This window comes from Jaculus jaculus, chromosome 9 (assembly GCF_020740685.1).
Source record: "Jaculus jaculus isolate mJacJac1 chromosome 9, mJacJac1.mat.Y.cur, whole genome shotgun sequence".
Taxonomy (NCBI): Eukaryota; Metazoa; Chordata; class Mammalia; order Rodentia; family Dipodidae; genus Jaculus; species Jaculus jaculus.
In genome coordinates this window covers 108,590,076-108,661,652 of record NC_059110.1, presented here as the reverse complement: position 1 = coordinate 108,661,652, position 71,577 = coordinate 108,590,076, and the positions used below count along the sequence as shown (strand labels likewise).

Below are 71,577 nucleotides of genomic sequence, written 5' to 3'. Positions count from 1 at the left end.
CAAAGGTTTATCGCTCCAATCTTATTTCATTTATCTCATTTATCTGGTTAAGCCCAGAAGCAGGGCCAGAGAACAGAGAACACAATCTTTTTTTTTTTTTTGGTTGTTGTTTTTTCCCAGTGTTTGCGATGAACTCCGAAACTCCTGCATGCTAGGCAACCTGTTATGCCCACGAGTTAAGACATTAGCCCTCATTCGCAGATTTTTAAACTCCTAAAAACTAAGTTCAATTTGAATTTTCGTTAGGGGTCTTGGTCTTCTCTTGCTTGGTATTAAAAAGCCACAGCCATAACAAAGAAATCCGGAGCATCTAGGAAAATATTCACATTCTACAGGCACGCTCACCCCATTTGACCACATCAGTCAAATAAAGTCGAGGAAGGGGTGGGAAGAGGGAAGGAAGAAAAAAAAAAGATTCCAAGAGCTCGGCTTGGCTGCTGCGGATCTCCATTTCTTCAAGGGGAACTGGAGAGGGAGAGCTGGAGCTGGGGAGGGATTGTGGGAGCTGGAGAACTGCCATCTGGGCAGAAGAGGAAGAAGGAGCGGAGTTGCTGGGTTGGGGGATAAAGGCATCAGTTTAAAATCCCCCAACAATATAGCTTCAGAGGGGTTGATCCCTTGCGAGGACCCTCATCCTGGAGCCTGGTTCCTTCTCAAGTCCCAATTCCCTTTCCAGAGGTCCTTCAGGAGGGATTCCACATCCACCCTGCACCCCTTCCCCTGGCCCAGTGTCTCCCACACCCCCGCTCCCGCCCTGGTCCGTCTGTCTCTATTGGCCTGTTTTTCTCCCAAAGGACTCAGAGCTACTAGAGATCTTCTGTACACAAAACCTAACCTAAGGTCCTTTTCTTAACCTGCATCTTTCTGTCTTTCTGTTGTCTGTCTGTCTCGGTTTCCCCGTAGTTTCTGTGGAGGGACACTCAAGACAGCTGAGGCAATGATCTAGGCAGGAAAGGGAAAGATCTGGGCAAACTTAGGGGAAAGGAAAGTTCAGATCCAGTGATGGAGTGGGTCTCTGGCGGGCCCCGTGGGCATGGAAGGTCACCTCTTCCAAGTGGGATCCTAGGGGACCCTCAGCCGACTCTCCACTCTCACCCCAGGGTCTCCTCCTCCGCCCCCCACCCCAGCTACCAGCTCCAACTAAGAGCCTGAGAATCCGGGGCGCACGGGCTGACTTTCTCACCAAATCCTCGGGGTACAAAGAGCCTGGCTTTCCTTGAATAATGGCTAGGAGCCATTCCAACCCTGTGCCTTGCGGGGGCCTCAGTGGTCGGGGCTGGTAGGCGAGAGAGCGTGGGGCTCCAGGCTTCCTGCCCGCCGCCGCTGGGCCCAAGCCCGGCTTCTCGCTGGATGGGGAGGAGGCGCGGAGGGGTGCGCGGCCCTCCACCACTGTTTTCTTCCCATCAGGGCTTTGCTAAGCGCCAGCTCGGTCTCGCCAATTCCCAGACCCGCCTGGAGAGCTCCCAGACACTCACCCCCAATCAGCCCCAGCTTCTTCCCTCCATTGACTCTGGAGGCTAAGGCAAGCCCTCCCACTTCCAATAGTGTCTCCTTGAGCGACCTCCAGACTTCCAGGGACTTGGGGGACCCAGCAGCAATTGGGTTTCAACTTGAAAAAAAACCTCTCAGAGTCTAAGTGAATTTTGGTTGCGCATTTCTCCTCTCCACTCTAAGTCTGAGAGTTCAGCTGTACAGATCTGGTCTGGGTGCTAAAGGAGATTTAGTATTCGTTTTTCCTTTGAATAAATCCATTTTACTCAGATTTTCGGTTTAGGCATTATTCTCATTGAATCAAACGCTGCAAACTTGCTTCATAAAAACAAACTTTTATTTTTTAAAACGAATTATTAACCCAACAGCCTGATTTTGTTAATTCTAATTAGCTGGAAAAAGTCTATATTTTAGTTGCAAAGATTATGTAGGTAAGGACTTAACAAGCAAAAATGTGGTTCATTTTAAATTTTTCTATATTTCCGAATTTGTTCACAATAATTTTTTTTTTTTTTGAGGTAGGGTGTCATTCTAGCCCAGGCTGACCTGGAACTCACTATGTAATCTCAGAGTGGTCTCAAACTCACTGTGATCCTCCTACCTCTGCCTCTGGAGTGCTGGGATTAAAGACGTGCACCACCACACCCAGCCTCACCATAAATTTTTATTTATTATCTATATACTAAAGACAAATGCTACTAATTAATAATTTCCATGTTTTAATGTATGCTAGAGGAAAGAATTCAGAAGTTAAGATAGGATATTAAAAAGGAAAATAGGTCTTTCTTCCATTTCTTATCTCAGTCTCCTTTCTTACAAAAGAGCTACTGGGCCAGTTGTGGTGTTTCATGACTTTAATCCCAGCACTTGGGAGGTTGAGACAGGAGGATTGCCACAAGTTTGAGGTCAGCCTGGGCTACATAGGGGGTTTCATACCTGTCTGGGCTACAGAATGAGACTGTCTCAAAAAAACATCAAAAGGAGATATTGGTCTCAAAGTTTTATGCTTTGGTTTTGTTTTAAAAATTAAATGTGTTTGAAATGCAATGCTTCCTTAAAAAAAATAAAAGCAGTCCAGGCTGGAGAAATGGCTTAGTGGTTAAGGCATTTGCCTGCGATCCAGGTTCTATTCTCCGGGTCCCACATAAGCCAGATGCACATGGTGGAGCATGCCTCTAGAGTTTGTTTGCAGTGGCTAGAAGCCCTGGCATTCCCATTCTCTCTCTCCCGATCTCTGTCTCAAATAAATCAGAAAAAAATTTTAAGAAGTCCCGTACTGTATAATGTACCTTGATTTACTGAAGTAACTTTGATTGTTTCCAATTTTCATTTCCTCTTTCAAGTAAGTGTTCACTAATATATATAATATATATATATATTAGATGTATAAGTGAACACTTATATATATTAATATGTATATATATTAATATATATATGTCTTAGAAATATATGTGTGTGTGTCTTAGAAATAGGTTAAGCCAGGGAAGGTGGCTCTTGCCTATAACATTCCCTATGAGTTCTATGAGTTGGAGGCCAGCCTGGGGCTACAGAATGAGTTCCATCCAGGTCACCTTGGGCTAGAGACCCTACCTCAAAACACACACACACACACACACAAAATCGAAGAGCTTATGCAATAACTTTTCATTACGATTGAACATAAAATATTCTCATAGGATTAAATGTAATCTGGAGTCAGGCTTGGTGGCAACCACTTGTAATTCCAGCACTTGAAAGGCAGAAGTGTAAGACTGTAGCAAATTTGAGGCCAGCCAAGTATATACAACAAGACCCTGTCTTTAAAAAATAAAATAAAATAAAGCAACGTCCTTTTTGCTCATATCCACCCATTTTCCTACTGCTGTGGTTAATTCAATTTGTTGCTAAGTTTTTTTTGTTTTGTTTTGTTTTTGAAGTAGGGTCTCACTCTAGCCTAGGCTGGCCTGGAATTCACTATGTAGTCTCAGGCTGGCCTCAAACTCAAGGCAATCCTCCCTACCTCTGCCTCTCCAGTGCTGGGATTAAAGGTATACACCACCATGCCTGGCTGTTGCTAAGTTTTTAATGGTATTTGGTAAAATTTCAGGTTGTGGTTTAATGTGGTTTGCTCAATAAAGGCTATGTCTGTGATAGATATAAACCTCTCCATCTTCTAGTACTGAAATTTTCCCGACAATTGCTCCTTGGAGGTGGAGAGCAGAAAGGAAGATGGGTAAGATGTTGACTGACTATATTGCTCATCTGATTTTTTTTCCCCCTGTGGAATTTTAGTTTGTTGAGAAATGAAGAAAGATTTGATTCTTCATCTTCTCTGACTCTTTAAGGTTAGAAGTCACAGGAAAGTCCCGCACTGGAGTGTAATGTCAAAGACTTGCAGAACCCTGACCTCACTCACCTGCATCTCTCTCTAAGGCAAACTCAGCCCAGGACAAATTTGTCTTCATTTCCCAAGAGCCTCATGAAAAACCACAGGAAGGGAATAAGGCCAAGGTCTGTCACCCAGGCCTCCAGTGGACCGAAAAAACAGAGAGAAAGCAGACAGCACACCCCCTCCTACTTCATGGACAGTTTCAGGGTACACTGCAGTGGAACAGGTAGGACTGGGCTGGGGATGCCAGGTGGTGGGGATGAAGCCGAGGAATGGCCGGAAAGCCAGAGGTAGAAGAATGATGAAATCCACAGGAGGACAAAGCTTCCCGCCAGCAGTCAGCCCACCTCCCCAAAACTCCAGAAGAGGTTTGTACTCCCGAGGGATTGCCCCAGGGATGTGGAGGGGCCACAGATCATTCCTTGCTGGGGCTTTTATGCCTCAGCCCAATATTTCCCCCACCTTCAGGAATTCTTTGGTTTGTGTCTCATTCCTCTACAAGAGCCAAATCCAAGAAACTGTCCAGAAAAAAAAAAATGAAGGCAGGACTTTAGAGGAATGATCAAGATGCAATTGTGGTCTTGAAGAATTCCTCTCTTCACTCTGCCCAGAGGAGAAGGCATCATCCCTTACTTACTGAGCAGGTCCCAGGGGCCAGCAACCAGCTAACAGCTTCCAAAGTGCTGGGGCTTCAGTGTGAGTCAAATGTCTATGCGGAGTGTTGAGGGTTTGAAGCTCAATTACACTTCCCTTCAAGACTCCGTCAAATTTTACTCCTTAGAATGGTTGGACCTGCATGCCTTTAATCCCAGCAGAGGTAGGACTTTGGGGCCATCCTGAGAGGCTGCATACTGCATTCCAGGTCAGCCTGGGCTCCAGAAAGACCCTACCTCGAAACACACACACACACACACACACACACACACACACAGTATGGTTGACTCTGAGGAATAGATTTGATAAATTGAATTTTACAGTTTTTGTTTAGAAATTATTGAGGTCATCTACATGGGTTTGATTACGGAAACTAATAAAGAATTCTCTACATAATAAAAAATTATTGAGATATAAGTTTGGCAAGATGGGGAACACCTGTAATCCCAGCATTTGAGAGGTGGAGGTGGTCAGATCAGAAGTTCAAGATTTCACCCTCAGCTACACAGGAAATTCAAAGCCAGCCTCCACTACAGATAATGATTTTTTAAAAATAGTTATTATTTCTAAAAGACCTCTCCCTGAAATTGGCCCAAGGGAACTAAATTCTAACCAAACTTTTGCTTTTGGGTCTTATTATTATTTCAAATATGAGAAAATGTTGCTATCTAGCCAAACAATTTCTTGGGTGGATATAAACCACGCACTTGGGCTAAAGCCATCTGCTCTTGTCTAAAAGGAGAAGCGGCCTTTTCAGGAAAGACGAGCTCCCATCCTTACCCTAGGAACTTCTTTCTCTCCGGTGGGCACTACTGCCCTTGGCTATTCTGCTGATACCGCTGCCTCACAGACCATACCATCTTTCTGGGAAGAGACTGTCTTCAAGAGGTTTCTCCATAAGGCTTCTCCTCCTACCAGGGAAATAAGAGCCTGGCGGGGAGGGTTTGGGGGGAGAGGGACTTATGTGATGGCGGAACCAGTGTGGTGGTAGGGATGGTGGCAGTGGGCTTCTCCCAAGCAAGCAGCTGCAGAAGAGAAGACCAGATTTCTAATGGCACATTCCTCCACCCTGGACAGATAGATGGTCTTCAGACCTGAGGCCGTGACTGACATGGGCTTTGTCTAAGCTCCAGACCCTAGAGGAAACCAAGATCATCTGGATGCTTTCAGCAATCAGCTCTCTCAGAGGAGACTCCATCTCCTAGCAGTCCCAAGCCCATTTGGCTGTGCAGAAGCTAAGGGAACTTCGAGGTTAGGAACAGCATTTGCTCTTCAGTTTGAGTGGACAGTCCACCTCCCGTCCCCTCTGCCCATACCCAGAGATGTGCTGACCACGATTTTAAGCTTGTTGACTTTCTCTGACTTCAATTCCCCCTTTTTTCGCTTTTGGCTGTGCTGTGTCCTGTAGTTCTTCTGAGGCTGAGTCCACATTGGCAAATTGAGTTGTGGTGAAGAAGAAAGCACCAGGATACTATTTTGGATGAATTTGGGTGCCACGGAAAAAAGACTCTGGGCCAAACGCCTGAAGGAGGAAGCAGGGTTCTGCGGAAGGCACTGTGCTATACTGGGGTCCAGCCATCTAGAGAAATAGATACATCCCAGGCGATGCCCCCCTCGTCCTGGGGTCGGGAAAAGGACAGGCAGACTAGTCTAGAAAGGCAAAGAAGTTAACGATGTTTGGTCGTCTGGGGGCTTATCAGTACACCGGGGGTCAGGCGGAGGCCAAGACAACTTGCTGAGGCAGATGCCGGCTGGCTGGGGTTAGCGCAGCGCAGGTAAGGAGGGGCTGCCCAGTCACTCCACTAACCCCTTTGGGACAACGCAGAGGTTGGGTTCCCTATGATGTATGGTTTTGCAGAGTTCCCCCCAGCCCAGGTGAAAGGCAAGGGAAGGGGATGGCTGGTGAATGATTAATCCTTTGGGGATTCTCAAAGTGGGGTTAGAATACCCACAAAACCAGCAAGGACGCGGGGCTTCACTTCCAAACCCCTTCATTCCCAACCCCAGCTCCTGGGACAGCAGCAAGTTCTCAGGATTCCTTCTGCCACCTGCAGGGCTCAGCCAGTTTGTGGGTGAAGAGGGTGGGTGAGAGAAAGCTTTTCTTAGGGCAGAGAATGCTCCCCCCATTCCTCCCCCCTCAATTCAAGCAAGCCTTAAGGAGAAAGGAGGACAAGCCATCTTCTCTTCAGCCCTGGACCTCAATCTTGGGCAAGCCAGTGGCAGTGACTGGGTGGGGTGGGAGGAACGCCCAGGGTCTACTGGAATACTCCCAGTGCTTAGCACATTCAGGCCCTGGAAGGAAGGGCCCCTGGCAGTAGGGATGGCCGGGAGGCTGGGGAGTGTGTCTGTGGGTGGGAGCCCAACAGCGCTTCTGACCTCAGCACGGTCCCTGCCTGCCTGCCCCGTAAACATCCCCTACACTTTAGAAACTGGTGGGACAAGAAAGTTGAGGGGATGCCAAGGAGAGGGAAGGAGGGCATCAGGGAGGAAAGGAGGTCCTGAAATATTAATATTCTCTCTCTTTTTCCTCTCTCTCCTTCCTTCCTGCTCTGTCTCCTCAAAAACCAGTAGTGGTCTTCCATGCCTCCTTCAAGCTGAGAACACCCATGGGCTGCAGTCCTCATTGACCACCAGGTTGTAAGGGTGACAGGTGAGGGAAGCTGGAAGGGACAGGCTCCTTTTCCAATCTGTTTATAATGACATAAGGGTCATTACTCTAAAGGGCATATATGGAAGGTTAAGGGCAGAAGCAGCCCAGGAAAAGTGGACACAAACACCCCTTAGTGTGGATTAAACGGTCAGAGACTTAAACTTTTAATTTTTTTTGTTCATTTTTTATTTATTTATTTGAGAGGGACAGACATAGAGAGAAAGACAGATAGAGGGAGAGAGAGAGAATGGGCGCTCCAGGGCTTCCAGCCTCGAACAGCAAACGAACTCCAGATGCGTGCGCCCCCTTGTGCATCTGGCTAACGTGGGACCTGGGGAACCGAGCCTCGAACCGGGGTCCTTAGGCTTCACAGGCAAGCGCTTAACCGCTAAGCCATCTCTCCAGCCCGACTTAAACTTTTAGACACCTGTAGCTGTGGCTGTTTCTAATGTTAAAGATGGAGTGGAGCCCTATTTGCCCTTTCTAAACCACTCTTGGACCACCACGGGCCCAGTAGCAGGGACAATCTGTAGGGTTGGATTCCCAGTGTATATAGAATCCCGCCCCCCCCCCGCCCCAACCTACATCCCACGTTTCAGGCTCACAGCAAGTATAGGCATCTCCCTCAACAGGATCTCCTCATGGGTATAATCGACAATTGCACTGTTGGTGCTGGAAGGAAATCAATGCACTGACGCCCAGCGCAGCCCAGCCTAGCACTTAGTGATCCAAAAAGAGTGTCCCGCCGGCTTCAGCTTCCTCTCCAACCTTGCCAAGATCATCTGCTTGGGACCCGAGAAACCACGCCGCTTGCCCTCAGCCCATTCCCAGCCGCATGACAGCAGGGACTGAAAAGAGAGTGACTAGAGAAGGCTGAGAAGTCACTCTTTGCCCTAATCCTGGAGACGAGGGAAGGAAGGAAAATGTTCCATGCGTTCCTTTCCGCCGCCGTCTAGGCAGTAAATCTATACACCAGGGTCTGTTACTGCTCTGAGCATCCATAAGATTGCAACATAACGCGGTTATGTGGGCAGCAACCCCCCCACCAAAAAAAAAACAAACAAACCCAACAACCTGCTTTCAAATTGAGGGAGCAGCTACAGAAAACTGAGAAACCCCTGGATCTGGGACATCAGAACACCTTCCCTGGGGCGCTCGGCTCGCTTTCCTGCACTGTTAAGGCTGGAGTGCGCCCTGGGAGTCTACCGGGAACTGTGACCCCGCCGAGGAAGCTCTGGGCCCGGGGCGCCGCGCGCACACGTTCCGCACGAATCCCGCGAGCGCAAGTCGATTCCAGCGGCCTCCGAGCTGTGGCTGCGGAAGGGCCACGCCAGGGTCCCACGGGGGGGGGGGGGGCTTGGAATCGGCGCGGAGTTCGGGTGCCTCTGCCTCCTCTGCACATGGGGTTAGCATCCCCCTCATCAGGTGGGCTGGGGGATGATAATGAAGCTCGCCGAGCCCAGGCCGCGGAAGGGGAGCAGGCAGAATATTCCATCTCACGCTCCCCGTGGCGACCGGCTGAGGTTTGCAGAAGAGGCAGGGGGAAGCGCCTGGAAACGAGTGGCCTTGCTGACTCTGAGCTTTTATTTATTTATTTATTTATTTATTTATTTATTTATTTATTTATTTATTTATTTATTTTCGAGGGAGGGTCTCTACTCTAGTCCAGGCTGACCTGGAATTCACTCTGTAGGTCTTCAGGCTGACCTTGAACTCGCGAAGCTCCCTCTCCCTCTGCCTCCCGGGTGCTGGGATTAAAGGCGTGCACCACCACGCCCCGGCTGACGTTTCCGATGGAACCCCCGTCCCATTTCTTCCCGTCTGGGGCGGATCCTCCTCCGACCCGGCTGGGGCGAAGGCCCTTGGGGCGCTGCGCTCGAGCCGGCGGCCGCGGGGACTCCGCCCGCCTGCCCAGCGCCACGGCTGGCCGCGGAGCGCGATCGTTCTCCACCCTGGAGCGCGGGGTCAGCGCTAACTCCATCCAGGTCGCTAGGATCAGCCGTCCTGGCCTGAGTGGTGGGGAGCCGTCGTTTCCTTCTCCGGGCGTCCTCAATTCCAGCTCCAAGCACTTCCGTCAGAACGAGCCTTTCACCAAGGGACCTCAGTGACCGCAGGCACAGGCCTCGCTTTCTCCCCGTCTCCCTTCCCTCCTGAGATAGGGAAAGAGAGAAGGGGATCCAATTACACCACCTACACGTCCCCCATTTCCCAGGGCCCTCCAGGCTATTTCCCTAGAAGTAGATTCATGAAAATGCTAGGGGGAGAAAAGAAACGACCAATTGGCCGCGTCCAACAAAGGCTTCCTCTTTCCTGTCTGAAATAACCAGGAAATCTACTGGAAGGGAAAAAAAAAAACCCGGAAATCCAGAGGGAACATTCCGTGCAATACCTATGTCTTTCTTCTCAGTGTGAGCCCACTCCTTCCTATGATATGAGTAAAGCTATTGTGCAGCTCCCCGTGAAATATACGTTTATCCGCCAGGATGGAAGAGGATGAATTTTCTTAGGTCTATTGGACCCCAGCGAGCCCAAAGGGGCTGCAGGTCATTAGGGGCCCATTCAGACTATGATCAAATACAACCACACTATGACAGGAGCTCTGTTGGTCTTGGTTTAGATCTTGCACGTTTAAATAAATGCAGGGCAATACTGCTGAAATACCCAAATAGACAAATTTATAAACATAACTCTTTTCACTGGGGCTCACTTGTGTTGGTGTGGGAGAAAGAATAAGGATGTCAATTAGCTGTACCCTAGTTTTAATACTCTATGAAATGGGTTGGTAGACACCGAAGTTTTTGGTGGGACTGTGGGCGCTGTATCTGTGAAGGGGACTGTGGGAGCGGGAAGAGTTTAGGGTGGCTAGGTAGAATGGTCAGCAAATGAGAAATGCAGCAGACACTGAGTCAGAGGCCTGAATTAAGACGTGGCTCTAGGATCTGGAGAGATGGCTTAGCATTTAAGGAGTTTGCCTGCAAAGCCAAAGGATCCTGGTTCAATTCTCCAGAACCCACAAAGGTCAGATGCACAAGGGGACCCATGCATTTGGAGTTTTTTTGCAATGGCTGGAGGCCCTGGCTGCCTATTTCTCTCTCTCTCTCTCTCTCTCTCTCTCTCTCTCTCTCTCCCTCTCTCTCTGTCTCTGTCTCTGTCTCTCTTTCCCTCTCTCCCTCTTTCTTTCTCTGAAATAAATAAAATATATATTTGTTTTTTTTTAAAGACCTGGCTCTACGTCCTTGATGTCCCCAAGCCTCACTTTCTGCTTCTATAAAATGGGAGGAATACTGAACTCATAGAACTGCTGGAAAGAATCAGAGAACATGAAAAGGCTTTCCCCTTATCAGGAGATTGTGGCCGGGAGAGTGGGGATCCAGCTTGGGCCTCAGCTGTTGGAGATGGGTAGAAGCAGCCCGGTGCCACTGGACATCCTGACACGTGGGCCTAGCCAGGCTCATCTTCTCCCTCTGCCACATCCAAGGGGAAGTAAGAGTCCATTTGCAGCAAGCCTGTCTCAGCCCCTGTTTGCTTTGGCCACGTCGTGATGGTCTTGCTGACTTTGCCAACAGGATTTTGGTGTTTGCTCTCCCGCCTGGCATGGCTGCCGAGGCAGCTGGCATTCTGCTTCCGAGATTATCATGCTGGTTAATATCGCTCCAGGCAAGAGAAATCTGTCTCAGTGCTGCCTGCTCCGGTGTGCCCATTTCCTGCTGGGTCTGCCCCGTTCTCAAAGGGACGGGTTCCATTTTAGCATCACTGCCACATAAGACTCTTGCAAGTAGAGCAATGGATGCAGCCAGAACCCCAGCTTTCCCTTTAAAATGGCTGCCCAGGAGGTCTAGACCCAAGGACTAAGGAGAATCAGGAAGTAAGCCGGGGAAAGAAACGCGACAGCGAAACAAAGCGGGCGCCAGTCCTAGATCTTGAAAGGACTTGCTGTCTGGAGACAGTAAGAGGTAGCGAGGGGGAAGCTGAGGAGCAAAAGTGGGGAGGAAGACCCTTGCTGAGAGTCACCTTAGACCGATCAGAACGGGGGTTTGGGAAGGGGGTGGCGGGAGCTCCATTAGCAGGTGCCTGCTGGGAAGGAAGACGGTGTACTGAAAACAATCTCATGCCCTCCCACCCAGCGCGCACCTCCTGCCGCCGCCCTGGCACGGCGTGCGCGCAGCACTCATGGATTACCGCCCACACGACACAGCGCCTGTTTGGCTTTCCCAGACTGCTAGTTAATAACTTAAGAGTCATGGCTGAAGAAAGTAAAAATAATGGAAAGCAATGCTTGGGAAATTGCAGTTTCAAGGTCTTCGTAGCTTTCCTACCAATTTGCAAAACCTATTTTATTGCTTTTTTAGATTCCTCGAGTTGAAATACCACTGCGTGCTGTAATTAAGCTAAGTGACATGCCAGCTGTAAAGACAAGGCTTGTGAATGATTGCATTCAGCTCATGTAATCAGCCAGCCTGGGTGGGGGGAGGAGGTGGGGAGCAGATGCCTATCTGCCTGGCTTCCACTCCCTGCTCAGGCAAAAGGGAAACTGGCATCTGCAGCCACCTTTCAAGGCTGGCAAAGAGTCACTGGCTTGAAGTGGTAAGGGGTTCAGGACAGTTGGCCCATGGCTTTGCATCAGAACAACCCCAACCCCACCCCTGCGTTCCTTCTTTTCTTCCTTCATTATTTCCTTTCTTTCTTTTTAAATCTTTGTTATTTATGAGCTGGGGATGGAGCCTGGAGCTCCACTCAGGCTAACTACCCGCTCTACCAGTGAGCAACAGCTGAACCTAGGGGACCTTTTAAAGTCCAAGTCAACCTCTCCCTCAAATTGACTCATTCAATCTAGGGAGAACTACATAGCATGTGAACGGCATTGATAGCTTTTTTTTTCCCCCCCCCAGGAATTGAATTCAGGGCCTCATGCATGCTAGGCAAGCTCTCTACCATTAAATGACAGCCCCAGCCCTAACCAGAGAATTCTGAGCTTGGGGAAAGCCTGCTCAGTCCAGGATGGCTTTTTTCCTCCCCTGACAACTTGTCTTCAGGAAATAACGTTAAATTTTTATTTATTTAATTTAATTTTTTGTTTTTTTTCTAGATAGGGTCTCGCTCTGGCCCAGGCTGATCTGTAACGCACTATGTAGTCTCAGAGTGACCTCATAGTGATCCTCCTACCTCTGCCTCCCCAGTGCTGGGATTAAAGGTGTGCGCCACCACACCTGGCTAGGAATATTACCTTTATACTTGGAATTTTTCATTCAGGATTTCTTTCTTTTTATATTTTTTATTTCTTCTTCTTCTTGTTATTTTTTTCAAGGTAAGGTCTTGCTTTCTAGCCCACACTGACCTGGAATTCACTATATAGTCTCAGGATTGCCTCAAACTCAGAGATCCTGCTACCTCTGTCTCCCAAGTGCTGGGATTAAAGATGTGCACCACCACGCCCAGCAGGGTTTTCTTTTAAATATACGGGGGGGGGGCACTAGAGAGATGGCTTAATGGTTAAGGCGCTTGCCTGCAAAGCCTAAGGACCCAGGTTCAATTCCCCAGTACCCACATTAACCAGATGCACCAGGTGGTGCATGCATCTGGAGTTCGTTTGCACTGACTGGATGCCCTGACCCGCCTATACTCATTCTTTGCCCCCACGCTCATGTCTCAAATGGATAAATAAAAAAATTAAAAATATATACTAGGAGCAGGAAACTCATTCAATTGCTTTTTATGTTTTTTTTCCATTTATTTTTGGTGTGTGTACGTATAGTGTATGCACGTGGGTGCAGATGCACGTGCACATATGCAGAAGCCAGAGGAGAATGTCCATTTATTGTTCCCTGGAGACAAAGTCTGCCACTAAACCTGGAGCTGCTAATTTCTCAGCCAGACTGGATGACCAGTCTGACTCCCATCTCTGCTCCATACCCCTCCCCTCCCGCTTGGCTTTTTATGGGGTACTACGGATTGAACTAGTAGGTCTCAGGCTCTCAGGCTTGCTTGGCAAGCGCTCTTACCCTCTGAGTCACCTCCTGGACCTTTCTTCTTCTGTGTTGTTCCCTTTTTCTTTTCCTTCCATACCCCCAGGCGCCATGGCCCAGAGCTCTGATGCTTTTGCCACCTGCCACATCCTCCCTTTTCTTCTGCTTATCTACCTCCTTTTATTTCCCACAAGCAGCCATACTGTTAGGTACTGCAAGCTTGAAGATACCCCAATTGTCTTCCAGCTCCTGCCCCTCCTTAGGCCTCACCCTTCCCCATCTGCCACTCCACTGGCCACCACCAGACTCGCCTTCCTAATACTAAATCCACTCTCTCAGGGCTGGGGACTAGCTCAGTGGATGAGGGCTTGCCTCGCTTGCCTGGGTTTGGTTCTCAGCATGCTGAGTGGGGAGGAGTCACACAAAGACAAAAGAAAAAAAAAGTGAACTAAATAAAATCTCTCTCCTGAGCTGGAGAGGTGGCTCAGCAGTTAAGGTGCATGCCTATAAAGCCTAATGACCTGAGTTTGATTCTCTAGCCCCAATAAAGATCTTTTTGGTTTTTGTTTTTAAGATAAAAAGTTTCCATTTTCTCATTCCTTGAATACCACCTCCAATGAAGTGGACTTGGTTACCAGTTAGGCACAAGGGTGTTTCCTCCTCATTCACTGACACTTAACTCAGACAAGTCGGCTGAGAACCCACGGTGCCCTGTGCACACTCCACAGAACAGGGTCACTTAGCTATCCTCCGCCCCCCACAGGCATTCAACAGACAGTGGCTCTACACACATCCCTGTGGGCACGAGATGGGCAAGGCCAGAAAAGCAGGCTGACAGTTTGCTGCTAAACTCTGTAACATGACGTGGAGGGCCAGGTAAAAATATGCCAACATAGAACTCAGTGTCCAGAAATCATCTGGAATTTTAAGATGCTGAGGACAGAACATTAAAGCAAGCGCAGGGCCCTCTTGAGTGACTGTAGCAATGACACATTGCCCATGTAGCTGGTCCTGGCTCTTGGAGTAAAGATGATGGCATCAAGTGTCTCTTAGAAAGACAAAAAATTTCTAATTTCTCCTTATTAAGTTTTCCTTTGTATTAGCTCAGGACTTGTTATTTTATATTTATTTATTTGAGACAGAGAGAGGGAGGGAGAGAGAGAATGGGCATACCAGGGCCTCTAGCCATTGTAAATGAACTCCAAATGCATGTGCCACCATGTGCATCTGGCTTATGTGTGACCTGGAGAATCAAACCTGGGTTTTTAGGCTTTGCAGGCAAGGGCCTTAACCACTAAGTCATCTTTCCAGCCCAGGACCTGTTTTTATTTGTGTATATATGTGTGTGTGTGCACATGAAGGGTTAATGTGGATGTGTTTCTCAATCACTTTCCACCTTATTTTATTATTATTATTTTGGTTTTTCGAGGTAGGGTCTCACTCTAGCCCAGGCTGACCTGGAATTAACTCTGTAGTCTCAGGGTGACCTCAAACTCACAGCAATCCTCCTACCTCTGCCTCCTAAGTGCTGGGATTAAAGGCGTGCACCACCATACTCAGCTATCCATCTTTATTTTATGTATGCATGCATGCATGTATGCATGTATGTATGTATGTATGTATGTATGTATGTATGTATGTGAGAGAGAGACAAGGTGAGTACGGGTGTGCCAGAGTCTTCTGCCACTGCAAACAAACTCCAGGTGCATGCACTACTTTGTGCATCTGGCTTTCTGTGGGTACTGGGGAGTCAAACTCAGGTCATCAGGCTTTGCAAGCAAGCACCTTTAACCACTGGGAAATCTCTCCAGCCTCCACTTTATTTTCAGGACTGGGGTCTTTCACTAAATCTGGATCTCACTGATTCAGCTAGAGTAATTGGCAACAAGGAGCCTCCCAGCACTGGAATTACAGGCTTTTTTTTATGAGGGTGCTGGGGGCCAGGTTTTCATGCTTGAGCAGCAAGCAGTTTACCAACTGAGCCTTCTCCCCAGCTCCAGCTCCAAATCTTTGATTGGCTGGAACTGGTGACAAATGGGAAAGAGATGTAGCACTTTTAGGGGATCCTGTTTCAACCAGTCTTCCATCTTGTGTTCTGGAGTAACTATGGGAAAACTGGCCTCAGATCAATCTACTTTGAGGCTCTTCACGCTGCAGGACATGGGGCTGTTGTGAGCATGGATGCCTTCCTTGTGTGCCTGTGCTAAGCAAGGCCTCCTTCCACCATGCAGGTGACCCTGACTAACTTGCTAGAAATATACTCTGCCAGGAATCCTTGAAGACCTAGCTTGGTTGAGAATGAAGACGGGGTGTGAGGCTATTTCACAGGTGGACACCGGGCTTGAGTCTAACGTCTCCATTCAGTATAATCTTTCCTTGAGCGCTGTGGGGTTCAAATTTCCCACACATCCCTGAGGCCCAAAATTCATTTCGTTGGGAAATCACACAAGTGGAGGCAGGTTTTCATCTGCAGACCTCGCTCCCACCTCTCCTCGTACTTCCCCTGCAAAGCTCAAGTGAGACAAAAGTCTTAGATCACATTCCTTGAGCGGACACAGAGTGAACCGGCGCAGATACGGTTAGACATTATACCAGGAGTCTAGCTAGGACCCATGCTGGGCAGCAGAAATGGAAGTGGCGCTGTGCCCAAGCCAAGGCTACTTCAGCCTCTGGGTAGTCAGCAGTGCGGACGGGGCTTCCCAAAGAATCAGTCATCCCAAGAAATGCTTCCAAGGCTCCCGAAGCATTTCTATCAGTTTGGAGCTCTCAGTGACAGGTACTCAAGAGAACAATCTTCCCACTCCCCATTCCCATTCTCTCTCTCCGGATCAGGCTCCTTGTGTTGGCATTCGGCATGGCAATTTATTTCTTTCAATAGACACATGAGGGGAAGACATGTGCTCTCTGCAGCTCAGTGGAAGAAACGTGTGCAGGCCAGGTCCTCTTGCATCAGCTTTGTCTTCGCCAGCGAGACCGAAGGGGGCCACAGGACACTACCTGGGTCCTGAGGCAGGTGGGGTCGTTGGAGGTCTAATCTTTCACCAGTGAATTTGCAACTGGCCCTATTTTCTTACCCAGGACTCAGAATTTGCTACTTCAGTCCTGATTCTCTCTCTCTCTCTCTTTTTGGTTTTTTGAGGTAGGGTCTCACTCTGGCCCAGGCTGACCTGGAATTCACTCTGTAGTCTCAGGGTGGCCTAGAACTCACGGTGATCCTCCTACCTCTGCCTCCCGAGTGCTGGGATTAAAGGCGTGCGCCACCACGCCCGGCTATCTCTCTTTTTTCTTTAGGGAGGAAGACTGATATATAGGCGTATGGGTGGACAAAGGACTTGAACTCCTGGAAGTCACAAGTCCTCCACTGAATCGCTCCTTCCTCGAGTTGCTTTGGCTGAGGGAGTATTCTAGATGATGGTATCATTCCAAGGACTCAGAGGAGGACCATGGCTGGAGCACCTGTGCTGTGTCCTAGGGAGGCACCACCAAACCCCTAGAAGTCAGAGCCCTACACTTCAGTGTAGGTTAACTGGGTGGGCACAGAAGGCAAGGCTGTTGACCTCCATGGTGCTAATGAGACAGATTTATCAGACCAAGATTTCTAAGTAAGGAAATGAAACTTCTAGTCCATTCTGCATACATTGTAGACATTGTGGGAAGAGACATCATTTCCTGGAGTAAGAGGTAGGAAAGAAAAAAAAATGGCAAAAATCCAGTCTGGTTCTGGAAAAAGAAAAAGAAAGATTTTTCTTAGATTTTTTTCACTTAAAATGTCCAAATGTTAGTTAACTCTTAAAAAAAAAAATTCTTTCTTTCTTTGTAAGTAGAAAGAGAGAGAGAGAAAGGGTGAACAGGTGCCTCAGGGCCTCTAGCCACTGCAAACAAACTCCAGATGCCTGCATCACTTTGTGCATCTGCCTTTACGTGGGTACTGAGGAATGGAGCTGCCCAGGCTTTACAAGTGCTTGTAACCATTGAGCAGTCTCTCTAGCCCTTATTTAACATTTTCTTATTTTAAATTTATTTTTGTGTTGTTTTAATGCTAAGGATTTGAGCCCAAAGCCTCATGCATGCTTGGCCAGTGATTGTCACTGAGTTTCAACCAAACCCTGCAGCTGATTAACTCATCACCATTCCCACCTGGGGGAATCAGGAACGGCTCAGGTGGTTCCCGTCCACAGAAATTCCTTTTACCTATACAACATTCATCTTCCTGCCACCTTACTGTCTCAACCATTTGGCACGGATCATTTAAGAGCAGCCAGGATGGAGACAGTATGCAGTAGTGGCTCTGAAACTACGTACCACAAATGGGATGTGGTGGCATATGCCTGAAATCCCAGCACTTAGGAAGTAGAGACAAGTGGATTAAGATGGCAGTCGTGGTGGTGCCATGCCTATAATCCCAGCACTGGGGAGGCAGAGGTAAGAGGATCTGTGAGTTTGAGGCCAGCCTGGAACTACAGAGAAAATTTCAGGTCAGCCTGAGCTAAAGCAAGACCCTGCCTAGAAATCCACTCCCCACCCCCCACAACCAAAAGAAGATTGTATTTGCAGTCAGGGCTGGAGAGATGGCTTAGCCTGAAAAGCCAAAGGACCCAGGTTCCATTCCCCAGAACCCATGTAAACTAGATGCACAAGGTGGCACATGTGTTTGGAGTTCGTTTGCAGTTGCTGGAAGCCCTGGTGTGCCCATTCTCTCTATATATCTGCTTCTTTCTCCTTCTCTCTCAAATAAAAATAAAATACTTTTTTTATAATTTAATTTTATTTATTTATTTTCTCAATCTTTATTAACATTTTCCATGATTATAAAAAATATCCCATGGCAATGCCCTCCCTCCCCCCAAAATACTTTTTAAAAAGAGTTTGAAGTCAGCTTGGGCTACATAGCAGCTGTCTTAACTTAAAAAAAAAAAAAAAAGGAGGAGGAGGAGAACGTGGATGTGGTGGTGCACACCTTTGATCCGAGCACATGGGAGGCTGAGATAGGAGGATCACTGTAAGCTCAAGGCCAGTCTGGGCTAGAATGAGACTCTGACTCAAAAGGAGAAGGGGAGATGAAAAGATGAAGGAGTAGTATGTCTCGGGAGAGCATCGAAGCCTTGGTTTCCTCATTTGCAAAAACGAGTAAGGCCTTGGGGACTGAAATAATTATGTGAGGCTTTTAATACACCAAAAGCAAATGGGCTGTTGTCAACCCTGTGCGAGGCATAGCAGAGCGTACCATCAGCATCGGGGAAACTACCACTGTACCGAGCTTTAATCATCCTTGAGATCATATTAAACAGATTATCTAACCCCTAATTTCAAGTGCTATACAGATGTGCACCCTGGCCTCAGTGACCAGCCCATTGCACACGTGCATCCAGAAGAAGGATTAGGAGATTACACGCGCGTGCGCGAGCACACACACACACACACACACACACACACACACACACACACACACATCTCACAGTCCCTTCCATTACCCAGCCATAATTTATTATGCAAAAACCTTTCCTCATACTACCCTGCTCCATTTGTGAATCAATGTACTTGGGCATTCTGCTGAAAGTAATTTGTCCTCTGTGAGTTCAGTTTATTTGTCAGACTTTCATAGTCTGGGTAACTAATTTGGAGGGAATTTTTGGAAGCTATTATTTGTCCTGAAAGCAGAGGGCTGGTTCTGGGATCTGGTGACACCACATGGTATTGGTGCAGCCCGGGCTCAGACTTTGCCATCTCTGCCTCCTGTAGAAATGCCTTCGGTTGCCAAAGAGCCATTGGTTATGCCCTCAGCTCTGACTCAAAACTAACATGAAAAAGACATTTAAAAGCCGGGTGTGGGGCTGGAGAGATGGCTTAGCGGTTAAGCGCTTGCCTGTGAAGCCTAAGGACCCCGATTCAAGGCTCGGTTCCCCAGGTCCCACGTTAGCCAGATGCACAAGGGGGCGCACGCGTCTGGAGTTTGTTTGCAGAGGCTGGAAGCCCTGGCGCACCCATTCTCTCTCTCTCCCTCTATCTGTCTTTCTCTCTGTGTCTGTCGCTCTCAAATAAATAAATAAAAAAAAAAAATTAAAAAAAAAAAGCCGGGTGTGGTGGTGTACACCTTTACTCCTAGCACTCAGGAGGCAGAGGTAGGAGGATTGCCAAGAGTTCGAGGCCACCCTGAGACTCCATAGTGAATTCCAGGTCAGCCTGGGCTAGAGTGAGACCCTACCTTGAAACACACCATGATTTATTTTACACTGTGTCTTGCTATGTAACCCAGGCTACCTTGAACTCCTGATCTTCCTGCCTTAGCTTCCTGAATAGGCAAGCAGTGGTGGGGGGTTGGGGAAACGGTGTTACAGGCATGTACCACCTCCCATGCTGGAATGCTCATTTTACAAGCACCCAGGTGATGCAGGTGGGCTGCTGTTCACTCACAGGCTCTCTTGTGGTGTGAGCTCCTGGTCACCAGGGGCCAGGCCAGAGTATGTTGTCACAGTGAGTTTTTTGGTGAGGGAGATGAGTCAAATGTATGTATAGCCTTCCTGCGCTCAAGGCAGCTGCACAGTAGTATTCCCTTCACCACACCTCGCCGCATTGTGGAGTTCAAAGTTTTTGCACATCACCTCCCTTCAGAAGCACTAAAGCTCTGGCCGAGCTTCTTACTGTGTTTGTCCAGTCTTTCCACACAGTGGAATCTGTCCCCTCTTCCCATTCGTTACAGCACCAGCCTTTGAGGCAAGTGACCTAGGCTTGGGCCAGGCTGGCACAGCATGAAGGAAGTGAAAATCAACCTTTTGAGGTTGGCAGGGGTCTTCCTGGTTTTGGGAACCTATGTTTATTACTGTCTCAACTTTAGCTGTAAACACAAGGCGAGGCAAGTGCAGAGGCAGATCAGCATTATCAGAAATATATAAAGCACAGGCCAGATGAGGCGGTGCACACCTTTAATCCCAGCACTCTGGAGGCTGAAGTAGGAGGATCACTGTGAGTTCAAGGCCACCCTGAGGCTACATAGTGAATTCCAGGTCAGCTTGGGCTACACTGAGACCCTTCCTCCACCCCCAAAATGAAAGATATATATATAAAAAAAAAGCAGGGCTGGGAAGATTGCTCAGTGGTTAAAGATACTTGCTTGCAAAGCCCGATGGCCAGGGTTCAAATCCCCAATACTCTGTAAAGCCAGATGCACAAAGTGGTGCATGTGTTTGGAATTCATTTGCAGTATCAAGAGGCCCTGGCACACCCATGCTCGCTTGCTCTCTCTCTCTTTCTCTCTGTCTCTCTGCTTGCAAATAAATAATAAATAAAAATTGGGGGCTGGAGAGATGGCTTAGCAGTTAAGCCATTTGCCTGCAAAGCCAAAGGACACAGGTTCCATTCCCCAGGACCCATGTTAGCCAGATGCATAAGGGGACACATGTGTCTGGACTTCAGTTTGCAGTGGCTGGAGGCCCTGGCGCTCCCATTCTCTCTCTTTCCCTCCCAAATAAATAAAAAATAAAAATAAAATATTTAAAACTGGGCTGAAGAGATGGCTCAGCAGTTAAAGTGTCTGCCTGCAGAACCTAATGACCCATGTTTGATTCCCCATTACCCATATAAAGCCAGATGCACAAAATGGTACACACATTTGGAGTTCAATTGCAGTACAGTGGCCAGAGGCCCTGGCCGCCATTCATTTTCCTTCTCTCTCTCTCTTTTTGCAAATAAATATTTAAATAATAATAATAATACAAAACAAAAATCTAAAAACTTAAAAAAAAGAGAGACATAGCTGGACTTTGTAGCACATGCCTTTAATCCCAGTACTCAGGAGGCAGGGGTAAGAGAATCACTGTGAGTTCAGGCCAGCCTAAGACTACATAGTGAATTCCAGGTCAGCCTGGGCTAGAGTGAGACTCTACCTCAAAAAAAAAAAAAAATTAAAAATACACACACACACACACACACACATACACACACACACACACAAAGCAAGGAGTCACATTTTGACTAAAGAATGTCTCAACTGTCTACTTTCCCACAGGTCTTTACCAATGCATCTATCTTTCCACACACTCAACACTCCAGAAAAACCAAGAGCGTACCTGTCCATGCACCAGTCAGGGGACTATGACCAGGTACCTACCTAGTTCCTCCCACAGTCTTTTTGGTCAGAGACCAGGCAGTGATTCTGATCTTTGCGTACTGTGTATCTGAGTTCCCTCACAGCCCCTGAATGGCTTCTGCTAGGCCGTGGATCTAGTCTGGCCTGAGTGGCAACCACCCGAAGGTCATTCAGAGAATTGACATGGTTGTGACGACTCTTCAGGAGGAGGAGGGAGGGGATATCCAGCGGCCTCTTCTTGTCCAAGCTGTGGCGGCTGTGGGAGCAGCACTCCCTGGACAGCAAGGGGTTTTCTGAAAAGGCAAAACCACCGGCATCATTGATCTGTGCTGCTGTAGTCAGAACACATTTCTTGCGAAGGCTGTCTCCCACTAGACGCCCAGGGAATAAACTTGCTAAAGCTCTCAGAACTGGAGTCAGCCATGGGGCCTTCCTTCCACACAGTCTCTCCTGCCCATCACTGAAGTATGTTGTCTTCTCAGACTAATGACTTTCTCAGGGAATGGACCAAAGAAGGGTCTGTGTAAGCCTTTTTTGAAGCTTGGAATCCCTAAACATTGGACCTGTTTCTCATGTTCCTCTTCCCACTGATGCTATAGTTTGGGTCCTTTTTTGTTTTGTTTTGTTTTGTTTTTGAGGTAGGGTTTTTTTCACTCTAGTCCAGATTGACCTGGAATTCACTATGGAGTCTCAGGGTGGCCTCAAACTTGCAGCAATCCTCCTGCCTCTGCCTCCTGAGTGCTGGGATTAAAGGTGTAAACCACCATGCCTGGCAGTAGTTTGGGTCTTTTTGTGGCTGGTGTTAGACCCAGGTTAAAGGATTGGTGCTGGGCTAGAGCGATGGCTTAGCAGTTAAAGGTGCTTGCTTGAAAAGCATGAAGACCCCTGTTCAATTCCCCAGTGCCCACATAAATCCAGATGCACAAACTGGAACATGCATCTGGAGGTTGCTTATAGTGGCAGGAGGTCCTGGCGTGCTGCTTCTCTCTCTCTCTCTCTCTCTTTCCCTTCTTCCCTTCTACCCCTCTCTCTTAAATAAATTATGTATATATGTTGTTTTTTTTTTGGGGGGGGTAGGATCTTGGTCTAGCCCTGGGTGATCTGAAATTCACTCTGTAGTTTCAGGCTGGCTTTGAAGTCATGGTGATCCTCCTACCTCTGCTTCCCAAGTGCTGGGATTAAAGGTGTGCATCACCATGCCTGGCACTAATAAATATCTCTAAAGGCCTAGTGCTATTGAAAGGCTGTGGAACCAAGAGGGGGTGGGGGCTAGTGAAAGATCTTTAGGTCATTAAGTACACACCCTTAAGGAAGATGATGGGACCGTGGCCCCTTCCTTTTCCTATTTCTACTTCCTACTTATAAGATGAGTGGCTTTGTTCCACCTCATGATCCCCACCCAGCACCCCCACCAAAGGCCTAAAGAGCAACAGGTCTGCCCAGTCACAGACTTGACTTAGAAAGTCACAAACCAAAGCAACCTTTTTCTCTTTACAGTTAATGATCTCAGGTATTTTGTATCACAGCAACAGAAAGTGGACCACCACACATAAGCTCCTGGCAACCTCCCCCCTCAACGGACACCAACACTCACGTGACTGGACACTCAGCACCGGCTGTGGGATGTAGTGAGGTCGGAACAAGGAGGCCTTCCTCCTCATCTGAATCTTGTACAGTAGTTCTGACATCAGATGTTGTCTCCTCATGTTGCTCTTTAGCAAGGCCCAGCTTGGATCCAAATGGTGTGAGAAGTTCTGGGGTTTTACAGACATGGAAGATTTTGATGTTTTCTCCTGGACAAACTTCTGGGGGGTCTTCGGCTGCTTGCACATAGAGGATACCATCCTGACACTGTCTGGGCTGTCTAGTTCAGGGCTGGTGGTCAGACTCAAGTTTGTCAGAGATTCCAGAGAGGTTGAGATCCGGGTGGCACATTCTGAGGGTGTTTCTACTGAGGACGAGGGCTGAAAGAGAAAACAGCCTGCGAGGAGACTGCAAAAAGTAGAGGGCTCCTTCCTACTCTCTCTCTCTCTCTCTCTCTCATTTTGATTTTTTGAGGTAGGGTCTCATGCTAGCCCAGGCTGACCTGGAATTCACTATGTAGTCTCAGGGTGGCCTCGAACTCACAGCAATCCTCCTACCTCTGCCTCCTGAGTGCTGGGATTAGAGGCTTGCGCCACCACTCCCAGCCTTGTTTTTTTTTTTTAAAAATATTATTTATTTGAGAGAGAGAGAGAGAGAGACAGAATGGGCACACAGCAGGGCCTCCAGCCACTGCAAATAAACTCCAGACACATGCACCACCTTGTGCATCTGGCTTACATGGGTACTGGGGAATTGAACCAGGGTACTTAGGCTTCACAGGCAAGCGCCTTAACCACTAAGCAATTTCTCCAGGCCCTGCTCTTCTTGAAGGAAATGAGTGGGAATGGTTTAAATGGTAAAGTAAGAGTTGAGGTTATCAGTAGCAAAAAAGATCTAGGGCAGAATGCTTTTTGTGATGATGAACTGGCTAAGCACTAAGGCAGGTAAGGTAAGATGGTGATAGGAATCCACAGCTTCTCTTAGAGGCCTTTAAAAATGAGAAAGATTTGGCTGCAGAGATGGCTTAGCAGTTAAGCGCTTGCCTGTGAAGCCTAAGGACCCTGGTTCGAGGCTCAATTCCCCAGGACCCACGTTAGCCAGATGCACAAGGGGGCACACGCATCTGGAGTTCCTTTGTAGTGGCTGGAGGCCCTGGTGCGCCCATTCCCTCCCCTCCCCCCCGCACCATTGCTCTCAGTTTCTCTGTTGCTCTCAACTAAAAAAAATTTTGAAAAAACCAGAAAGATTGGGGCTAGAGAGATGGCTCACTTGTTAAGGTGTTTGCTTTCAGAGCCTAAGGACCTGAGTTCAATTTCCCAGTACCCACATAAAGCCAGACACACAAAGTGGCACATGCATTTGGAGTTCGTTTGCAGTGGCTGGAGACCCTAGTGCACCCATTCATTCCCTCTGTCTGTCTCTCTTCTATCTCTCTGCTTGCAGAAAAAGATTGGGCTTGGGAGACTGCTTAGTGGCTCAAGGCACTTGTTTGCAAAGTCTGACAGCCTGGATTCAATTCCCCAGGACCCATGTAAAGCCACATGCACAAAGTGGCACATGTATCTGAAGTTCATTTGCAGGGACAGGAGGCTCTGGTGTGCCCATAGTTTCTCTTTCTCTCACCAAATAAATAAATAAATATTTTAAAATAATAGTGAGAAAGATTATAAACATTAGACATTGGCAAAAGGGAAACCAGGTATAATTTTATAGCTGTCAGACTGACCCAAACTAGAAAGCTAAATAATGCCAGTAATGATAGGTAAATGGGATATAGACCCCTTCTGATTTGAGAATGTGTATTGCTCTGGCTACCCTAAACCACCTAGAAATAATTAGTAAGATAAGATTCCAAATTAAAAAAAAAAAATACCCATGACTCAGCAATTCTGCTGCTAGGTATATATGCTAAGTAAGTTACTAGATAACTCCTTACAATTGTGTGCATCAATGCTCTCAGCAGTGCCAAAGGATAGAAATGGTCTAAATGGCCAAGAACAGGTAAAAGGGAGAAACAACATGTGGAACGTATGCAGAATGAAATGTTATCCAGCTTCGACAAAGAGGAAATGCTGATACAAGCTATGGCATCAGTGAACCTTGAAAACCTTATGCTAAGTGTAATAATCTGGACACTAGTTATCCATGTTGAAGCTAGCCAGCAAAATTAAGAGAGACATTTGTGGCACATTGTAATCAGTCACATTGAGAGATGATGGAAAGCCAGGCATGATGGCACACGCCTTTAATCCCAGCACTCAGGAGGCAGAGGTAGGAGGATTGCCATGAATTCCAGGCCACCCTGAGACTACATAGTGAATTCCAGGTCAGCCTGAGCTACAGCGAGATCCTACCTTGACAAAAAAAAAAAAGGATAATGGAATAGACAGACGTGGTGGCACACGCCTTCAATCCCAGCACTTGGGAGGCAGAAGTAGTAAGATTGCTGTGAGTTTGAGGCCACCCTGAGACTACATAGGGAATTCCAGATCAGCTTGAGCTACAGCAAGACCCTACCTTAAAAAAAAGAAAAGAAAAAATGAGCTTATTTATATGTGATAGAGAGAGCAATAGTATTCATGGTGACAGAAAATAAAAGCAAAATAGAAGCTCCCAGAGATGCAGAAAGGAGAGAACAGAGAACTACGTTTAACTAGCCGTGTTTCTGTTTGATGAAAATATTCTGGAAATGGATGGTAGCAATCATTGCACAAATTGCGACTGTTCTTAAGGCATGCACCCTTAAAAGGGATTAAATGGTTAACTTTATAGAGCACATTTCTTATCACGATATAAAACAAATGCGGGGGGTGGGATGATGGTTCAAGGGTTAAAGGCATTCGCTCGCAAAGCCTGCTGGTGTAGGCTCAATCCCAAGTCACTCATAGAAGCCAGTCACAAAAAGTGGCAGGAGCAGCTGTCGTTATTCACAGTGGTGAGAGGCCCTGGTGCACCCGCACACACAGATTCAGGCTTGGGGGAGGTGACGTGGCTCAGACGGTGGAGCACTTGCCTAACATGCATGAAACCCTGGGTTTGACGCCCCAGCACCACATAACACCAGATGCGGTGGCACACACCTATAATCCAGCACTCGAGAGGCAGAGGCAGAGGCAGGAGGATCAGTAAGTTCAAGGTCATCCATAGCTACATAGCCAGTTGGAGGCCACCGTGGGCTACATGAGACCCTGCCTCAAAGGCAAAGAAACTGAGGAGATTCATTATGGCATAGTCCTGTTTGTCATGAAGGAGAATCGAAGGCAGCGGCGCGCCGTAGTTTGGAAACCTGATAGGGCGGACTAGATGTTGGAACTTATTCTTGGAAAGGAGCTGTAAGCGGTGGGATTTGCAGCTTCGCACTACCTCGTCCAAGGACGGCGTCGGTCCCTGTGGCTCAGGCAGCCGAAAGCCACGGCTTTACCAACTACAGGCCAGGAGGGTAATGCGGTCAGAGAAGCCTGGGAGACCCGGGGTCTCCATGGAGGGGGAGCCGGGGGAAGATGCTTGCTCACGAAGCCTCCCTGGGTGAGTGCGACCCTCCCTGGCACCCACGGCTAACCTAACCGACTGCAGCGTGGTGCGTGCGTTCGTGATCCCAAGGCACCTATGACCATGGGGAGCAGAGGCAGGAAAACTCAAAGCCCTCACAGCCGGCGTTACTGGCATTTATTTGTTTGTAACAGCCAGTATACACACATGCACACAAAGGCGACCCTTTCCTGTGCAGCTTGGAGCTGATGACTAACAAACACACACGCCTAGAATAGACATCAAATGATCTCCTGCATGCAGTGTGGCTAAGCATTGTTTTAGGACCTTTCTTCCACTTGTGTATTACATATGTGATGGATTATAAAATAAAGTAGATTTCTTACTGTGGGCTATAGTTTAAGAATTTTGAGCCGGTCGTGGTGGCGCACACCTTTAATCCCAGCACTTGGGAGGCAGAGGTAGGAGGATTGCCGTGAGTTCGAGGCCACCCTGAGACTACATAGTGAATTCCAGGTCAGCCTGGGCTAGAGGGAGACCTTACCTCAAAAAATCAAAAAAAAAAAAAAAAAGAATTTTGAAAAATACTGGACCACTCCCTAGTGGACTTGGACCAGGCAAAGTTCCAGGAGTGCTGACAATTTCCCAGCACTTCCAGTGGTTGCTCCTTGGCCCTTGGTGGGGCTCAGAGTGACCAACACAAAGGGACCTGCAGCAGAGTGGTGGGGACCAGGTTTTATGGCAATTTTGTTTTTATAAACATAAAATATCAATTGCCACATTTTTTGGTTTCATTTTTGCTTTTAGAAAGGGCTTCATGGCATCCTACACTGGCTTCAAACTCATTCTGGAGTGGAAGACCACCCTGAACTTCTGATCCTCTTGACTCTACCTCCAGAGTACTGGGATTACAGGTGTACCACACCTGCTTTAATCTTTTTTCTTTTTTTCTTTTTCTTTTTTTGGTTTTTCAAGGTTGGGTCTCACTCTAGCCCAGGCTGACCTGGAACTCACTATGTAGTCTCAGGGTAGCCTCAAACTTACAACAATGATCCTCCTACTTCTGCCTCCCGAGTGCTGGAATTAAAGGCGTGCACCACCACACCCGGCTAATCTTTTTTTTTTTAATTTTTTTTTTAGTGTGTGTGTGGAGGTCAGAGGACAACCTTGGATGTCAGTCCTCACCTACCTTATTTGAGGCAGAATCCCTTGTGTTTGTCACTGAGGGCCTGGCTAGCTGGGCCAAGAGCTTCCGGGGGTGCCATAGCAGGTTGGGATTACAGGCATCAGCTCCCGTATCTGTCTTTTTACATGAGTTCTGGGAATTCAAATCCAGGTACACACGCTTCCATGGCAAGCACTTTATCCACTGAGCCATCTCCCCAGTCCTATATTAATTTTTTAAAAAATTCATTGGTGCTGTTTATTCTGGCTTGGTTTATGGTTGCAGAAGATCTATAAATGTATTTGTCCTTTGGAGTCTAAGAAAGGCTGACTACAGGAACACCTTCCTCCACGGATACCAAAATCCAAGGACGAGCAAGTCTTTAATATAAAATGGAGTAGTATTCACAGATAGCCTGTACATATCGTACACATGCTTTATTGCTTTGGGTTTGTCATATATGTATGTATGTATGTATGTATTTATCAGAGAAAGAGGGAGAGAGAGAGAGAATGGGCGCAGCAGGGCCTCCAGCCGCTGCAAACGAACTCCAGGCATGTGCACCCCCTTGTGCACCTGGCTAACATGGATCCTGGGGAATCGAACCTGGGTCCTTTGGCTTTGCAGGCACATGTCTTAACTGCTAAGCCATCCCTCCAGCCCCCCTTTAATTTTTATTTATTTATGTTTTTGGATTTTTAGATGACCTTGAACTCCTGATCCTCCTGCTTGCACCTCCCAAGTGTTAGGACTGTAGGTATGTACCACCACACCAGGCTACCCTTGAGTTTCAAATCATCTCTACATTGTTTATAATGCCTAATACAATGTAATTGCTACCAAATAGTTATTACACTATATTACCTAGGGTATAGTGTTGATGCTGGGTGTGGTGACACATGCCTATAATCCAGGACACAGGCAGAAGATTCCTAAATTCAAGGACAGTCCAAGCTATAGTCAAAACCCTGTCTCAAAAACAAGGGCTTAGAGTCAGACATAGTGGTGCACACCTTTAATCCTAGTACTCAGGAGGCAGAAGTAGGAGGGTCACTGTGAGTTTGAGGGCAGCCTGAGATTACCCTCTTGAATTCCAAGTCAGCCTGGGCTAGAGTAAGACCCCACCTCAAAAAATTAAAACAGGGGTTGGAGAGATGGCTTAGTGGTTAAGACACATGCCTGTGAAGCCTAAGGATTCCGGTTCAATTCTCCAGGTCCCATGTAAGCCAGATGCACATGGTGGCACATGCATCTGGAACTTGTTTGCAGTGGCAAGAGGCCTTGGCATGCCCATTTTCACATACATTCTCTCTCTCCCTCTCTCTCTCATGCTGTCTCTAATCAATCAATAAATAAAAATAATTTTAAAAACCAAAATAGGGCTGGAGAGATGGCTTAGTGATTAAGTGCTTGCCTGTGAAGTCTAAGGACCCCGGTTTGAGGTTTAATTCCCCAGGACCCACATAATCCAGATGCACAAGGGGGCACACGCGTCTGGATTTCATTTGCAGTGGCTGGAGGCCATGCTGTGCCCATTCTCTCCCTCTCTCTCCCTCTCTCTCTCTCTCTCTCTCTCTCTCTATCTGCTTCTTTCTCTCTCACTGCCAAATAAATAAATAAAAATAAACAAAATTTTTTTAAAAACCAAAATAAATAAATAACAAGGGCTTAGGATGTAATTTCAGCAACAACACATGCCTAGTATGCCCAAGGCATACCTTTAGTACTGCAAAAATAAAGTCTTAGCCGGGCGTGGTGGTGCACGCCTTATATCCCAGCACTTGGGAGGCAGAGGTAGGAGGATTGTCATGAGTTCAAGACCACCCTGAGACTACATAGTTAACTCCAGGTCAGCCTGGGCCAGAATGAGACCCTACCTCAAAAAAAAAAAAAAAAAACACCCAATAAATAAATAAATAAAGTCTTTGTGTTAAATAAATATGTAATTGTTTAAAACGCAATTTTCATTTATTTATTTATGAGAGAGAGACAGAGAAAGAGAGGCAAATAGAGAGAGAATGGGCATGCCAGGGCCTATAGCCACTGCAAATGAACTCCAGATGCACACACCACCTTGTGCATCTGGCATTACACGAATATTGAGGAACTGAACCCGGGTTCTTAGGTTTTGTAGGCAAGCAACTTAACCAATGAGCCATCTCTCCAGCCCTTAAAACATGAATTTCAATGCATACATGGTTAAGCCTATGCACTCAACGGTGGAGGCCTGATTGTATAAAGATTTGTATCTAGTTCTGTGCTTGTGTATACTTATGAAAACATACCTGTTGAAGATGCGCCAGACTGAACCTAGGTGCTAGAGCTTTGGCAATCCTCCTGCCTCAGCCCCCTGAGGATCACCATACCTACCTCATAAAAATAATTTTATAGTGGGGGTTTACAAACGTTTGCTCTCCTTCAAAAGCTTCCCATACTCCAGTGGAGCTTGAAACACACGGTTAAGGAGAAATTCATGTAGCTCTGGAACCTCAGAAAGTGAGTTTATTTGAAGAGAGCATCTCTGAAGATATAGGAAGTTGTTGGGATGAGGTTATACTGGATTAAGGTGGAGCCTAAATGCAGTGACTGGTGTCCCTATAGGAAGGTCATGGGATGGCTGAGTGTATTGGTTCATGCCTGTAATTCTAGCACTTAGGAGATGGAAGCCAGATGGGCTTAGCAGTTAAGAGCCCTTTCTGGGCATGGCCACACACGACTGTAATGCCAGTCCTGCAGGAGAAGGAGGAAACGCAAGAATCACGGGGACTTGCTAACAGAAAAAGCAAACAACAACAACAAACAAACAAACAAACAAAAAACAGGCAGCTCTGTGAAGAGTGAGGGATTCTATGTCAAGAAAACAGATGGGGGCTGGAGAGATGGCTTAGTGGTTAAGTGCTGGCCTGTGAAGCCTAAGGACCCCGGTTCGAGGCTCGATTCCCCAGGACCCACGTTAGCCAGATGCACAAGGGGGCGCACGCGTCTGGAATTCGTTTGCAGTGGCTGGAAGCCCTGGCACGCCCATTCTCTCTCTCTCTCTCTCTCTCTGTCACACTCAAATAAATCAATATGAACAAAAAAATTTAAAAAAAAAGAAAAGAAAAGAGATGGGCAGCCCGAGAAGGACGCTTGACATTATCCTTTGGCCTCAGCATACACAGGACTCACACATTTCACACACACATGAGCGTAATACAAACATCACATCACACAGCACAGCACACATCCTCTATACACACATATCAAAAAGTAAAAACAGGGCTGGAGAGATGGCTTAGTGGACAAGGCATTTGCCTGCAAAGCCTAAGGACCCAGGTTCAATTCCCCAGTACCCACATAAGCCAGATGCACAAGGCGGCACATGCATTTGGAATTCTTTTACAATGGCTGGAGGCCCTGGTGTGCCCATTCTCCTCCACCCCTTTCTCTGTCTCAAATAAATAACTGAAATAAAATAACAAAAAAGAAATAGGGAAACAGACTCTAGGAGGCTCAGTGTGTTTCTCACAGAGCCATAAAGTCAAGATAGAGAAGGAACCAGAAAGCAAGATTCACCAGTCCCCGCCCGGCTCTCAGGCCTCTGTTTACCATAGTGCTGTCAAGAATGTTCATGGCAAAGGCGGACTTGACTTCTTTGACTTGGGAACTGGCCTTACAGAGCTCTATCCCCAAACTGTCGAGACTTGAACTCCTCAGGTCAGGAACAGACCTGTAGTGCCTCACGGGAGCAGGCTTGTGGGGAACCGAGTCGACCTTCTTCTTGGGGGCCTCCTGGTCAAGGCTACTCTCTGTTTCCTCTTTCTTTATGCCTCTGACACTCAAGAACAAGCCAGTTGTGCAGGACACTAACGCCAATGGCCGGAAGTACTGGGAAGGAGGAAACCAAAGACACAGGCTATGGGAACCCAGCTCTGTTCAGTCCCAGATCCATCTACACCCCAGAGTAGGTGCTAAGGAGTTGAAGGGAAAGGAAAACAGCCATCACCACTGGGCGTCTAATTTGAGGCTCTCAGCCTGGACTCCCAGGACCCTCACAGGGCTCGTGGGTGGCTTCACGTGGTCTTTTGTCATTTGAGTCTTACATTTAACGTGGTATACATATGCTGTAGGGCAAGAGACTCACAGCTCGGATCAATTTCTCAGAGGGTCTTGTGACCTCAGCAAAGTCTAAAATAATCCCAAATTTTGCTCTAATCCTGTGTTTCCAAGTGAGTCTTCAAGATAAAAGAAATGCTCAGGCATAGTACTTTATGCCAATAATCCCAGCACTCGGGAGGCAGAAGCAGGAGGGCCACAGTAAGTTAAGAGGCCAGCCTGGTCTACAAAGAGAGAGAGAGCTCCAAGCTGGTCAGCAGGGCTCCAGAGTGAAACCCTGTCTCCAAAACAAACAAAGCCAAGAGAGTCAACTGCGTCTTCCCACGGGCAGAAGAGAACAGTAGGCAGAGAAGGTGGAAGCCAGAGCTCTGGGAGCCAGGCCACCCTGTGCAGAGAGCAGGTGGGGGGCACCCAGTTGTAGCCAGTCATCCCCATGTAATGTTCTCAGGGTCCTGCCTCCCAGCAGCTCTTCTTGGTGGTCTGCTGGGGGGGGCTGTGCATTCCCACCCAAGCTGGAGATGAAGACATGCGTACACATTGTCCTGGAGCCTGCTCCCAGCAAGGGGTCAGACTCCACCTCCGGGCACAGCCGGGCTTCTTATTCCTAGAGGTCAGGGCAGACCACTGAGGACCTGCTGCTACCAGGGTGGAGGGGTCCTCTGACGGAGACCGGGCTCCGTGTGCCTTCCAGGCCCTTCTCCCGTGGTCCAGCGCCTCGTCAGTATGTCTGAGCCCGGAGTAGAGGTCTCCTGGGCATCCCCCCATGGACCGGCCTCAGCTGGGGCAGGGCCCTGGGCATGCATGCTCCCCTCCCGTCCAGGTTTACTTGTTTCTGGGCATGGGTGGTGGTCTTGTGTGTCTGCTCTTCCTGCGGGGGTCGCCAGCTCCTCGCTCGCCTGACTCGCACTTGTTCGCCGGCCGACTCCCCCTGCGTCTCCACCTTCTTCTCTTTCGTTTGGAAGGTTTTCTTCTGCTGTTTCTGCCTCAGCTTCTGAATCAGTTGCCTGTCCATGGAGAAGCCAGTTAGTGTTGTGGGTGATCAAGACAGGCAGTCTCCCTGAGGGATAGACACATGGAAATGGAGAGACAGAGTGCCCCATCTCCTCTTCCCTGACGGGTGCTGAAGGTCAAGGAACCCGGTGAGGATGAGCGGCCTCTCAAGGACAGAGGCACCTTAAGGGGGCTGGTCTCCATTCTACCATTCCCGCATTCCTTCTCTACTTCCCAGCAGCTGGTTCTCATCCACAGCAGCTACTAGGAAGAGGGTCCGAGTTCTACTAAGCAGGGGCTCCCTGGTTGGACCATTTCATATGCCAGGTTCTCTGGCCAGTGGACCCTGGGAGGGGAGGGCAGGTGGTGTACACTCCAATGACATCACAGCCTCGAGAACCAAGAGGATGGATAGTTCTAGTCCTTCTGATATCATCTTGCTACGTGATCCCCTCTCTGTTCTGACTTCCCCTTCATAAATGAGGTGCTTAGTGGCAACTGGCCCGATGGGATGACTCTCCTTTCCAGCCTGTAGATCTCATACCATCGTGATCCATGAGCCAGCCGTCGGGGAGTGTATTCTCTAAAAACAGGAGACGGTCTATTTTTTTTTTTTTTTTTTTTGGTTTTTCGAGGTAGGGTCTCACTCTGGCTCAGGCTGACCTGGAATTCACTATGGAGTCTCAGGATGGCCTTGAACTCTCGGCGATCCTCCTACCTCGGCCTCTGGAGTGCTGAGATTAAAGGCGTGCGCCACCACGCCCGGCTTGGAGACGGTCTATTTAATGATGCCCTGTGCTAGGGAATCTTCCAGTCCCTGCTCTCGGAAGACCAGAGCAAGTGTTCCTTTAGCAATAACGAAGTTGGGAACTGAAGCATGGGACTCTCCCTGACACCTTAAGCCATCCACACAAGCAGCTCAAGCCCCACACACCCTGACCGCCTCAGTTGAGGAGTCTTCTTACTGGGCACACAGCTCCCGAGCCCTGGAAGCGACAGTATTCTGGAAGAGGGAGCTATTGTCCTGGAAGAACTTCTCGTACTGCTCCAAATTCAGGCTGGGATAAATCAGTCGGAACCCTCCACAGTTTTCCATCTCGTATTTCTCAGTTTTCTGAATCCGCGCTGCCTGGAAACCCCTGACCTCCTCCATCCTGTTGGGAAGCAGAATGCAGGGCTGCAGTTAAGATTTTTGGAAGGGACATGTGCAAGCTGGGTGTCATCTAGGGCCAGATGGAGGCCTTGAACATAATAGTGGTTGATCAGTATTTGTTAAATAAAAGCAAGAATGTTTCCTTGCAAGGGGATTCTAGCCCTCTTGGGACAGCCAATGTCACAACTGCAGTAAGGGCTGGTTAGGAGTCTTTCTGACAGCTCCCCAGATTCTCTCCTGTTACAAGGAAAACCCAATTCCCCCTTGGCTTAGTCCGTCCAAGCAGACTGTCGCCACCTTCCCATTCACTGCCCTCATTACCCTCCTCTGGAGAACGGCAGCTTGTGTTTTTGCTAACTTTGAGGGCTTCTTAGATGAGCTTAACGAGCCTTTATGAGCTGTGCTGATCTTGTTCTTCCTCCCAGCCCCTTAGGGAGGTGGAGGTCAGGTAGGGAGCCGTAGCCCCCTTTAGAGCAAGGAAACCTGGAGTCACTGAGCTACCCAAGCTAAGTAGGTAAGAGCGAGGAGTCCGTAGGTGTGATGGATGTGATGCTGTAGCCTCCTTCTTGAGGAAACTAGAGATGGCACTAAGGTGCCAGGCACCCTGGGATCTCAGGCAGCAGACTACTGGACTTGAGGTCCAGAGCTGTCACCAGCAAGCTGAGCTTGCGCAAGTCAGCTCCCCATCTGGAGTAGTCTCCTTGGCTGCTAGGCCAGGACCACACAGCAGCACGTTCCACCTCCTGCCTGCTCAGCTTCCAGGGCAGGCATGAGACCAGCAAGTGTCTGAGAGACAGTGTCATCGAGCATGAATGCCTCCGATCCAGGCGTGAAGGATTTGCCTGGCTCTGCTTCTGGGGTGGGTAGGGGTCTTAGGGGGATCTGAAAAGCAACAAGGTACCTGCTTTTTAATTTTTTTTATTTATTTGAGAGAGAGAAGCAGATTTTATATATGTGTGTGTGTGTATGTGTGAGTGTGTGTGTGTGTGTGTGTGTGTAGAGAGAGAGAGAGAGAGAATGGGCATGCCAGGGCCTCTAGCCACTGCTAACAAATGCTACGTGTATGTGCCACTTTGTGCATCTGGTCTGGCTTTATGTGGATACTGAGGAATCAAACATGGGTACCTTGACTTTGCATGCAAGCACCTTAATCGGTAAACCATCCCTCCAGCGCATTCACACTCCCTTCCTTCCTTCTTCCCTCCCTCCCTCCCTCCCTCTCTCCCTCCTTTCTCTCTTTCTTTCTTTCTTTCTTTCTTTCTTTCTTTCTTTCTTTCTTTCTTTCTTTCTTTCTTTCTTTTCAAGGCAGGGTCTCACTCTAGTCCAGGCTGGCCCAGAATTCACTCTGTCATCCCAGGCTGGCCTCCAACTCACAGTGATCCCTCTACCTCTGCCTCCCAAGTGCTGGGATTAAAGGTATGCGCCACTACGCCTGGCACAAGATACCTTCTTGACCAGACTCCGGGGGTGCTGCTGTACCTGATCTCCCGAGAAGGACACTGCTGCAGGAGCCGTCCCCGCTGTTTCTCTTCCTCCAAGACTTTCTTTTTGTCGCAGCTTCCCAGGTTGATCAGGACCAAGGTGTCATAGAGCAGACTGTCTTTCACCTCCTTATCCAACTTGGAGTCGGTGGAGAAGCTTGGAGAATGGTTGACCTAACAAGGGTGAGACAGCAGTTAGGGGCTGGGTTGTAGAGGGTGGAAACAGAGGTAAGGTCAAGACGCTACCTCCAGTGCTGCCAAAGGCCACCTCAGGGTCACAGCTACCAAAGTGAACGGAAGGGAGCCACAAGAAGGTCTAGATGGGAGCTACCATAAGGAAAGTAGGAAGCGGAACTTCCTCCAGTATAATCAGCTTTAAAAAAAATTAATTATTTATTGAGAGAGAGGCACTGCAAACTCCAGACACATGTGTCACCTTGTACATCTGGCTCATGTGGGTACTGGGGAATTGAACCTGGGTCCTTTGGCTTTGCAGGCAAGTGCCTTAACCAGTAAGCCATCTCTCCAGCCCCATCATCAGCTTTTATCTCAGTCCTTTCTCCCTTGGGAGCAGGACGGGTGCCCTGTCTTTGGCTCCCCCTGTCTGGTGGGTGGGTGTTCTCTCACATGCACCATGCATTCATTCCACAGAGCAGGGTGGGAGGGAAAGTCCCACGGGACAGGCTGAGCCACACGTGGCGGCTCATGCATGTAAACTCGGCCCTTGGGCGGCCGAGGCAGGAAGACGGTCAAAAGCATGAAGTCAGCCTGGGCTACAAAGTGGCATCCCATCTCAAAGAACACACAAGCAAACGGGGCCTGTGGCGATGGCTCAGTGGGTAAAAGTGCTTGCTGTGCAAGCATGGCAACCTGACTTTGAATCCCAGAATCCGTGTGAAGCCGAAGACAGGAGCCCAAGTGTCTACAGTCACGCTTCTCCAGAGAGGAGGGAGGGAGCCGGGGGCCTCGAGGGCCGGCTCACTGGGTCTACACAATGGATGAGAGACCCTGCTTCAAACATGGCAGAGGGGGAGGACCAGAGTTCGAGGCTGTCCTCTGACCTCCACACATATACCTGTCCTCTCACATGTGAATAAAGGTAAAAAGAACACAGGAAGAAAGGAAGGAAAGGACAGGACAGGACAGGAGAGAAGAAAGGAAAGAACACAGACAAGCTCATTCTGCTCTTGAGGTGGGAGCTCCAGATGGCCCTGCCCCTCCCATCTAAGAATAAGAGCTCAGAGGACAAGGCACGGGGATTCCATGCACAGCTGTGAGACGCTGAAGTGTGGCTCTGGCATTGGCACTGGCACCTCTGACTTCTCCTCACAGCCTTTGCTCCTCACGGTGTGCACTGCGTGGCTGCGCAAGAGGGCTCAGGGTGTCTCAGGGAGATGAGCGGCCATTTGGAGATGTCCTCTTCCTCTTCCCACTGGTGGCTCTGGGAGAGGCGGGAAGCTCACTGGCCAGCCTGCGGTGCCCCAGCCTGTGACAGCAGACCCCAAGCTCCTATGTTGGTGCTTGGAACTGAGTAGCTTGGGTCCTCAAGGGCCAGGCATGGGAGCTCCCCACTTGATACTAACCATCATCAACTCAGCTTTGATGGGGAATGACCCCTTTGTGGGGGACGACTCTGATGCAAAAGGCAGAGCTGTCTTTTGAATGACTCCTTGTCTGAGGTCGGTGGCAAGTCTGTGCCTCAGGAAGGCAGGAGGAATTCTGCAATTCCCAGCCATCTATCCCCCTCTGGTGGCCACTTTTCAGCTAAGAGCCAAACCTCTCTGGGGCAGTAAGCACCGTGGCAGGAAGTGGCAGGGGAAGTGAGCGGGAAGTCCCTGAAACTAACTGAGCCGGTCGGTCGGTCGCGGGGACTGTTTACACCCAAGCTTCCTTACCTCCAGCAGCCAGGGTTTGAGCTTATGGTCCAGCAAGATGTCGAAGCCCAAGATTTCAAAGCAGGCGCTGTTGAGCGTGTGGCTAGGGAAGCAGGAGTGATAGTTATGCTTGATGATGGGGTGGGCTGAGATGAGCGTCTTAATAATGACATCCTCTATGGACTTCCACATCTGCTCCACATCGACGCCTTGGGCCTTCATGTACACGTTAAAGGTGGAGAGTTTCCTGGGAGGGAAATACAGGTCATGAAGCAGGGCAGCTACTCCTCGCCATCCAAAACCATGGCAGGCTGAAAACCAGAAACTTCTGCAGAAGATGAGCTCCAGAGTCAATAAGCATGAACACCCAGGAGCCAGAGTGACACTGGACTATGTCAATATGGGAGGGGACAGGGCCAAACCCCTGAGGTGTCCAGAGCCCTGGGATAGGCACAGATACACAGTCATATAAGGTGAAGCTTGAGTACTTTCTAGAAAGCACCTTCGGGGCAGGGAAGGAATGGGTATGTGATGGAGAGCTCAGGGGATGAAAACACACACTGTACATCATTGCTTTGCTTCAGAAGCAACAGTTCCTCAGCCTCTGGTGACGTTTAGAAGCACATGGGAAGCCTTTTGAGAGCACTGACGCTGGGGCTGGAGAGTTGAAAGTGTTTGCTTGCAAAGCCTGTTGACCTGGGTTTAATTCCCCAGTACCCACGTAAAGCCAGATGCGCAAAGTGTTGCGTGCATCTGGAGTTAGCTTACAGTGGCAGGAGGCCCTGGCACACCCATATATCTCTCTCTCTTCCTCTGTGTCATAAATAAACAAATGAATGAATAAACTAATAAACAAACATAAATAATTATTTAAAAAAAACAACAACAAAAGACCGCTGACACCTTGGTCACATCTCAATCCATTTGAGGGGATTCTGAGGACACTAAGAGACCTAGAAATCTGTTTTGGGAATGCCCACACAGAGAAAGGCCCGCCTAGGGGCTTTTCCTCGGATAAGACTACCAACTGTCCCTAGCAAACTACACTGTTACTGTTATGCCCAGTTCTTGGCACCCCCAGTGACCACCAAGGAGAACCAAACACGTATGTAAGGACAAGGAGGTTTAATTCGGGCTTAAGCTCGGTCTCTTGACTTCACCAACTCAGTGGATCCGTACAAGAGCCCCGAGTAGTGGGAGGGTTTTTGTAGGGATTTGAACATAGAAGAAGAGGATGGATACATGGATTTGAACACAGAAGAAGGGGATGGGTACATGATTGGTTGATTTAAACAGTGTACTCTTCTGGTTGGCTTAGGATTTTGGCGGGCAAAGTTGGCGGGCTGGAGCTAGGGGAATTGAGCTGATCTATGACTATAGGAATGTCTCATGACTTCAGGACTGTATGGCATAATGTATGGCATAACCGGTTTAACTGTTAAGCCTACCCTTACGGCAAGGTCGGCGGGCTGGAGCTAGGGGAATTGAACTTTATGACTTCAGGAATGTATGGCATGATCAGTTTTCAGTAACTGTTAAGCCTTACCAGAAGATTAAAAATTTAGATCTTGCTGGGAAACAGAAACTTAGGCTTACTGAGGACTCTGAAGCCTGTCATGGCGTCCATCTGATTCCTGAGTCCTTCAGTTACAATTATATATATATATATATATATATATATATATATATTAATATATATAATTTATACGTGTGTGTGTGTGTGTGTATCTGAGAGACAGAGGATGGGCATATCACAGCCTCCAGCCCCTGCAAAGGAACTCCAGATGCATGTGCCACCTTGTACATCTGGCTTACATAGGATCTTGGGGAACTGAACCTGGGTCCTTTGGCTTTGCAGGCAAGTGCCTCACCGATTACAATTTTAGAACAGAAAGCCCCACATTCCAGGAAGACCCTTGGCAGACTGAGGTGGCTGGCCCCCCAATCACACAGCACATCCAAGGATATCTGTCTCACAGAGACAGGTCCATGAGAAAATGCCCGAGTGATGATCCAGCTATCTCCAAGGTGGGCAGCACAGAGGAAGATCTAAGAGGCAGTACTGGGGATGGACTCTCACTCCCTGACGTGCACATGCGTGTGTACAGGAAACAAAGTGGAAGTGTAGATATGGAAGGAGGAGATGCAAGGAAAGGGAGGGCTGAGAGGAAAATAAAATGAACAAAAGGCATGGCTCATTTGAGAAGCTCAAAAACCTCACTCAGGCGTGGGGAGATGATTCATCAGGTAAAAGTAAATGTTATGCAAACATGAAGACCGGAGTTCAATCCCCAATGCCCATGGGGGAAAAAAAAAAACCCAGCCACAGTTGTGCATGTCTGTAACCCCAGGACTGAAGACAGCAGTGACAGAAGAATTTCTGGGGCTCCCTCCCTGTTCAGCCAGTCTAATGAAAAAACAGAGAGCTCCAGGTTCAGCGAGGGACTCCATCTCAAGGATACAAGGACGCCCAACATGCTGCTCTGGACTGTGCACGCGAGAACACAGGGCGCTCGCCTCTGTACACGCATGTGCATACACAGACCTGCTAGAAGAAAAAAAAGTCTCACTAAACGCTGGCACATATTTGTAATCCCAACACTTGAGAAAAGGAGGCAGAAGAATCATGAGTTCAAGGCCAGCCTGGACTGCACAGGGAGACCTGACTCAAAAAAAACACAAAACACTGGATCTCAAGTTCAAACAGGAGGAAGCAGGGACAGGGTGGGGGTGGGGAAGATGACTCAGTGAGTAAAATCCTTGCTGCACAAGTGAGAGAATGTAAGCTCACATCCCCAGGACCCATGTAAAAGCCAGACACAGCAATGAGTCCCTGTAATCCCAGTGCTGAGGAGAGCAGGCAGTGATGGAAGGATTCCTAGGCCTGCTGGCTAGGGCAGCTAGTCAAGGCAGTGAGCTCTGGGCTCAGACCCAGAAACCAGGTGGAGAGCAAATGGCTTAGCAGTTAAGGTACGTGCCTGCAAAGCCAAAGGATCCAGGTTTGATTCCTTAGGACCCACCTAAGCCAGATGCACAAGGGGGGGAGCATGCGTCTGGAGTTAGTTTGCAGGGGCTGGAGGCCCTGGAATACTCATTCTCTCTATTTTCCTCTTTCTTTCTCTCTCAAATAAATACACCAACCTCTGGCCTCCACGGGCATGTGCATACACCACATACACATACAAAGAAAGGGGGGCTGCAGAGATGGCTTAGTGGTTAAGGTGCTTGCCTGTGAAGTCTAAAGGCCCATGTTCAACTCCAACTCCCCAGATCCTACATAAGCCAGCCACACAAGGTGATGCATGCACAAGATCGTGCATTTGCACAAGGTGGTACACGCATCTGGAGTTCAATTGCAGTGGCTGCAGGCCCTGGTGCACCAATTCTTTCTCTCTCTCATTAAAAAAAAAACAAACTGAGGAGCTGGGCATAGTGGCACACGCCTTTATTTAATTCCAGCACTCGGGAGGTAGAGGTAGGAGGATCGCCATGAGTTCGAGGCCACCTTGAGACTGAATTCCAGGTCAGCTTGAGCTAGAGTGAGACCCTACCTCGATAAAACAAAAATTAAATTAAATTAAATTTTTAAAAATGAGGGAGCAGGTTAGCCAGCCAGAACTTTTTGTTGTTGTTATTGTTGTTGTTGTAATTTCTGTTTGTATGTTTTTTGAGGTAGGGCTTCACTCTAGCCCAGGCTGACCTGGAATTCACTATGTAGCGCCAGGGTGAGTTCAAACTCATGGTGATCCTCCTACTTCTGCCTCCCAAGTGCTGGGATTAAAGGTGTGTGCCACCATGCCCGGCTTTGTTTTGTTTTTCATTTGCAAGCCGAGAGAGAGAAAAGAGAGACAGAGAAAGAGAGAGTGTGAGAATGGGCATACCAGGGCCTCCAGCTACTGCAAACAAACTCCACATGCATGCACCACTCCATGCAGCTGGCCTTACAAGGGTATTGGAAAATTTAACCCAAGTTGTTAGGCTTTGCAGGCAAACACCTTAGCCGCTGAGCCATCTCTCCAACCCCAGGTGAGCTTTGCTAAGGGACTGCTACCCACACACAGCTTTAGGCAATGAAGTAAAGCATCCACCTACCCCCCCCCCCCCCGGAAGCCTGCAGAGGGTCCTTGGAATTGGCACATGCGCATGTAGGTACGGACAGACCAGCAAAGGCTGGGCAGCACCAAGGCCACTTTCTCTGCCAGCCCTTGGCAGGGAATGGGATGTTACACAGAAATGGATTTTCCAGATTGCTAGAAGCCAATCTCTTGTAGTGGAAAAAAAAATACTTAATTTGCCTAATTGAGAAATAAAATTTCCTGAAATAGATTCCACACTGCCCAGAGTTCTTATAACATGCTACAAAACAGCTCGACCGCCTCTCGATGACTCAAGATTTCACAACGTCCAGCGGTGAGTCAATGCATCGTAACCCCAGCCACGCGCCAGGCACACGGAATCATGAGGGGGGTGTCCGCCTCAGAGTCCCACCAGGCTGGCAGTGCCTTCTCTTGCTGATTCGAGTGCTACTCCTGCTACTGGGAGTGCACGTGGGTGGCCTCAGTTGCCAACTTTGGGGCAGGCGAGAGGGTCAGAATGAGGAGATTGTCTCAGAATGGGGAGAAGGGCTGGGTGCAATGCCAGCTTGGGCCACATAGTGAGAGACCACATCTAAAAAAAAAAAAAAGAGAGAGAGAAGGAAGGAGGAAGAAAGAAAGGAAAAAGGAAGCAGTGGAGGAAGGGACAACTCTGTCTGGCAGTACGGGACTCATACCAAATGCCAGGACATGTTCTGGTTTGAAAGTGTAACCAAAAGTTCGTGTGTGGGAACGCGGCCCGCGGTGCTGGGAGATAGGGCCTCCGGGAGGGCTCTGACCTCATGAGTGGATTAACCCCTTCATGGCTGAGGGGGTTCTTGCGGAGTGTAATAAAAGCAAGCTCTCTGGCATACTTGCCAAGGAGAGATAGGCCTCCAGGGAAGAAAGGCTGAGCCAAGACAGGCCAGGGAGGAGGCCCTGGGGCCAGATAACTGCTCTGACAGAGAAGGGATCCAAAGAACAGCAGAGGGGCCGGGGAGAGGACTAAAGACAGAGGAGGTCATGGGGCGGTCCGTGAGGGCTTACGTGGTCGATCACTTGTGTGAGGAACCGGGATTGGATCTCTGGCATAATAGATTAAAAAAAATACTAGGCCAGGCATAGTGGTGCACGCCTTTAACCCCAGCACTCGAGAGGCTGAGGTAAGAGGATCACTGTGAGTTCAAGGTCAGCCTGAGACTAATTCCAGGTCAGTCTCAGCTGGAAAGATGGCTTACGGGTTAAGGCATTTGCCTGTGAAGCCTAAGAATGTGTGTTCGAATTTCCAGATCCCACATAGCCAGACGCAAAGGGATGTAAGCATGCAATGTCACACATGCACACAAGGGGGCGCATGCGTTTGGAGTTCATTCACAGTGGCTGAAAGGCCCTAGTGTGCCCATTCTCTCTTTGTCTCTCTCTCTCTGTTTCTGTGTCAAAAATAAAAAAACAAATAAATAATTGCACACACACACACACACACACAAAAGGAGGGAGATTCCATTTCCTTTCAAGAAGGCTTAACTAGCACCGTCTGTTCATGTGCTGACATGACACATGCCTGTGATGCTGATATCACACAGACCCCGGTCCTTTCAGCCTTGTGAACATCTGGAACTGTGTGAATTGAGGCCACTTAACTTCTCAGAGACTCAGGTTCCTTATCTGTGAACTAAAGGTGGCACCTAACACCACTCTCCATTTACAAAGGGTGAATAGCAGCAGCTTTGCCACAGAGCGGTGGTGCAAATCCAACAGCAAAAATGAGCAACGGGCTGGAGAGATGGCTCAGAGGTTCAGGCAGTTGCTTGCAAAGCCTGACAGCCTGGGCTTGATTCTCCAGGGCCCATGTAAAGCCAGATGCACAAAGTGGTGCATGCATCTGGAGGTTGTTTGCAGTGGCTGGGGGCCCTGTCATGCCCATTTTCTCTTCTCTTCTCTCTGCTTGCAAATAAATATTAAAAAAATGAAAAAAAAATTTAATGATCAAAAACAGTGTCTGCCCCAGCACTCCCCTTTCTCTCTCCTCTCTGCCTGGCCACACTCATCCTCTGTCCCCCTTTTTCTTCAAACTCAAATGAAAGGTTTTAGACAGTAACCAGAGGAGAAAAGCTGCTTGTGAAGAAAACCCTCATAAATTCCTTATTTCATAGATAGCCGCATGTCACGTGACACCAGGGCATCGTGACAAATCAGTTGAGAATCTGTAATGGGGCAACACCTCAGGGAGCCACAGGCCAAGGAACCACGGGCTGGCAAGTCCTTCTTGGCAGAGACTAGCAAGAGATAAGGGCGGTTGGTGTGGAAATGTCAGAAGGGCAACCGTAACGAGGTATGTTTTGGTGTGTGTACGCGCTCTGCTGGGGAGACCGTTTGTGTTCATCCCTCCTCCCCCCGGCCTCCTGAGGTTTATGAGTGACCTCCTTTTTAATGATTAACAGCCCGGAGGGCTGTCATGGAGTCCATTCTGGATTGAGAAACAAACTGGTCATTACTAAAACCACATGACCCAGGGTGAAAACACCAAGATGGACATCAACTAGGCTTGGGTAGAGTCCCAGAGAGACAACTTCAGCGGCCCCCTCTTCCCCTTACCTCTTGCTGCCATAGTGAGCGTCCTGAACGAAGTTTGAACTGTGCTTGTTGACGTGGTAGTTAGTCAGGTGCATGCAGATGTCATTCTGGGAGAGAGAGGCATGAGGGGGTCAGGCTGAAGGGTGGGCCTCCTCTGTGCTCTCTGCACCCTCCCATGGCCCCTCGGGTATTAAGGGTTGGAAAAGGAAGGGAAGTTGTAGGAAGAGCAATTAAGAAGGGATATTTGGGACTGGAGAGATGGCTTAGAAGTTTAGGGGCTTGCCTGCAAAAGCCAAAGGACCCAAGTTCGACTCCCCAGGACCCACATAAGCCAGATGCATAAGGGGGCACACACATCTGAAGTTTGTTTGCAGTGGCTGGAGGCCCTGGTGTGTCCATTCTCTCTCTCTCTCCCTGCCTATTTCTGTATCTCTCTCTCTCAAATAAATGAATAAAAATAAAATATTTTTAAAAAGAAGGGATATCTTGATTTTTTGTTGTTGCTCCCTCCCCCCATGTAGGGTCTCACTCTCTAGCCCAGGCTAACCTGGAATTTACTATGTAGTCTCAGGGTGGCCTTGAAACTTATAACTTACAGTCTGGAGAATATGAAACTAATTCGTCCTGAGACTGGGGAGATCCTGAAGGAAGCTTCAGGAGTCCTAGGAGGCTGGGGAAGGTGGCAGGAAAGCTCCTCATACCCTTTTCACTCTTAAAACATGGTTCTGGTGTTGGAGTCAAGAAGACTTAACATTCCTCTTCCCAGCCGTATGACCCTGGGCAAGTCTCCCATGCTCCCTGGGTTCTAATCTCCCGATGTGTAAGATGGGGGTAACTCTTAGCTAGGAAGGCTAAATGAGAAAGACCTGGAACACAGAACTGTGAGTTTCATCCAGTGACAGCCAGCTCCATAATGTCTACAGGATGTTGATTTAACCAGGATTCATAATTGTGCCCAGGGGCAGGGGGAGGCCGCATGTCCCCTTAGCTCACCAGATTGTCTGTGCAGGGATGGGAGTAACTGCTGGTGGCAAAGCGGACCAGTCCTTCATTGTACACAAAAACCCGGAGAGGGTCACAGGACGTCACCAGCACATAAATCCGAAGGTCGAACTTGAACCCATCAATGATGAAGGGCTGGCAGGGGTGGAGTGGGAGGAAGTCATTAAACAGCAGAGAAGAACTTCATATGGGAAGATCACCCACTCCCATCTCATGCTCATGGAGTCAGCACAGTCCAGAGGGGGAAGCAGGATAAGGTCACTTCCAAATGTGAGCTTGGGAAGGACACCAAACCACACTGTGCCTTGGCCTCCTGAACTATCAAATGGCACAAGCATCCGTCTCCAGTGGATGTCTTGGTAACTAAACAAAATCATATTAAAAGTCCTTTGTGGAAGCTGGAGGGATGGCTTAGCAGTTAAGGCGTCTGCCTGCAAATGACTCAGGTCCAAAGGACTCAGGTTCAATTCCCTAGGACCCATGTAAGCCAGATGCACAAGGTGACACATAAGTCTGGAGTTTGTTTGCAGTGGCTGAAGGCCCTGGCGTGCCCATTCTCTCTGGCTGTCTGTCTGTCTCTCTCTCAAATAAATACATAAAACTTTAAAAAAAAAGTCCTTTGTGGGCTGGAGATATGAGTCAATGGTTAAGGCACCTGCCTGCAAAGCCTAATAACCCGGGTTCAATTCCCCATTGCCCACGTAAAGCCAGATGCACAAAGTGGTGCATGCATCTGGAGTTCATTTGCAGCAGCTAGAGGCCCTGGTGCTCCCATTCTCTCCCTCCCTCCCCCCTCTCTCCTTGCAAATAAAAATACTTAAAAAATAAAAAAAAATTAAAGTCCTCTGATGGCAGGACATATGGCCACCAATCAGAAATGTGTTATAGCTACAGTTTTGCAAAGAGCTCTTCTTGCAAGGGTCTCCTGGACGTTTTGTTTTAGGGGACTAGTGCTTCCTCCCACCACAACCACCCATTCTTCTAGAAGGTTCCCACCTTGCCGTGCACTGTACCACTATGACCTGTGGCCAAGCCTCCCCCGCCATCAGACATAGAAGCTGGATGAGCTCTGCAGAATGGCTCCCCTCCCCTCTCCCAGAGGAGGTGAGACCTCCACAGACCAAACTGGGCCCCCAGCTTTCATCTGTTGCCGAGACCAGATCAGTGAACCCGGATATGAGGGTACAGGATGCTACGGTCCAGGCATATGGCCCCACTTTTAGTCAGTAGACATAGACCTGATAAAGTCCAAGGCAGAAGACAGACTCATCTTCATCCCCGCCTCTGCCCTTCACGGATTTCATTTCAGATTCTGTCCCATAGAGCCCGAGGCTGCTGTGGGCAATAAATGAAGGACAGCAGTGGAAAGTACCTTTGAAATATAGAGCTGACAGATCATATCCTCCCCTGGCTTGATTTCTTTCACTGTCCGGGTGATGAATATACCTCGCCCTTGGCAGCCTGAATCCGGCTTGCAAATGTATGTCTTATTTTTTCTTGATTTGCTGTAAGTCTGCAAATCTCCCCAGCTACCACAGCGAGGAAGAAACAAGAGACACCTTTAGTTGGGTAGCAATGAGGAGGAAGGCTAGCTGTCTATGAAAACAAACAACAAAATGCAAAAAAAAAAAACCCAAAAAACAAAAAAAACCACACACCCGAAAAGAAAGCTAGCTGCTACAACAGAACCCTGAACCCTGGCATGAATAGTCAGAGGCCCAGCAATGGAGAGAAGAGCCCAAGGGGGACAGTGTAGGCTTTGAGGGAATTCAGGCTGGATTCGAACTCAGGCAACACCACTTACCAGGGTAACCCTTTACAAAGACATGACCTTTCTAAGCCTCATCTTTACCATCTATGCATAATGTGTTTCTTAGTCACATGTCACAATGCAGGCTAGAGGATGAGCAACGCAATGTGCCCTAGACAGTCAGACTTAGACTTAGGTATAGGAGACTTGGAGTTTTGCATCCAACTCAAGTCCTGACAAGAAATGTGGCCTGGACCAGTCACTTCCTTTTGTTTTTATATCCTCTCCTCCCCCAGGTAGGGTCTCATTCTAGCTCAGGCTGACCTGGAACTCTCTCTGTAGTTTCAGGCTTGCCTCAAACTCACCACGATCCTCCTACTCCTGAGTGCTAGAATTAAAGGTATGTGCCACTACGCCTGCTTCATCTTTTAAAAAATATATACTGATTTATTTGCAAGGGGAGAGAAAGAGATTGGGCATGCCAGGGCCTCTTGCTACTGCAAATGAACTCCAGACATATGTACTACTTTGTGCATCTGAATTTATATGGGTACTGGGGAAGTGAACTTGGGCCATCCGGCTTTGCAAGCAAACACCTTTAATCACTGAACGATCTTCTTGTCCCCATCATCTGCTTTTTCCAAAACAATAATTGTTTATTGTTTTTATTTGTGTGTGTGTGTGTGTCATGGTGTTCATGTGGAGGTCAGAAGACAACTTTGAGATATCTGGACTTTACCTTCTTTTTATTATTTTATTTGTTTGCAAGGTGAGAAAGTCAGAGAGAGAGAGAGAATAGGTGTGCATGCCAGGACCTCTAGCCACAGCAAAGGAGCTCGAGACACATGTGCCACTTTGCGAATCTGGCTTTTTGTGGGTACTGGGGAATCAAGCCCTGGTTGTTAGGCTTTGCGGGCAAGCCCTTTAACTGCTGGGCCATCTCTCCAGCCCTCCACCTTCTTTGAGACAGGTTCTCTTGCTGCTACAAACTGCAAAACCACAAACTTCAAACGAGCTGGCCTGAAAGCTTCAAGCTTCCAATTCTCTTGGCCTGCCACCCACTGTCACAAGTGCATTGTGTCACAGATGCGTGAGCCACTTTGCATCCGGCTTGATGTGGGTGCTGGGGAATTGAACTTGGGTTTCAGGTTTTGCAAGTAAATGCCTCAAAGTGCCGAGTGATTTCTCCAGCCCCTTTTCTTTTTTAAAGAGGGTCTCACGTAGTAGCCCAGGCTGGCCTTAAACTTGCTCTGTGGCTGAGGATGACTTTGAACACCTAATCCTCCTGCTTTCTCCTCTCTGGCAAGCTGGAACTTCAGGCCTGTGTCACCATGCCTAGTTTTTGGACTGAGCATCTCTCACCCATATCTGGGCTTCAGTGTTTCAGCACAACACCTCCACTTCAGCCAGGGTATGAGAGAGCAAATACCACCTTTCAATGTACTTTGAAGAAAGAAACCAAATTAAAGCTGGGCATGGTGCTGCATGGCTGTAGTCACACCACTCAAGAGGCTGAGGCAGGAGGATTAAGAGTTAGAGGACAGGCACTGAAGAGATGGCTTAGCTGTTAAGGTGCTTGCCTGTGAAGCCTAACAACCCAGGTTCAAGTCCCCAGTACCCACATAAGCCAGATGCACAAGGTGGTACATGCGTCCTGAGTTCATTTATAGTGGCTAGAGGCCCTAGAACACCCAATCTCTCTCTCTCTCTCAAATAAATAAAATATTTTTAAAATTAAAAAAAAAGAGTCCGAGGACAGCCTTGGCTGTATAGTGAGATCTCTTACACATAAAAAGAGGGCAGCCATGTGTGGTGGCACACACCTTTGATCCCAGCACTTTGGGAGGCAGAGGCAGGAAGATCACTGTGAGTTTGAGGCCATCCTGAGACTACATAGTGAATTCCAGGTCAGCCTGAGCTTGAGTGAGATCCTACCTCAAAGAAAAAAAGAAAGAAAGAAAGAAAGAAAAGAGGGTTGGAGAGATGACTCCGTGGCTAAAGGTGCTGATTTATGAAGTCTGATGGCCTGGGTTTGATTCTCAGTACCTACATAAAGTCAGATACACAAAGTGGCACATGCATTGGGAGTTCATTTGCACTGGCTACAGGCCCTGACATGCTCATTCTCTCCTCTTTCTCTCTCTCTCCTTGCAAATAAATAAATTAAAAAATTTAAAAAGGAAAGAGCCAGGTGTAAGCACTTGATAGGCAGAGGTAGGTGGATCACTGTGAGTTCAAGGCCAGCCTGAGACTACACAGTGAATTCCAGGTCAGCCTGGGCCAGAGTGAGACTCTGCCTCAAAAAAAAAAAAAAAAAAAAGACCCAAATCAAGAAATTGTATGCATCTCAGCCTTACTTCTTGTTTTGTGCTCTAACTCAAAGGAATCTTGTAACCACTGGAGAAGTCAACTAACCATGATGCTTCACTATGGCCATGAAATTAGAGGCTTCTGTTAGCTGAATGGCAAACATGCTTCCTTTGGAGATGTTGCTAAGCCCTAGAAATTGTTCCAAACAAGTAAAGGAGAGGCTAGGAACCCTGTAGCTCCCTCCTTGGTTTGGGGAAAGTTGGATGAAAAGAAAAGAGTGGGATTCTGTTGATGTCCTTACAGGGAGTGTAATTCTGATGGGGCCACTTCTCCCTCTTACACCCAGTTTCACAGCCAGATTGTACCCCAGATCATGTTCATCTCGTACTTCTTCTGCTATTTGGAGCAAAGAGCTTTATATCCCAAGAATGAATGTCTAGTTTTAAATTTTAGCTTATTTATATTTATTTATTTGAGAGTGAGAGAAAGAGAGAGGGGGGGAAAGAGAGAGAATGGGTGCACCAGGGTCTCCAGCCACTGCAAACTCCAGATGTGTGTGCCCCCTTGAGCATCTGTTTTACATGGGTTGTGGGGAATCGAACCTCAAACGAGGGTCCTTAGACTTCACAGGCAAGTGCTTAACCGCTAAGCCATCTCTCCAGCCTGGATGTCTAGTTAAATGGCAAATGACAAGCAAAAGAAGGGAAGGCCTGGTAGCTATCTGTAGCATTGCATGGGAGGCACTGAGGGCAGGCAACCCTCCTTGCTCCTGTCCTGGTGCTCACCACAGCCCCGCTTTCTTTGGAGACACCAGCCTCTTTAAAAATTCAGAAACTTAGCTGGGTGTGGTGGCGCACACCTTTAATCCCAGCACTTGGGAGACAGAGGCAGGAAGATCGCTGTGAGTTCAAGGCAATCCTGAGACCACATAGTGAATTCCAGGTCAGCCTGAGCTAGAGTGAGACCCTACTTCAATCCCCCCCCCCAAAAAAAATTCAGAAACTGGGCTGGAGAGCTGGCTCAGCAGTTAAAGGCATGTGCCTACAAAGCCTGATGGCCCAGGTTCAGTTCCCCAGTACCCATGTAAAGCTAGATGCACAAAGTGGCACATGCATCTGAAGTTCATTTGCAGTGGCAAGAGGCCCTGGAGTGCCCATTCTCATTCTCTCTCTCCTTGCAAATAAATAATTAAAGAAAAAAATTTTTTTTGAGGTAGGGTCTTACTCTGGTCCAGGTTGGCCTGGAATTCACTATGTCATCTCAGGGTGGCCTCAAACTCATAGCAATCCTCCTACCTCTGCCTCCCAAGTGCTGGGATTAAAGGCATGTGCTATCACACCTAAGAATTTTTTTTTTAATTAAAAAGATTCAGAAACTGCCCTGGTGAATTACAGGTCAGCCTGAGCTACAGTGAGACACCACCTCAGGGAAAAGAAAAAAAATTCAGAAACTGCACAGTTAAATGGTTGGAACAAATTCAAAATCAACAATTTCAGGGTCAGAACAAATTCTCATGCCAACTGTAGGTACAACCTCCAAGGCACCAGCCTCTAATTGTCATCTCATTTTATAAGCAAAGTCTGTGTGATCTCAACCTTGGACACACCCTTTACCCTCTTTCTTCCTGAGCAGTAGTAGCAAGAGACAGGAGATCTTATGGGAGGGAAAGTAGCAACCAGGGAGTCACGGCAAGAAGAAAAAGTACAGGGGCAGGGAAGGGTGCCAACACATGGTGTGTCCCTACAAAGTTTTTACTTAATTTAAAAGAAAACAAGTAAGAGGGGCTGGAGAGGAGAAGGAAGCAGTGGGACACTCACTCAACAGGAAGACACCAGGTCCTAGGGAAAAAATGGAAGTCCTTAGGGAATATCTTTAACATACGGCTCATGTTCCTGGCCAGCAGGTCCTTGCGGCAGATTTCACTCATCCCAGGGAAATGGTTGATTTTCTATGAAGGAAGCCCAAAAATCATGAACAATGTGGGAAGGGAGGGGCATAGGAGTGCCATTAAATTCCCCTCAGGAGTCAGGAGTAAAAATGAGGACTCCATTGGGTGGGTACCACACTTCAGTTGAGGAAAATACCTGGTAACTCTTCATTTCCATCACCCGCTCCAGCGACACAGAGAAGTCAGTCCAGTAGAGAGTCCAGTCATCATTCTCACCGCCCTCTCTAAGGCCATACTGCTGGGCCGCCCTACGCACTGCAGCAGAGTTGCAAGAAAGGTCTGTTAGGCAGGGGAGCCAATGAAGTGCGCGGGTGGGCAGGCTCCTTTTCTAGGCACTCCCGAGCCAATCACTGGAGTGAGAAAGCCTGCGCTTTGGGACTTGGAAGCCATTTCTCCCTGTGGATGCAAGACTAGAAAGCTTGGGCTGGAGAGATGGCTTAGCCGTTAAGCGCTTGCCTGTGAAGCCTAAGGACCCCGGTTCGAGGCTCGGTTCCCCAGGTCCCACGTTAGCCAGATGCACAAGGGGGCGCACGCGTCTGGAGTTCGTTTGCGGAGGTTGGAGGCCCTGACACACCCATTCTCTCTCTCTCCCTCTATCTGTCTTTCTCTCTGTGTCTGTTGCTCTCAAATAAATAAATAAATAAATAATTTTTTTAAAAAAGACTAGAAAGCTAGTACTCTCATTTTGGTAGAGAACCTTCTCTTTTCAGATGGCAGTGACCTTGGGATGACTCAGAAGGTATCATGGTGCTGGAAAGAAGTGACAGGAGTGCTCAGCACTGCAATATCTCTATCACACCTTCCAAGGTTCAGGGCAGAAGAGGAGGCAGAAAGAATATAAGAGCCAAAGGAAGGGTAGGACTCCTTACAACGTGCTCCCCCAGACACAAAATGGCCTGGATATCCTTGACCTCACAGTGCCTGACACTATCTACACAAGACCATCATAATAGGAGGAAAAGATCATGACATCAAAAGAAGAGAGATTGAGAGGGGGAGGGGATAGGATGGAGAATGGAGTTTCAAAGGGGAAAGTGGGAGGAGGGAGGGAATTACCATGGGATATTGTTTACCATCATGGAAGTTGTTTAATAATAATAATAATAATAATAATAATAAAAGACTAGAAAGCTAGGGGCTGGAGAGATGGCTTGCAGTTAAGGCACTTGCCTGCAAAGCCTAAGGACCCAGGTTCAATTCCCCAGAACCCACATAAGCCAGATGCACAAGGTGGCTCATGTGGCTGGAGTTCTAGAGCTGGAAGCTGGAAGCTGACTCCAACACAAACCCAAATGCCTTGAATGGCCAAGGAAAAATGAATTGCTAGTGGTCACCAGGAAAGTCCAAGAGCAGCCTGAGGCATTTGAACCTGAACTTAAAAAACAGCTTGAATGTTATGACCTGTAGTACAAAGGAAACTTGTAGGCCAGTTTCAGCCCATGAACTGCTGGTTTGCAAACTGTACTTGAAATCAAGATGACTGGGTACAGCAGCAGTTGCCTCCCCTACAATCGGATCCTCGGTTACCACATATGAGAATTACAAATAACACTAGATGTGGAAACACGTGCCTCTAGTCCCCAGAATACAGGAGGCTGAGGCAGAGGATCACAGCGACCTCCAGGCTATCCAGAGCTACAGAATGAGACCCTACCTCAAAATACAGTGTGGGAGAGATGGCTTAGTGGTTGAGGCATTTACCTGCAAAGCCAAAGAACCCAGATTCAGTTACCCAGGACCCATGTAAGCCAGATGCACAGATGGCGCACGTGTCTGGAGTTCGTTTGCAGGGGCTAGAGGCCCTGGTGAACCCATTCTCTCTCTCTCTCTCTCTCTGAAATAAATAAATAAATAAATAAATAAATAAATAAATAAATAAATAAATAAAATATGAAAAGAATAGGGCTGGAAAGATTGCTCAGCAGTTAAGGCACTTGCCTGCAAGATCTAACCATCAGAATTTGATTCCCTAGTACCCACATAAAGCCAGATGCACGAAGAAATGCATGCATCTGGAGTTCATCTGCAGTGGCTAGGAGCCCTGGCATGCCCATTCTCTCTCTCTCTCTCTCTCTCTCTCTCTCTCTCTCTCTCTCTCTTCCTCTCTCTCTCTCCCCTTGCAAATAAATAAATAAATAAAAATACTTAAAAAAAATAAGAGGACTACAGACAATTGAAATGCACACCACTATGACCAGAAGCCATGGATGCATAGACAATCTTCTAGTGGTTTGTGGAGCCAGGAAGGAAGTGAATCAAGGACCAAGAACTGGACACACTCCCTGACTCACAAGGATATACAAGAGTGGGGCTGGAGAGATAGCTCATTGGTTAGAGGTACTTGATTGCAGACCTTGACAGCCTGGGTTTGATTCCACAGTACCCACTTAATGCTACATGCACAAAGTTGTCTGGAGTTTGTTTGCAGTGGCAGAAAGCCCTGGTATGCACATGCTCTCTCCCCCTCCCTCACTCTATGCTTGCAAAATAAATAAAATATGATTTAAGAAAGGATAAGCCAGGCATGGTGGCACATGCCTTTAATCCCAGCACTTGAGAGGCAGAGGTAGGAGGATCACTGTGAATTCCAGATAAGCCTGGACTAGAGCAAGATCCTACCTCAGAAAAGAAGGAGGAGGAGGAGGAAGAGGAGAAAAGCAAAGAAAAGGATATACAAGAGTGATCCTTTCCCACCCTTGGGGGAGGGGATATAGCTGGTCCCCATCCTAGATCCCGTGAACAAAGATGCTCACCACTCTCATACCGGCAGTTGGATAGATTGATCACCAATCATCTGGAAAAGAGAAAAAGAAAAGCAGCAAGACAGAGACAGGCACACTGGCCGGAACAAGGGTCTGTACATGGAAACATCTGTCCTAGGCAGAGCTGCATGGAGACCAGGCATCTCCCCAAAGCCTGGCCCGACCATTCTCATCACCAAGAACACCAATGCAAAGGGCGCAGAGTGGCAGAAGCTCACAGTGTTCTTACTATGCCCACGAGGTAGCTTTATGTATTATAATTACAGCTAATTTTACTTACAGCTTCATATTAATTTCATTGAGTCCAGTTTTTTCTTGTCTTTTTTTTTTTTTTTGGTGGTGCTAGGCAAGCACTCTGAGCTATATCCCAGCTGCCTTCATCATGTTACTACAGAGGCCCATCAGGGACAGGAATTAAAAATCTTTTGGCCGGCCCAGTTTAGTGGCGCACACCTTTAGTCCCAGCACTCAGGAGGCAGAGGTAGGAGGAGCGCTGTGAGTTCGAGGCCACCCTGATACTACATAGTGAATTCCAGGTCAGCCTGGACTAGAGTGAGACCCTACCTCAAAAAAAAAAAAAAAAAATTTTTTTTTGGCCAAAATACTATCTCTTTCTGCCCATTAAAGGAAGCCGTTAGAAAGCAGACATGCTTCTCAGCAAGGCCTAGCCAAACAGAACTGGAACGCAGTCAGATCACAAGTCAGCACAGTCCTGTTATATTCAATGCGCATAAAATTCCCAGGACAGATAAGCATTTGCTTACAAAGCTTATGCAAGAAAATTGTCTTTATTACTTATTCAAGGAACTCTCTCCCCACCCATTCTTTAAGAGGCATTGTGAATCTAAATAGGATGAAAATTAGGACAAGGAGTGGTTCTTAGATTATACACATCATAATTTGACTCCATAAAACAGGCCATTAAAAGTGGCTTCCTTGATGTGGAACCAAACGTGGTATGATTCTGCCCATCTAAGCGCACAGTGCTCCTTTGCTCTCACTATCAGCTAAGGCCCACCCCTTCTCTCCAGGTCCTTCCTGTTCGGGATCCCCAGGTCTCCTCCATCTTTCAATTCTAACCTTTTTTTCTTCTTCTTGCCTTGCTGATGGGCATTTTGAAGTGTCTTCTGCATGTTCTCTCTCATAAAAGCCAGGGTGACGACTTCCTTTAGATCTTCTGTGGAACTGTCCTCCCCTTCTTGGGAATCTGCCCCTTCCTCACTTTCTGAAGTCAGGCACTGCAGCATCTTCAAGCCCGGGAGGATGCTCTAGGGAAACAGCAGCCCTCCCTGGAGAGAGGGCAGAAGGAGCTGCAGTTACAGGGGTCCACCTGCAGGGGGAGCCCCCTTCCTGGCTCGGGAGGGTGATGAACCAAGGTTTCAAGGGAAGGAAACTGGTGGTCTTTTATAAAAATGTCACCCCGCCTTCACTGCTGGTGCAAGCTTAGGGAAGGAGCTGATTCCATCTTTTGCCATTGACTATGACCTTAGGGACTTGCTTAGTCAACCTTGGCCTTGGTTTTGACCTCCTGGGGTTTTCAGGAGGGTGAGATGCTATGCGTGGCACTATCTGGTAAACAATGTTATTATAGACGGAAATGTCTGGAGACAGCTTCAGAACCAAGCTTCAAGCCTTCCTAGCTGAGGGACTGAGTCCCAAGGGTGCAGTGGGGGTGCTTGGAGAAGGTCTGTTTAACTCTGTTAACTGTTTCAGTGCCATATCCAACCTCCCACACAGCGAGTTGCAGGTATAAAAATAAGTGCAACCGTAGCTCATGGACTACAGCCCTGACGTGTAGGTGACTGAACAGTAAGATTCAGGGCCAGATGCTGACTTTCAGGGACCCCAGTCACAGTTTATCAATTCTCCCTGCCACCTAAAAACAAGACCAAATTACAAAGCACATGTAAATCCAGTAAAATTCTTTTTTTTTTTTTTTTCCTTATTTTCACTCAGCCTGGGTCCTCTCCCTCCAGCTGCCCGGAACGAGGGCAGGAACGACCACCAATGGCAAGTGGCAGTTGCAGCAAAGCAACACCAAGAGCGGGCTTCACGCTCGGGAGAGAACGCGCCGCCCCCGCTCCTGGTTTCCGGTGCTCTGCACAGTCAGAAGCTTCTCTGGTGATGAGCTCTAGAAATGATCCCTGAAAGTACAGTCTTCCAGCAAAATTCTTATCCTCCTCAGGCCCGTGAGACTTAAAAAATGTTTTTTTTTCTTATTATTTAATTTTTTGCAATGGTTCTGGGTTGCCTCGATTGGCCTGCAACTTGCAATTCTCCTGCCTCAGCCTCTCTAGTACTGAGATTTCAAGCATGCATCACTACTCTTGGCTCAACTATCAATCTTTTAAATGGATTTAATGTTCTTGCTTGGTTATTCTTTAGAAATGCTCCTAGTGGACAAGGGAGATGGCTGACTGGGTAAAGAGCTTGCCACACAAGGCAGAGGGCCCGAGCTGGGATCCGCACATGGTTGGGTGGGCATGTTGGACCACCTGTAATCCCAGCACTCCAGAGGCAGGCACAGGATCCTGAGGGCATTGGTGAGCACTGGGTTCAGGTGAGAGACTCTGCTCAGCACGTTAAGTGTAGAGCAATCCAGAAGACACCCAATAGCAACCTCTGACCTCTACATCCACACACAACTGTGCACACACACACACACACACACATACACTTGTCTCCCCCACACACGTCAACCTTCAGCTTCTATATCTACACATGACTGTACATGCACGCACATGTGCCCATGCCCATACACATACAAACATGTATGTATACTACACACATCCATATGCAAAAAAATGTGCCTAGTTTGTTTTTGTGTGCCCCGGATCTGCCTGGTCCAATTTATATCAATGACCCTCCCCCATCCAAGGCTGCTCTGACCATAAAGCCGGCTCTACAATGTCCCTTTCTGCCAACCTCCTTACCACTCCAGCCCCTCCCCTTTGATGGCCAGCCTTTTTACAACTTACTACCTGTTCTCCCCTCGCACTCCAGAATTTTCACCTGGCTTGGTTTTGGTATTGGCTTTTTCAAGGTAGGGTCTCACTCTAGCCCAGGCTCACCAGGAATTCACTCTGTAGCCCAGACTTGCCTTGAATTCACAGCAACCCTCCTACCTTAGCCTCCTGAGTGCTGGGATTATAGGTATGAGCCACCATATTCAGCTTTTACTTTATAAAAGAAAATAATATTTTTATTATTTATGAATTGTAGTTGTAAAATAATGTTAAAGGAGGCTTTAAACATGAAGCAGGATGAGGGCTGGAGAGATGGCTTAGCGGTTAAGCGCTTGCCTGTGAAGCCTAAGGACCCCGGTTCGAGGCTCGGTTCCCCAGGTCCCACGTTAGCCAGATGCACAAGGGGGCGCACGCGTCTGGAGTTCGTTTGCGGAGGCTGGAAGCCCTGGCGCGCCCATTCTCTCTCTCTCCCTCTATCTGTCTTTCTCTCTGTGTCTGTCGCTCTCAAATAAATAAATAAATAAATAATTTTTTAAAAAAATGAAGCAGGATGAGAAATCACTTGTGGCTTTCCAACCTGTCATAGCAACTTTAACCTATCTGTGAATTCTTTTGTTTGTTTGATAAGAGAGAGAGAATTGGCATGCCAGGGCCTCAGCCACTGCAATCAACCTCCAGACACTTGTACCACCTAGTGAGCATGTGCAATTTTGAGCATGCATCACCTTTGTGTGTCTGGTTTACATGAGATCTGGAGAGAGATTGAACATGGGTCCTTAGGCTTTGCAGGTAAGCGTCTTAACTGCTAAGCCATCTCTCCATCCCTGAATTCTCTTTTACTTTTAACTTCTAATCATAATGATTCTGATATTCTTTAAATCAGCTCTGTATCTTCTTTCTGCCCACTTAATCACATCATAAATATCCATTCATGGTGATAAAGTTTGTAGGTTCCTGAATGGCTGTGTAAATGTCCCATAGAAGGAACGTGCCTACATTTAACTCACCATTGCCTTGTTGGAGGTGTAAATTGCTTCCAATTTTGATGTTATCTAAATACCTTTAGAACATACACTTCCAAGATGGGTGTGGCTGTGTGAGTGTGACTACTAAGGACACTGAAGCAGGAAGATTACTTGAGCCCAAAAGTTCAAGACAAGGCCAGCCTGGGCAGCATGAAGAGACTCCCATCTCCTGCAGAAGAAAAATAAGAAACATACTTTCCTGCAGAGAGTCTTTTACTTCTTTTGGGATTTCCTTTTTGTTTATCCCTGGCTTTTGTTTTTGGAGAGCGATTCCTTTTCTTAAAATAATATACCAGTGGGCTGGAGACATGGCTTAGCAGTTAAGGAGCTTGCCTGTGAAGCCCAAAGACCCAGGTTCAACTCCCCAGTACCCATGTAAGCCAGATGTACATAGTGACACATGTATCTGGAGTTTGCTTGCAGTGGCTAGAGGCCCTGATGCACCCATTTTCTCCTTCCCCCTTTCTCTCTGTCTCTAATAAATAAAAAAAAATTTAAATAATATACAAGGCCAAGTATGGTAGCACACATCAGTAATCCCAGCACTCGGGAGGTGGAGGCAGCAGGATCTGGAGTTCAAGGCCACCTTCAGCAAAGTGAATTAGAGGCTAACCTGGACTACATGACACCATGTCTCAAAATAGACAAAAACAACATCCAGGGATTATATGGCTGATGAATATGAAAATTATGTAGTTTATGGTGGCTATATATGGTATGATACTTATTATATATACATATATGTGGATAATGACCATCCTTTTTCCCAGGGGAAATTGGAGCAGGCTCACCAGAGCAACACAATCTCTAAGGAATCACCTCCCTTCTATACCCAAATTTCCTAATTCCAGATAACTTCTATACCCTACAGCCATGTCTTTAGCATTTCCATACCCTTACACTTCTCTGCCTTGACACAAACCCAGGCTGGTGGTGGTAGAGAGGTAACCATGAAGGCTACCTATGAATAATTTAACAATAAACCTTTTGTACTTCATAAAGGATATTTTTGCCAGGTATGGCGGCACACACCTGTAATCCCAGCACTGGGGAAGGGAAGGCAGGAAGATCAGAGCTCAAAGTCATTCTTCACTACATAATGACTTTGAGGCCAACCTGAGCTACATAAATCAAAGTCTCAGAAAAAAGTTATTGGACTGGAGAGATGGCTTAGCAGTAATGGTGCTTGCCAACAAAGCCAAAGGACCCAGGTTTAATTCCCCAGAACCCACGTGAGTCAGGTGCACAAGGTGGCCCATGTGTCTGGAGTTTCTTTGGGATGTCTGAAGTCCCTGGCATGCTCCAATATCTCTCTCTTTCTCTTTCTGCCTGTTTCTGTCTCGCAAATAAATAAAGAAGTTAAAAAACATTTTTTTTAAGTTCTTAGTGAATTCTCACAACCACCCTGGGGGAAGAAAAGCAGAATTGTTATATCAGCCAAGGACTGTACTGCGCTTGCTTCCCTCTTGCAAAACATGGTGCCACTTAGGTCAAAGTCCCTTTATGGTGACACCAGAGCAGAAGGGAAAACAGTTGTATTTAGATTAACTGGCAGATAAAACCTGAGCCTTGTGAGTCACTTTTTCCCACTGAACAGGCATAGTCTTGGCAAAGTTCAAGAGAACTAAAGAACATGAGGTCTTGACCTTGGCAACTCCTTCCCTTCCTTGCAGGTAAAACACTGGCCTGCTCCCCACCTAGCTCCACACGGCTCTAGTTTACTAAGACTCAAGGAGGAGTGGCTAGTTTACATAAAGGTTAATGTTAACTAGGGAAGCAACTGATCCTGACTTTGACCTGTTGACTTATGGGTTGTCTTTGACTTTCCCAAGTGGTAAGAACAAATCATGGCTGCTTAGATTTGTCTGCCTAAAACGCAAACAAAAAAGCATTTTAAAAAGCATCTGTGGGGCTGGAGAAATGGCTTAGCAGTTAAGGTGTTTACCTGAAAAGCCAAAGGACCCAGGTTCAATTCCCCAGGACCCACGTGAGCCAGATGCGCAAGGGGCATATGCATCTGAAGTTCGTTTGCAGTGGCTGGAGGCCCTGGCACACCCATTCTCTCTCTGTCTGTCTCTCTTCTATCTCTCTCTCTCTCTCTCTCTCTGCTTGAAAATAGAACAAAACAAAATTTTAAAAAAAAGCATCTGTGGACTGAGGAGATGGCTTAGCAGTTAAGGTGCTTGCTTGCCTGCAAAGCCTAAAGACCCAGGTTTGATTCCCCAGAACCCACATAAACCAGATGCACATGGTGGTGCATGCATCTGGAGTTTGTTTACAGTAGCTAAAGGCGCTGGCATGCTCATTCTTTCTCTCTCTCTCAATAAATAAATAAAAATAAAGTACATTTAAAAATCTTATTATTAGCCGGGCATGGTGGCGCACACGTTTAATCCCAGCACTTGGGAGGCAGAGGTAGGAGGATTGCCATGAGTTCAAGGCCACCATGAGATGACAGAGTTAATTCCAGGTCAGCCTGGACCAGAGTAAGACCCTACCTCGAAAAAAAAAAAAAATCTTATTATTGACAACTTCCATAATTATAGACAATAAATCATGATAATTCCCTCCCCCCCCGCAACTTTCCCCTTCACAACTCCACTCTCCATCACATCCCCTCCCCTCTCCATCAGTCTCTCTTTTATTTTGATGTCATCATATTTTCCTCCTCTTATGAGGGTCTTGTGTAGGTAGTGTCAGGCACTGTGAGGTCATGGATATCCAGGCCACTTGGCGTCTAGAACAGCGCATTGTAAGGAGTCTACCCTTCCTTTGGCTCTTACATTCTTTTTTTTCATATCTGACAGTTTTTTTAATTAATTAATTTTTTTATAATCAACTTCCATGAGGCTCTTACATTCTTTCTGCCACTTCTTCCTTAATGGGCCCTGAGCCTTAGGAGGTGTGATAGAGATATTTCAGTGCTGAGCACTCCTCTGTCACTTCTTCTCAGCACTATGGTGACTTCTGAGTCATCCCAGAGGTCACTGCCATCTGAAAACAGAAGCTTTTCTAACCAAAAGTGAGAGTAACATTAACATGTGGATATAACTATTAAGAGAAGTGCTTACTGGGCAGTTCGGTGAGCATAATATATGCATTTTTAATCCAGACACCAGCAGATGTTACTCTCCTAGGGCTCATGACTTCCCCCACCATAGGTTGTTTTGTGTTTTGTTTTTTTTTTCTTTTTTTCGAAGTAGGGTCTCACTCTAGCCCAGGCTGACCTAGAATTTACTATGGAGTCTCAGGGTGGCCTCAAACTCATGGCAATCCTCCTACCTCTGCCTCCTGAGTTCTGGGATTAAAGGCATGAGCCACCATGCCCAGCTCTGAGTTTTGTTTTGTTGTTGATTTTTTAAAAATATTTTATTTATTTATTTGGGAGAGAGAGAGAGGGAATGAATGGGTGCACCAGGGCTTCCAGCCACTGGAGACGAACCCCAGATACATGTGCAACCTTGTGCATCTGGCTTATGTGGGTCCTGGGAAATTGAACCTCCGTCCTTTGGCTTTGCAGGCAAGCACCATAACCTCTAAGCAATCTCTCCAGCCCCAGCATAGGTTTTTCAGTATCAGGCATGTATTCTCTCCTATGCAGCGGGCCTCAAGTCCAATTACAGAGTGGTTGGTTTCTCCCATAACAGACATACTATTGCACCTGGTGGCTCATTTGGCCTGGTTAGACAAACTTAAAGCTTGCAGTGCCCACTGTTGTTTATCTTCAGTGATGACTTCTCTCTCTCTCATGGGGCTTCATGCATCATAGCTTTTTCCAGCTGTCAGTTGGTCTACATGGAAGAGGTTTTCAGCTCAGCTCCAGCAAGATTTCTCAGTGACCTTACAGCCCAAGCATGTGGAGTCTTCAGCAATAGGGTCTTACCATATATTCCTGGTGGAAAACCAACAGCCTTAGCAATGGCCTGTAATGCCTTTTGGGGGCACCAGGGACCTCCCTGGCCAACAACTCACTGGATGGTATCTCATCCCTGGCACTGAAAATTTGCTTGTAACAATCTATGGCTTCTTGGTGTGCCATTGTCCAAAAAAGCAGGTTTCCATATGATTTATTCATACCCTCTTAGATTTTGATTAGCTCTCTCCCCACCTTTCCTTTACTCAATCTCTCCCTGACCTTACTTAGGCCTTTCCACCCCCAGTAATCTGCTCTTCTACTTGCATATATACAATACCGTCCCCTAAAGTCCTCCTCTCCCTCCCTCCCTAATAGCCCCTTTCTAGCTTACTAGCCTCTGCTACCAAGTTTCACTCCAACTCACATACAAATCTAAACATTTGCAGCTAGAATCCACATATGAGAGAGAACATGCAGCGCTTGGCTTTCTGGGACTGGGTTACCTCGTTAAGTATAATCCTTCCCAGATCCATCCACTTCCCTGAAAATCATGATATCATTTTTCTTTACCTCTGAATAGAACTCCATTGTGTAATTGTGCCACATCTTCATTATCTACTCATCAGTTGAGGGACATCTAGGCTGGTTCCATTTCCCAGCTTTTCTGAATAGAGCAGCAATAAACATGGATATGCAATTATCTCTGAGGTAGTGAGACGAATCCATAGGATATATGCCTAGGAGTGATATAGCTGGGTCATAGGTAGATCTACTTTTAGCTGTCTCAGGAACCTCCCCACTGATTTCCACAATGGATAGACCAGTTTACGTTCCTACCAACAGTGTAGAAGGGTTCCTCTGCATTCTCGCCAGCATTTATTGTCATTTGTTTTCTTGACTATAGCCATTCTGACAGGAGTGAGATGGAATCTCAAAGTAGTTTTAATTTGCATTTCCCTGATGGCCAAGGACACAGAGCAGTTTTGAGATGTTGACAGGCCATCTGTCTTTCTTCTTTTGAGAACTCTCTATTTAGTTCCATAGTCCATTTTTTTAACTGGGTTATTTGATTTCACCTTATTTGTTTTTTGAGTTCTTTGTATATCCTGGATATCAGTCCTCTGTCAGACATATAACTGGCAAAGATTTTCTCCCATTCTTTAGGTTGTCTCTTTGCTCTATTCACAGTGTCCTTTGCTGTACAAAAGCTTTGTAATTTCATGAGGTCCCAGTGGCTGATTAGTGTTTTTTTTGTTTTTGGGTTTGGGGATTTTGGTTTTTGTTTTCAAGGTAGAGTCTCACTCTAGCCCACACTGACTTGGAATTCTCTATGTCATCTCAGGTTGGCCTCAAACTCACAGAGATCCTCTTACCTCTACCTCCCAAGTACTGGAAGTCTTAGCTATAGCAATAAAGTAAGAGACACACATAAAAGGGATACAAATTGGAAAGGAAGAGATAAAATTATCATTATTTTCAGATAATATGATTCTTTACATAAAGGACCCTAAAGACTCTATCAGCAAGCTGCTAGAGCCGATAAACACTTTTAGCCATGTAGCAGGATACAAAATAAACACACAGAAAATAGTAGCCTTCCTATATACTAATAACAAACATGCTGAGGATGAAATCAAGGAATCACTCCCATTCACAATTGTCTTAAAAATAAAATAAAATAAATTACCTTAGTGTAAACCTAACCAAGGAAGGAAAGGATCTCTACAATGAAAACCTTAAAACACTCAAGAGAGCAATTGCAGAAGACAGTAGGAAATAGAAAGACATCCCACGTTCTTGAATTGGAAGAATCAATAGTGTGAAAACGTCAATCTTACCAAAAGCAATCTACATATTGAATGCAATCCCCATCACAATTCCAGGGGCAGACCTGGCGTGGTGAGGCAAGCCTTTAACCCCAGCACTATTCTCAATTTTATTTTATTTTTTTTTGTTCTGTCTAGTTTTGGTATCAGGGTGATGCTGGCTTTGTAGAAGTTTGCTAGAATTCCTTCCTTTTCTATTTTATGGAAAAGTTTGAGAAGCATTGGTGTTAGTTCTTTTGTGAAGGTCTGGTAAAATTCACCAGTGAATCCATCTGGGCCTGGATTTTTTTTTTATAACTTCTTGGATATCCCTACTTGTTATAGGTCTATTTAAGTGGTTAATCTCATCTTGATTTAATTTTGATACATCATATAAGTCAAGGAAATCATCCATTTCTTTTAGATTTTCAAACTTAGTGGAGTATATGTTCTTAAACTATGTCCTTATGATTTTCTAAATTTCATTGGTATCTGTTGTAATGGTGCCCTTTTTATCTCTAATTTTACTGACTTATGTCTCTTCTCTCTTTCTTCTGGTCAGATTTGTTAAGAGTTTATCAATTTTATTTGTCCTTTCAAAGAACCAACTCTTTCACTGATTATCATTAATTTCTGCCCTAATCTTTATTTCTTCCCATCCATTGATTTTTGGTTTGCCTTGTTCTTCCTTTTCCAAGGCCTTAAGGTGAAGCATTAAGTTGTTTATTTGCAACCTTTCTTTTTTTTTGTTTGTTTGTTTGTTTTTGTTTTTCAAGGTAGGGTTTCACTCTTTCATTATGTAGTCTTGGGGTGGCCTTGAACTCACAACAATCCTCCTACCTCTGCCTCCTGAGTGCTGGAATTGAAGGTGGGCACCACCATGCTTGGCTCCTAATTTCTTAGTATAGGCACTTAGTTTTAAAACTATAAATTTCCCCCTTAGGACTGCCTTCATTGTGTCCCAAAGGTTTTGGTATGTTGTGTTTTTATTATCATTTGATTCTATAAACTTTTTGATTTCCTTCTTCATTTTCTCATTGACTCATTCATCATTTAGTAGTGTATTGTTTAGTTTCCATGATTTTGTGTATAGTTTTTCTTGCTGTTGTGTTGATTTGTAGCTTAATCCCACTGTGATCAGGTTATTTCAATTTCCCTGTATTTGTTAAGGTTTCCTTTGCATCCTAATAAATGTCCTATTCAGAGAATGTACTGTCCATGTACTGATGAAAAGAATGTGTGTTCTTCAACATTTGAGTAAAATGTTCTATAGATATCTGTTAGGTCCATTTGTTCTGTGACTTCATTTAATCCAGATGCATCTCTGTTTATTTTTTGCCAGAATGACCTGTCAATTGATGAGGCTGAGGCATTGAAGTCCCGCTACAACTGTGTTTCGTGTTATCTGTGATCTTAATTCTTTTTTTTTTTTTTTTTTTTCTTGGTTTTTCAAGGTAGGATTTCACTTTAGTCCAGGCTGACCTGGAATTCACTATGTAGTCTCAGGGCGGCCTCAAAGTCATGGTGATCCTCCTACCTCTGCCTCCTGAGTGCTGGGATTAAAGCCATGTGCCACCACACCCAGCTGTGATCTTAATTCTAATAGGGTTTGTTTGATGAAATTGGGAGTCACCGTGTTAGATGCATATATGTTTAGGATTGTAATGTCCTCATGTTGAATTGTTCCTTTAATCAATATAAAATGACCTTCTTTATCTTTCCTAAGTAATGTTGGTTTGAAGTCTGTCCTGTCAGATATTAGGATAGCGACACCTGCTTGTTTTCTAGGCCTATTTGCTTGAAATACCATTTTCCATCCTTTTACCCAAATATAGTGTCTATTTTTTATGGAAAGGTGAGTTTCTTGGAGGCAACAAATAGAAGGATCCTGATTTTTAATCCAGTCTGCAAACCTTTGTCTTTTGTTTGGGGTATTGAGGCCATTGATATTGAGTTATTATTGAAAGATGTGTATTTATTCTTGCCATTATTCTTGTTTTATAGTTCTTCCAATTTTTCCTTTACTCTCTTGTATTAACTATTATTTGAATATGGTTTATTTTTTCCTATTTCCTTATATGTGTGCTTTTCTTTCTCTTCAGCATGGAGGATCCTTTCAAGTATTTTCTGTAGAGCTGGCTTGATTGTCATAAATTTCTTTAGCCTGTTTTTATTGTGGAATGTCCCTATTTCTCTGTCAATTTGTATAGATAACTTTGCTGAATAAAGTAAATCTTGGTTGACAGTTGTTATCTTTCAGAACTTGGAAAACATCATTCCAAGCCCTTTTGGCTTTTAAAGTTTGTGTTGAGTAATCTGCTGTGATCCTGATGGGCCTGCCTTTGTATGTGACTTGATTTTTCTAACTGCTTTCAGTATATTTTCTTTGGTTTGTGTGTTTTTGTAGTTTATACTATGACAGTGAGAGGTTCTTTCCTGATTTTGTCTGTTTGGCATTCTAAAGACTTCCTATATCTTTATTGACATTACTTTCCCTATTTGGAGGAAGTTTTCTTCTATGAGTTTGTTGAAAATACCTGCCATGCCTTTGCAGTGAAATTCTTCTCCTTCTACTATACTCTGAATTCTTATGTTTGATCTCTTCATAATGCTCAAATGACCTGAAATTCCCATTCATGTCTTCCTATTAGTTTGTCTTTCTCTTTGTTGGACTGTATTGGATCTGCCACCTGGTCTTCTAGTTTATATATTCTGTTCTCTCCTTGATCCATTCTACTGGTGAGACTTTCTATAGAGTTTTCTATTTGACTTACTCTGTTTTCCATTTCTACCATTTCTGATTAGTATTTTTTCCTTATTTCTATTTCCTTACTCATGTCTTGTATTGACCTCCTTATTTCCTGGGTTCTTTTGGGATTCCTTCAGAAGTTTGTTTTCTTTTTTGATTCCTTATTTGATTTCTGTGAGCATGACTATAATAATTTTTTTAAAACTTTGTCTGGCATTTCATCTAAGACAGCCTCAGTGGTGGTCATTTCTGATTTAGATGGATTTAGAATTTTTGGTGGAATTGTATTGTCTTAATTTTTTGTATTTCTTGTATTATAATGTAGAGATTTTTGCATCTTGAGTTAATTTGATGCTTGGTTTTTCTTATTTATCTGCAGTGTTCTTAGCTGTATAAATGTGACTTTATATAACTTCAGCATAGGAGTTTAAGGTGTCAGGTGTAGCTCTTACACACCAAGAGAAACAGCAGAAGTGATCCTGGGTGTTAAGTTTGCTTGCTATTTAAGTACTCTAGTAAACTGGGTGGAGCAACTTACTGGCAAATTCTAAAATTCAACTGGGCAATATACACATTCAATCAGAACCAGCACAGAGCATTTGTACAAGTGTGGGGATTAAAAGGGACAGACAATCTAACAAAGCCAAATCCCCTGAGGATGCATGTTGTCCACACCCTTCATCCCGTCAACTAGGAGGCTGAGATTTCTGGTCTGCAACAGGCTCCAGCGCAGCCTGGGGCCCGAGTCAGACCCTGGCCCCAGTAATGACAGAAGAAAAAGACAAAGACCTTAAAAATCAGGAAGCATCTAAGGCAACAACAGTCAACACCAAAGTGCAATTTATTTGAGAATGGTAAAGCCAACCAAGACTGTGTGACACATAGCCTGCCCTCCCACGGAAGAGAGATTGGCACTTCCGGCGCAGGCCTGTGTGCCTGCCTTTGTGTCAGTAGACCCTGTTACCTCTAGGATGGCTTCCGGTCTCACCACTGCTGAGTGACCACCGCGATCCCTCTCGGTTGCGCTGTAGATCTGGTGTTCTGATCGGCTGTGCGGGATGCCCTGAGGCCAGGGGCTGAAAGAATGAGCTCTCCGGTGGTTCCCTGTGGCACTGGCAGTTGGGGGAAGGGAGGCTGCGCAGGCTGCCTGGAGCTGCACTGGAGCTGCTCAGCTGGTCCCGCTTGTGTGCTCCTTCACCAGCTGCTCAGCTCTAAAATACATTTAAGAAGGGAGGCGGGCGGGCTGGAGGGATGGCCTAGCAGTCAAGGCGTTTGCCTGCAAAGACAAAGGATCCCAGTTCGACTCTCCAAGACCTACTACGTAAGCCAGATGCGCAAGGGGGCGCATGTATCTGGAGTTCGTCTGCAGGCCCTGGAGTGCCCATCCTCATTCTGTCAAATAAATTAATTAATTTAAAGAAAGGTATTTGTGAGGCTGTTCTAGGCAAAGCCCTGGTTATATAATAAGTTCCTATTTCCAAAACACACACATACACACACACACACAGTCGAGCTCTTGCTTGGGACAGGGCCTCAGGCACAGAGAGTTAGAGACCGGGCCCATGCAGTTTTGGAGAAAGAACTAGTTCACCATGGCATTCTTCCCTCCAGTCCCTGCGATAGTCTAGGCTACATTTTGACATGAGAGGCATCGGGCTGACACTTGAAACAGGTGTAAAATGGTAAAAAGTCCTTGCCGCATATGACCATTGGAACTTTGTCTTCGGTCCCCTTGACATACATATACATATTAGATATAGGTGTAGATATAGATATATAGATATCTATTTATATAGAGAAGATAGATAGATAGATAGATAGATAGATAGATAGATAGATAGATAGATAGATGATAGATAGACAGAGGGTGTGTGGTGTGTGTGTGTGTGCATGTGAAAGCCAGAGATGAGCCCTGGGTGTCTTCCTCAATCACCCTCTACTTTACTTTTAAAATTTTATTTATTTGTGTGTATATGTGCATGCACGCACATACATGTACATGCATACCAGGGCACACATGTGGAGGTCAGAGGACAACTATAAGACACCTGTGGCCCACCTTTCTTTGAGACAGGGTCCCCTGCATTGCAAACAAAGTGCCAGTCTGCCAAGAAACATCAGACTTGGATGCTCAGCTGCTAGCTCCACCTCCCATTCTCATAAGCAGGTTCAGATTCCAGATGCACATGCTGGGCATCGAACATAGGCCAGCAGACTTCGAAAGCAAGGGCCTTTACCACTGAGCCATTTTGCCAGGCCCACCTTATTTTTTGAGACAGTCTTTTACTGAACTCGGGACTCACTGATTCAGTTACACCAGCTGGCTAGCAAGCCCTCGGGGTCCTTCTGTCTCAGCCTTCCCGGCACTGGAGTCACAGACGAACGCACGTCAACACCTGGCTTTTTACACATGTGCTGAGGATCGAGCTCAGATCCTCATGCTAGTGGGGCAAACACTATTGATTGAGCCATCTCCCAGGCCCCCTTTGCTTTATTTTATTGTACATTATTTTATTTTTACCTTTTAAAAAATATTTTTGAAAGAGAGAGAGAGAGAGAGAATTTGGGCATACCAGGGCCTCTAGCCACTGCAAACAAATTCCAGATGCACTACTTTGTGCATCTGGCTTACATGCGTACCGAGGAATCAAACCTGGGTGCTTAGGCTTCCCAGGCAAGCACCGTAGCCACTCAGCCTTCTGTCTAGCACCACACCATCAACTCCCCTCCCCCTGATGTAGGGTCTCACTGTGGCCCAGGCTGACCTGGAATTCACTATGCAGTCTCAGGCTGGCCTCAAACTCACAATGATCTTCTACCTCTGCCTCCCAAGTGCTGGGGTTAAAGGCGTATGTTACCATGCCTGGCTATTTTATCTTATTTGAGAGACAAGGGTCTCAAGTCTCAGACTGGCCTCAAATATGTAACTGAGGATGACTTTGAACTCCTGGTCCTTCGACCTTCACCTATCAAGAGCTGGCTGGGATTGCAGGTATGAGCCACTGTGCCTGGTCCCCCTGGCATTCTCTTCCCTTGGACTCTGTAACCTGTTTCATTCTCAAAAGTGAATCCTGTTAGCTTTTCTGCCAAAAGAATATCTCCATAAAAGGTGACCTGCCGGCGCTTTGCATCCTGAATCCAAGCAGCCTGCAGAAACATTCAAGGGGTCCTCAGGGCGCTACTGTTATCGCCACAGCTGCTCAGAAGGAACAGATGCCAATAACTGCAAAATGGGGACTTCCCATAAAAACCCACATTTCTGTTTCATTTGGAAGACTTAAAGTCTCCATTCTTTCACGCCAGCAAACGCAGCTGGACGATGCCCCCCTCTTTCACCTTCCCTATTGTCACCGACCAAATCCCAGGGGTGATTATCCCTGTGCATATAAGTAGCACTGAGAGAGCTGGCATTTTCGTTTTGTTCTCTCACTCTCCCTCTTCCCTTCTTCCCTCCCCTCTTCTTTCCTCTCTTTCTGTTATTTTGTTTGTCTGTTTTTGTTTTGTTTTATTTTTTTATTTTTTATTGTTTTGTTTTTTTGAGGTAGGGTCTCACTCTGGTCCAGGCTGACCTGGAATTCACTCTGTCGTCTCAGGGTGATCCTCCTACCTCTGCCTCCCAGTGCTGGGATTAAAGGCGTGCGCCACCACACCCAGCTTGTTTTGTTCTATTTTGAGACAAGCTCAGGCTAGCCTGGAACTCAATAAAATCCTCCTGCCTCAGCCTCCGAAGTGCCAGGGTTATGGGCTTGAGCCACCCACCCATTTCTCAATTATTCTGTATGTCTGACCCCACAGGCCTCCGAATTCATCAGCTCTCTTCCTAACATCACTGGCCTGTAAGCAGGTGGGCTTTGTTTTGTTTTATTTTGCTTTGAATTTGCTTCCCTAATACTGGGGATTGACCCCAGGGCCTTGCACATGCTGGCTAAGCACCCCTTCCACTAAGCTCTATACCAGTGCTCCCCTGGCCTTTTTTTTTTTTTTTTTCCCTTGTCAAGTAGCTTTGTCTGTTTTGTGGAGTGGGGATTAAATCTATGTGAGGCAAGTGCTCTACCACAAAGACATCCCCTATGTATCTCCCCCCATGAGCATCTTATTATTTTTATTTATTTGTTTAGAGGCAGTGAGAGAGAGAGAAAGAGAATTGGCATACCAGGACCTTAGCCTCTGCAACTGAACTCCAGACCCTTGCACCATCTAGTGCGCATGTGCAACCTTGCGCTTTGTGTCACCGTCCCCTTTGTGCGCCTGGCTTACCTGGGATCTGGAGAGAGACCAAACATGGATCCTTAGGCTTCACAAGCAAGCACCTTAACTGCTAAGCCATCTCTCCAGCTTCATTTTAATTTCCTGATTTCACAAAGCCTACTGGCCCAGGTTCAATTCCCCAGTGACCACATAAAGCCAAAATGCAAAAGTGGCACATGCATCTAGAGTTCATTTACAGTGGCAAGAAGCCCTGGCATGCCCATGTGCACTCTCTTTCTCTCTCTCTCTCTCATTCGCTCATATAAATACTATTTTTGTTTTGTTTTGTTTTTTTGAGGTAGGGCTTCACTCTAGCCCAGACTGACCTGGAATTCACTCTGTAGTCTCAGGGTAGCCTCGAATTCATGACATTCCTCCTACCTCTGCCTCCCAAGTGCTGGAATTAAAGGTGTGCGCCACCATGCCCAGCTCTAAATACATTTTTAAAAATCACTAAAAAGAATCAGAATTAGAACTAACCCAAGGATCCCCTCTCTTTTCAAATGGAGGCCCTATATGGTTCTTCTAGACTTCTCTTCCCTGCCTCAGTGATGACGCCCAGCTAAGCTAGAGGCATCACCTCCTACGACTGTACTGCCCACCGGTATTGCAGTCTTGAGGTATAAAAGAGGAGAGGCATAGATTGAAGGGCAAAGGCCCAAGGACAATCACAAATGCAGAGAACTGTTGGTGGCATTCTGAGATACACCTACACCCTGGCAATTAAAGGCTTCTATGGTCAGCAGAGGTGACATTAAACCACTTGTTCAGAGGCGCCACGTCCAGAGCTGCAGCTGCGTCTCGGTTATAGGACGATTGACTAACATGTAAGAAGCTTCGCCTTCAAACCCAGCGCTGCGTAAAACCAGACCTGCAATCCCAGCATTTAGAGGTAGGGGCAGGAGGATCAAGAGTTCAAGGACTGTCGGGAATACATGAGACCCTGTCTCAAAAGCCAGACAGGGGGCTGAAGAGATGGCTCAGTGGATAGAGCACTCGCCACTCAAGCCCATGTAAATCCCAGGCCCCATGTAAAAAGCCAGAAGCCATGGTGGGCTTCCGCAATCCCAACGTGGTGACTCACACCGATAGGGAGACAGGAAACAGAGGCAGGAGAATAACAAAGAACAGCAGAGCCAAATCCAGAGTGAAAACCCCTTGCCTCAAGATGAGGTGGGCAGGCTCCGGGAGCAAACCAAGAGTTGTCTTTTGCCCTCCACATGTGGGCCACACACTCACTGAGGAACCTGCATAAATACACAGACAATCAAAAACAAAGATGCTGAAGAGATGGTTTAGTGGTTAAGGCACTTGCCTGCAAAGGACTCATGTTCGACTCTCCAGGTCCCACGTAACACAGATGCGCAAGGTGATGCAAGCACGCAAGGTCGCACATGCGCACAAGATGATGCCCACACCTGGAGTTCGATTGCGGTGGGCTGGATGTCCTGACACATCAATTGTGTCTC

At 46.9% G+C, this 71,577-nt stretch overlaps 1 protein-coding gene and 1 non-coding gene across 2 annotated transcripts; both read right to left on the bottom strand.

The window, feature by feature from the left end:
- Positions 1 to 21,230: 21,230 nt before the first annotated feature.
- Ttll6 (tubulin tyrosine ligase like 6) lies at positions 21,231 to 54,706 on the bottom strand. Its single transcript, XM_004655530.2, is given in 14 exon segments — positions 21,231 to 21,502; positions 22,804 to 23,173; positions 31,036 to 31,314; positions 32,369 to 32,546; positions 33,498 to 33,686; positions 35,165 to 35,340; positions 37,062 to 37,287; positions 43,709 to 43,794; positions 44,681 to 44,824; positions 46,062 to 46,218; positions 50,567 to 50,697; positions 50,834 to 50,952; positions 53,451 to 53,491; positions 54,540 to 54,706. Coding segments are annotated over 14 exon segments (2,535 nt in total).
- A 700-nt stretch (positions 54,707 to 55,406) lies between these two features.
- On the bottom strand, positions 55,407 to 55,619 carry LOC123463667. The gene has a single exon (XR_006639066.1). It is a non-coding gene; the product is annotated as a small nucleolar RNA U3 (small nucleolar RNA).
- Positions 55,620 to 71,577: the final 15,958 nt, after the last annotated feature.